Genomic DNA, 72,089 nt, shown 5'->3' on the forward strand with positions numbered 1-72,089 from the left:
TTTCTAGTGGGAATTCAAGTATGGAAACTTGATAACAAGTGTCTTTTCAACTCCCCTTAGATTTATTACCCCTAATCACATGCTATACAAACCTCGATAACAAGTCTTACTTTTATAATTCCCTTAAGACTCTGGTTATCGAGGTTCTATTGATCAAGTAGATGCTAAGTTTCTCTACTACTTTTAAATACAAAAAGTGACTCAAAACGCTTTCATCTACCATCCACTAAATTATAACTGTTAAACCTTATACGCATTATTTTTTTCACACAAACAAAACGGCTTACTGTAATCAGACAAAATTGAGCAATAAAACTACCGCCTACATTCTGCATGAGCGGACGGCGCTCATAAAATAATCCTTCTCTGTTCACTGCGATCTTTCCTTTACCTTTATTGACCCTGAACATCAAGTATTCAGATAGTCCTGTATCTGTTGTCCCGAGCGGTTATTTAAATATACACAACTCCTTGCGAACAGGATCTCTGCACAGAATATCAAGCAATTCAGTCGAATTGTTCAAAATTCAAGTTACGAAAAGTATTTTTTATAAAGGTGATATAAACAATATCTGTTGTCGATTGAATAAATTAGAATATAATTAGCATATACCACTAGAAGTATAACAATATTTTTTTTCTTTAATTGTAGCTGTGCCCTTGCTTTGTAACTTTGTCTTGTAGTATAGAAGGAGTAGTGCACGATTTTTTCATCACAATGCAAAAAATCACACAAAGCTTCTTGATTTGAAACAATTACATACTATTCCACAGTCAAGTAATTGTGGTTAAAGTCGTCATAACATAGGTCTTAAATTTATTAGGCAGAGCTGTTTCTTGTAACGAAATGGTGCATACGGTGGTGCACGGATATTAGGCCTAGCCTAGAACAAAAACTGTATGGGCCATAAACATAAACAAATTACGTCAATGGCCGTAAATAAACTATTTATTATTACTTAAGTGGAATTGTAAAAAAACTTTATTTAGTCAATAAGCATAAACGTTCGGGCTAGTTACGTATTTTTTTAATGTTTATGATTCAAACAGTTTCTGTTCTAATTCGAGCGTTAGTGCTCCTGTTTTGCTATATGGAAACTTGTTTTTTTTTTAGTAAGGAAAAGTAATGTTTAGGCATAGACAAAAATAATTAAATATAGACTGTCAGCCGTGCTGCGGTTACCATGATTACCATAGGTTCTGACGCAAACCTCCGGAAGCGCCATGTAGTTTACGTAGCGCGTACTCCGTAAGTTCATGGTGCTGCCAGCAGTGTACGCCAGAACCTATAGTAACCGCAGCACAGCTGACGGTCTATATTTAATTATTTTTGTCTATGGTTTAGGACAAGCAATATAATATGTTTTGTTAGATTGGAAATTAACGATTATCAGATAGCTCAGCTGTACGAAAATGAGCTATTTTCGTTCTCACAGTGATAAAAATATTATAATTTTTATTTTGTTACCATAAAAACTAAACAGTATTTTGATAACCTGAACCAGAGGAGCAGGTATTGATATCGTAACAGGAATGGGCCATTAGTAATCCTATGGTAGGAGACTATCTTTTGTTGAAAATGACAGCTAATTTAGTCCTGTGGCTTTGGTCTGATGGAAATTCAGACACCTTACATTTACAATAGTATTGATGGGTACACAGTATTGTACTCAAAGTACTGTACTAATTTATCTAGATCCTAAGCTTATGTAAAATTTTTGTGGATTTACCATCCTTATAAATCCTCTTGGAATAATTTTAAGTATGTGTGAGTTGTGAGAAGCTAAAAGTATAATATTAGTAACCATAAACAAGCTGCAATTATTTCGAACAATCTGCAATACTATATAGTATTAGCAAAAGTCTATACAAAACCACATCTTCAAGTTGCAAGTAATTGTATTTGAGGGTCTTGATTCGGTCATGCAATCAAAGAGCCAGTGATATCAAGATACAACGATATTATACTGGCCAAATGGATCTTGAATTACATTTCGCAAAGCCCATCCAACTTCCAACTTCTATTATTGAAGATTTGGCAAAATGATGAGACAAATGTTGGATCCAAAGGTTGAATTCGCCAGCTTCTTTATTGATTTACTATTAAATTGATGTGAATTAACTTTCCATGGATTTGAAGTTTAGAATTACTTGATTCATATTCTCATTAATTTGTTTTTATTACAAGTACTGTATAATTAATTTATGAAAAATCTTATTTAAAAAAATCTTAGTGTTAGGACCAAAAAACTATTCGTTTGTGGAAACGAATGTTTATGAGAAATAAATTAATTTTTATTCATCAATTTTTATTCTGTACAATCAAATATTATTTTAGCAATATTTGCTGTAGAAATATTTTGCATGGTAGTAAATAGTTTATTTTCTCCAATAGGATTTACTTTTATGTAATAGATAAATTATTATAATATAATAATAATAATAATATAATAGTATATGGATAAATTATTTAATACCATGCAAAATAATATTTGATTGCACAGAATAAAAATTTATGAATAAAATAATTTATTTATTTGATTAATAAAATTTTAGTTTTCAGTCCCTTTAAGAAACAAATCGATATTTAAATTTATCATTCTTGTAGATGTTAAGGTTGTTGTAGACTTGTGTTCTTCTGGCGACAACTGTGTTAAATTCAAATCTGTCAAGACTTTAATTTACAAACGTTACAGCCTCCGTGTGTAGTGACATCTTTAGAGTGACTTGACTTTAGCACGGTTGACATATCAGGTTTTATCAATTGATTTGCTGGAGAAACAAACTACAGACTAATTTTGGGAACTAACCTATATTTATGAGCCAATTTAAGAATAAGAAGTATTTATTTTAAACATGTATACAACAAATTGGTATAACAGAAACAAGGTATACATTAGATTATTTTCTGTAAACATTCACAATACTAAAACTGTAGAACAACTTTTTTAACAACTACCTTAGCAATAGTATTACCATTGACTATGATACTGAAGTAGACTTCCCATCTGTTGGACCAGCTGTAGCCCATTTTTTATTAAAAAATAACGTAGTTGTGTGAGCCAGTCACAGAATGCACTAGTGTCAAAAATTCTTATACCTTATTTTTTGTTGCTGACCAGGTTGATGGGTCATAACAGTTGTTATAGCTCATAATAATTCATCCCCTGATTTTGACTTGTTAAAAAAGATTGTTTATTTGATAGAATTTAGTAATTTAAATCAGTGCAATCTGTAGGTGACTCACATCAACTATGACGATTTAAAAAATCTGGTTACAAATTTAACATATAAATGGAATGTCTAGTGCAATACATTACAGTGAACTATTTTAATTTTTTAACCAATAAATATCTTACAAGTTAACTGTTTTCCTTGTGTTTATTAAAGCTTAAGAGTTAGAAATAACTTTTGATGGAATGTATGACAATATCCCATAAAGCCATTAAATAATTTTCATTAGGATATAGTTAACATTACATATCAGTTTTTCTTGTACATATTTCCAAAGAATAAAACACGTGGTTTAGAAAAATATAGCATCACTTCTTGCAACAATGCAAGAATAATAGTTACAATGTTTAGTAAACCCAAACTACTTTATTCATTGAAACGTCACAACTGTGTTAAGACACAACACCGGATGACGGTACACAAGATGATATTATATCATTATAATATTATTAAATAATAATATATGGAAACCACATAGGTAATCTTGAACTGATTATTCAACTTTTTTCTGTGATTGTTTTGAGTAACTTATCAATTCTTTCTAGTATATTTACAATAAATTGTAATAAATAAGTTTAGTATCACATTTTAGTACTTGTTTGTAAATATTCTTAACTTCTCCCTTAAGACCTTTGGTTATTTTACACCTACCCCCATCTTACAAAAAATCATTGCCCCTGATGGTAGCTACTGATAAAATCAGTGTTCAAAGCTCAGCTGCCTTGGCTGGTGGAGCTACCTGCATCAATACTTGGACCAAGAAGTTAAGTTTGTCTGCAACAAACAGTAAATTTACAATTAAAATAAGTCTAGGAAACATCTTTCATATTAGTGTTGTTATCAAATTATATATTGTAGCCAAGAGGGGTTCTAGCAGGTCTACCGTCTACCCAGCAACTAACCGGCATGTTGTTGGTGTGCCAACCCATCTAATTTAAGTTTTATTCATGATTTATTTATATTTAAAGTTTTGGTAAAGAAATTTCTCAGTTAAACTATCATTCTTGAGTTTCAATAGTACAACCACTTTAGAGTAAAAAAAAAAAATTGTACAGTATCAGTGAATAACAAGAGTTTTGTCTGCACATTAATTTCGCTAGGCGATTAAAGTGAACAGTCTGTTTTGTGACTGGTATGTACAAGAGCTCTTGCCATCTTATTTCTGGCATTTACATTCTCAGTTCCAGTGAGAGTAAAGCTAGTAGTACACTTAGCAAACCTCGTTGAAGCAAAGGTCTGTTGCAGCAAAAAGGAGTTCTCAGGTGAAGGTTTCGGCAAAAAAATAGTTTCATGTTACTTTATGGGTATAACCAGTAAACTCTCACGGAAGCGGGCCAAAACTTATCCTCGGATTCCCTGGGGGAATTTGAAGAGATATCTTTTAGTTTCGGCGTTAAGTGCCTCAATATTGCAAGGTAGCAGCAACAAAAATGGTGATGACGATCAATGATGGTGCTCTTTGTGTATTTTCATTATGTCTTGTCTGTTTTTGAATCCTCTAGTATGTATTCGTAGCAGTTCCGATTGGACCAAACTTCTGCAAATGTGCCAAATGTGCTACGGTTGCTCTGGAGTAGTTGGAGGATAAGCTTTGCCCGCTGCGCTTCACTGCCACAAGAGTTTTAAGTGTGGACGTTACGTTCTCTACTAAGAACTTATTTTGGTTAGTAAGGTAGAAAAATGAATTATAAATTCAGTAGACTCTTCCCTCTTGTTAAGTTTAATTTATAGTAAAGATCGAACAAAAGCAAAATTTGTATGAAGAAACATTGGTGTAGTGGTAAAACCCATCCACAAAACTGGTACAGTGAAATCATAAGGTTGAGAAATCTAACTAAGAGTATCAATTCAATTTTATAATCTTACCTAGTCCAGGAGGACGAACTCCTAGGTAGACCAGAGGGTAGTAGACCAAGAGCCCGAGGATGATGAAACCTACAGCACCCAGGTGCCCAGGGGAAGGGTCCAAGAAAATAGGTACTGTGGCCAACACTGTTGATAGGACTACCAGAAACACCGGGATAGCTAGTGGCACCTGTAGGATTACATAGTAAATTTAACAATTAATAGAACTAGGCATTCCATTCCCATATTCAAGCTGTAGCCAGAGTTTATTAATAAAAATAATGTAGATGAATGTGTGCCAACAGTGTGTGGTTGTAAATTTATGATTACTGAGTCAGATATATCCCCAATATTGTACTCAGCGCTAAAGTGAAAGAACAATTTATTTATAGTAAAGGATCTTATATGCAACTATAGAAGAAAATATAATTCTGGAGATTGTAGCACACATTATGTGAGAGGCTCATTCAGCTATGTTTTTTTACAAATTGGGTACAGCTAGTTCAGTCTTTAAGGTCTTCAGTAGCCAAAAGACAAAGAGAGGACGTAATGCGTAAACTATGGTCAGCATTACAAGTGTATGAACAATGAGAGGAGAGTGCCTGAGTGCTTTGTGCTGCATTGGTGTCAAGTAATGTTGCAATGTTGGTAGATGAGAGAGTCTAAGAACTGGATGTATGGCATACACTCCTAGTGGTGTGAAGTCACTATACTAATAAATGTTTAATTATGTTAGGAATAATGTAAATTGGCAGACATTTTAATTGTTTTTAGTGGGACAACTGGAAAGGAATATAACAGAGAAAACTAAATGGGATGGTCGTATATTTCGTACTGTGAGTATTCTCAAGTAATTAGAATTGTTCACTTTAGAACTAAGAATCGAGAAAAGGCAATCTAGTTTAGGACATTTTTTTGCTTTTAAATACCTTGTAGGGCCTGGAGACGTTGGGTCTGGTCTTCCTCAATATGATGAGTGCTAGGAAAGCCAACCCGTAGAAGGTCCAGATGAGGAAACTGGCAAACTCGATTAGTGTGACGATGTCTCCAGCCAGAATAAAAACCAAAGTCAACACACCCTGGGAACAAGCAAACACTAACGTGAAATTTCCTTTTAGTAACTAGTTGATCAGGACATTTTAAGGTAGTGGTTGTCAAAAGGGAGGCTCACGCCCAGGAGGGGCGTGGAAGGATTTCAGGGTGGCCGTGAGTGCTCACGATTCCAAGGTGGGCGTGGACATGGCTCTCGACTCCAATGGTACTTTTTTACCCTTTAGATGAAAATAACTGTTTTAGCCACCCAGCGCAAAAATTAAGCATAGTGATTTTTTTAGGCAAAAAATCACAATGTACAAAAAAAAACCAGTACAAAAAAAGGTTTCAATGGTGTTTTTATTGGGTTTTGTGTCCCTTATCTCATTAAAGCTATTAAGAATTAACTTAAATATAAACTTATGAGATTGGTTTGGTAGTGTTTATACCTGCAATGTAACAGCAGGAGCTGGTGTGTAGCGATGGACATGGATATAACAGAGACACTCTGGCATATGGCCTTCCCGACCAGCAGCGAACGTCAACCTGATAAAAGACACTAAAGGTATCAAATGAAATTACTTTACCTTTGTTTTGTGATATAGCATTGAATTTCTTACTCAATTCCCATCAGACAGCTCAAAAGTAATATGTTTGTTACGCAATGTTTTTTTGGTGCTAGAGCATCTTTGCCAGCTGTACTTGTGAAGTTGCTTGGTTGGGAAACTTGATTTGTCATGTAAGCCACAGAGAGGGAAGGTACAAAGGAAACACTCAATGGTATACTTAGTTGGTGTCTACCAGTGGAGGAAGACCCTGTGTCTTGTGCGATAGGAATTTCCGCACATTGCTCACCACTCGGGTTGATTTTTGCAGATTTAAGCTGGAAGTAATTTATTCTTACAGTATGTCCGTGGCTCAGAAGCTAAAATCAAGAATTTTTGTTTCATCTCTGTACTTGTAACATTTTGTATTACTGTATTATCTAACCTATATAGGGATTCTACTTTACATCAAAGTAAAAATTATAAAAATCTTGCGATGTGTTATTTACCTTGCAACACCAAACTGGCTGGCCATGGAACAGCTAAATGTAGCGAGGGCCACACCAGCAGGGATCACAAACCGCAACGGACCTAGGATCCTTTCACCAAATGCCTGTAAACATGTATGTAAAATAACGTTTGGTGGTTACACATCCATAATTTTAACAATCAGGTTTACAAAAATACATTTAACTCAAAAGTTATTAATTGAATACTTAAAAGAATCTTTCAGTGTCTCAAAGTGTCTTCCGCAATCCCCCAGTAGTCCATGATACTTTATAATCCATAAAAAGTATTTTAGAAGTTAGTTAATAAAAAAGTAGACTTTAGAAGTAGTTGTAACCACGATAAACACCGGCTTTGCAAATCAAAGCTTTAATTTGAGTAGAAAATGTGTAGGTACTTGTAACGGCAAACCCATTTACTTATTAAAAAATATATTTCAATGGTAATTATTACAAAATTAAGAAATAGTCTTAGTAGTGGTGTGAAACCACCTTCATAATTATGGGAAATATTCCTTGAGTTGAGGGTCCTTAACAGCAAGCCATGTATAAAACTAAACAAACAATTCAATGACTAAAATTTGAGGGTCAGCCAAAATTAAAAATTTTCTCAGATAAAATGATTTTACGAACTTGTAACAATCTGGCATGGCTGATGTGATGAGTTTCAATATAAATTCAATGACATGCCAAAAACATTAAGACTGCCCCTTTAACAGATATCCAAAGTCCAAACCATACAAGGATCTAGCTAGACTATATCTGTCCAGAAATGTTTAATGCTAGGTGCAACAGGTCAATTAATTACTTTGAGTTATTCTACTAAGCATTAAAGATGAAGAGCTTAGATATGGTAGAATCTGCTCTACAGACTTTTGTAAACAACAGATGATTCCACTGCTCATAGAAAGAAAGCCATCGCATGAAGCACAAACAACTGAAGATGTATTTCAGACTTGATCGTCTTTTAACTCTGGGTGTTATATATTCACTTTTTAAATCCAACTTAGCAGAAATAGTAGTTGTAACAAAATATTCAGCAAATAACGAAGGAGGTAAATTATCCTGCAATAGGATTAATTTGAGTTGCAGGTATATGATGTTGCTTGTTAGTAGCAATTGTACTGAAAACATTCAGGATTTTTTAACTATTCTAATAAATCATTCCAGAGACAATAACTATTCTATTTTGAACTTTTTTTCCAGATCTATTATTTCTTTAGATCTGTAATCTGTAAATTCAACAAGGAATACCTAATTATATGTTTTTCAATAATCTAAGACAAAATGTATGCCAAAATGGTGGACATCAGTGTTTGCAGGACATTCAAGTCTAGACTAAACTTTAAACAAATTAATGCATGTTGGTTTTAACGAGCACACTGTATTAGCATAACGCAGTGTTTCATTTATCTGATATTTACTACAAGTTTGTTAATGGTAATGAGAAAACTATTTATTTTTAACCCACCACAGCAACAGCAGGGACTGTAGTCATCTCTTCGACAGTCAGCACTGACATGTAAGCTATGTTCATGCTGACAAACAAGACTGTAACTAGTGGAACAGCTATCAGTATACTGCGAGGTATATTTCTGAAACAAGGACACTCCTTTGGAACATTTTTATTTGCTCTTTAGCATCTGCTTGTTGAGTGTGTTGTCACAAATCACGAAGACTGGAGAGTAAATTTGAGTTCAAGGACACCTACAGACATTTTTTTCATGTGGGGCAAACCAGAATCTAGTTTCACTGGTATATGGATAAAGAACCTTATATGGAAAAATGTAAACCTCCATAAAACATAAACTTTGGATGTTTACATTTACAAATGGCTATAATGCATTTCCAATTGCCATTTTAGTTTCTACAACATTTATTAAGGGCAATACTACATACAAAATAAAAAGAATCAGATTTTTAGGAATACATATAAAGTAGGTTTGAATAAGTCTACTCTTCATTGAAAAACAATATTATGAAATAAAAACTATTGTCAAACCTTATAAATTGTAGATGCTATACTAATTAAAAAAAACTCAGGAGTAAACAAATGTTATATATTATAAGTAACAAAAAAGGTGTATACAAACTAAATTTGTACAATAAATCCATGTTCACAATGAACTCTTCACGATGCTCCTAATAAATCCAAAACAACAACTTAAAAACATGAAATAAAACATTTGAAAATATAAAAAAAACAAAAAGAGCTTAACCAGGCGAACAAGTTAAACTGGACAGGAATAATATTAAATCATCTAAATCAAGAAATATGACAAACAATAAAAATATCTAGAACCAAAGTGATAAAAAAATATATATTTGAAAATTCAATCAACAAGCACAACTTTTTCTGTAGACTCTTCTATTGGTTGTTTGACTGTGTTTCTCCACAGACCATTTTCAAAGTCACCCTCTTTAACAGAATTCATCATTTATGGAGGTCACAGTTTAGTTATTTCGACTATTTTTTCTTGAGTTAATGTATTACATTGTATACTTTAAAAACGGTCAACCAAAAGTTTGATTCAAAAAAATAAGTTTCAGGAACACAATATAAAATAAGCCAGTGAAAATTCTTTTTATACTCACTTGTTAGGTTTTATTATTTCCTCTGACACAGCAATCACAGATGTCCTGTAAAATAATTACATTTACCTTTGTTGTTGTTGCCTGAGTTCTTGTAGGTAAGATGTTTTTATCACCCTATGCATTTCTCAACCCTTTATGGCATCTTCAGGGGTCTTCTTAGTTCATCTTCTTATCTCAAACACTATAGTCTATATTTAAAAAAAAACATCACACAGTCACTAGTATCACAATCCGGTTGATTGGACAATGTTGCAATGGACACATACCGTCGTCCGACTGTAATACTACTGACTGCATTCGTGTGTATATATATTTTTAAATATAGTGTTTAGACTATAGTGTTTGTGATAAGAAGATGAACTGTGAAGACCCCTGAAGAAGCCACACAAGGTTGAGAAATGCATAGGGTGACAAAAAATCTTACCTACAAGAAATCAGGCAACAATAACAAAGGTTAATTTAATATAATTCAAGTTCTTAAAACTGGGAGACCAAAAATTCTTAAAAATAATAAGATCAACATAATATATTTTTATATAGTTAACTAGTTGCTTCATTCATGCTTTCCAAAACAAGATGAATAAAAAGAGGTTGGTGATGAAGTTTTTAAACTATACTAAATAGAATTTTCACCACCATTGAAATTTTCTCACCATTGTAAAACATTCAATTGATTATAAAATTAATTTTGTTCTACTGTACTTATAAAAGCACACCTATGCTAATAAATAAGAGACAACATAAAGGGACTTACTTACCAACCATCATAGGCCCACAGTCCACTGTAAATTGATAATATTATGTCCTTTAACCCAGTTTTGGAACCTTCAAAACCTTTACTAAGATGTTCCATATTTCCTATAAATAAAAGAACTAGATGTTAAAAATAAAGTTGTTTAAAATACCTAAAAAAAGAATAAGTAAATAAATACCCAGAATCTGTAATTTTTACTGTAGCTGCTTTGTTCAACAACAAATCTACTTCACAATAAAATAGAGAGTTGAAAAAAGCCAATCACAGATAATTTTGTTTAGGTTTTTAAACTAATCAACACTAAACAAATTTTCACAGAACCTTTCCTGCTTCTGGTAAATGGTTTTTTGAATCTGTACAGTGGATCTGCTATTGGAATACTGTATTGCATTACTTACTTATGGTCAGAAAAATGAGCTCACGGTCCATTGGGATAAGTTGTTTACAATCCAATATGGTGCTCATCCAGGCTCTGTATGGCATTGGATGGCTGCATGAAGGACTGTGTGTTTTTTTAAATTCAGTTTAGCTCCCTTTAAATATATCTTCTATAAATTAAACTTTTTAGTATTGTTATAACTGATATCCTACCTTGACTTAAGTTGTAGATTCCTCCACCGATGACAACGACACAAATTACAATCTTGAATGAAGAAAATATGTTTTGCATTTTGACGAATAATTTGACACTCTTTGTGTTTACATATGTTGTAATTCCTAAAATCACAGAATCAGACTCGTTTATTGAATTAGGTTATACAACAACTATGAAAAAAATATTTTCAACTAATCATCATTATTGCAGACTAAGATTTCACCAGGCAGGTTAGGCACGATAAATTTACTTTAAAATAAAAAAAAATGAATGAAATCTCAATTGCATCTTACAAATAAAAGCAGCGAACGTCGGGCAGTTTGACGATGGTTCCATGATCGCGGGAGCAGCTGACGATCGCACCGCGAACATTAGACAGGTTGACAAGATGTCGGACATGTTTACGATGGTTACGTGATCGCGGGAGATGTTCACACGATCGTCGGACATGTTTACGATGGTTACGTGATAGCGGGAGATGTTGACGATCGCGCCACGATTATCGAACATGTTGACGATGGTTCCGTCGATCGCGCCGCGAACGTTGGACATGTTGACGATAGTTCCGTGATCGCGGGAGCTGTTGACGATCGCGCCGCAAACGTCGGACATGTTGAAGATAGTTTCGTGATCGCGAGAGCTGTTGACGATCGCGCCGCGAACGTCGGACATGTTTGCGATGGTGCCGTGATCGCGGGAGATGTTGACGATCGCGCCGTGAACGTCGAACATATTGACGATGGTTCCGTGATCGCGGGAGCTGTTGACGATCGCGCCACGAACGTCGAACATGTTGACGATGGTTTCGTAATCACGGGAGCTGTTGACGATCGCTCCGCGAACGTCGGACATGTTTACGATGGTTACATGATCGCGGGAGATGTTGTTGATGGTTCCGTGGTCGTCGGAAATGTTCGCGCTGGCACTGTGACCGTGGGTGGTCAGATTACCGCGACTCTACTGATGTAGAAATATAATGTAGAAAGGGTCCCCATCCGCGAATTCTTCGTACTGCGGAGTTTTGCCATCGGTTGGGGGTGGGCGCGAGAGGGGGAGAGAGAGATTACACGTGACCGCCAGGGGTGGACAAAGCAGGCAGGATGCTGACTGTGTTCAAAGGAATGCAGTTATGCACCTCTGACTGAGAAAGGAAATGTAGTAAATTTTTAACCTATCCTAACCTAACCTAACCTAACCCACTGCGTCAAGCGCATAACTGCATTCCTATGAACGCGGACATCATCCTGGCCGTCAACCCCAAGCGTAGATAACCCTGAAAATCGCTCTCACACTCTCTTTCTCCCGCTCCTACCGTTGGCAAATCTCCGCACCAAGAGGTGGCCGACGGCATCCCCCCCATCTACCTGACACCCGTTGGCAAAACTCCGGTTCCCGTACCGGCCATATAAAATTAATATTTTTCCTATTTAGCTTCAAAGCCAGAGGCACTGAGAAATAGAGAACTAAACTTTTTTTAGCGGCCCAAACAAAAAAAGGTCTTATTTGTAAATATGCCAAGGTGAAACCCATTTACTCTCCACCAAAAACAGATACTCTAACCACTATGCTTACAACAGAAACAACTTATGGTTTGGACAAGCTTTACATAAACAAGTAATCTTAACTTATAGCGGTTATATTTTGGATTAACATCCAGGTTCAGTAACTGAAAACGTGTTGATACTCTTTAACCTTTCCTTGCTCCGGATCACTCTATACTTTGCTTTATATATTCTGGCATATGTAGACCAGCGAATGTGAGATGCCTCTCTAAAAAATAGATTTAAATTAATGCTTTACCTAATGCTAGGAGCGCAATAATCTTCTTGACAAGCTGTGAGTGCTGAGCACAGGCAGCAGGCGCCAGCGGCTGGTAGACATACTCAGAGAACACCAAGATGATGATAGCAGCCTCTGCAGGTCTGAGGATCAGGACGACCACCCAGATGAAGACAAATCCCGGGAGAGGACCCCAGAACCCATGGAGAGGAGAGTAAGTGGCTCTGAAGAAGGAGTACTCAGCACCGGACTGCGGCACTACGGTCCCGAGCTCAGCAAACGACAGTGCTCCTGACAAGGCAGAAACCAGAAGAGACTGTCAATCTGAGTAGCCTATTAAGGGCAGATGGTGATTGATAAAATTACCAGCTTGTCCTCTCGAACTTTCAACAGTAAACTATTACGGTTGTAAATATTCTTGCATGGTTAAATTTAGGATTCTAAAATGTTTAATAGTATTTGTATTGAGGTAGAATTTTGTGGAACCTAAACGTTACACAAAGTTTTCTTACCGAGCAGAGAGATGGCGCCACAAACCGCCCATACAATGAGGGCCTCGCCTACTGAGCCTGCACGGACCAAGGCACTGGATGGAGACACGAAGATTCCAGCACCTGAAGAACAGAATGAGTTGGTTAAGAACAGAAGAGTTGGTTGGGTGTGTTGCTAGCCTCGGACGTCTCGGACTTTGGTGCGGGAGGGACATGTTTAATTCCTGGCACATCAACAACACATGGGTTTGGACCAGGGAAAGAGTTAAACAGGATTGTCTTTTGATCTACCTTGCTGAGTGGTAGAATTAAGTACCTAACACTAGCCGTTTCACCCAGGCTATACCAATAGATAAAAAAGTAGGTCCCTTGAACCAACTATAGTAAACAATTCATATGACTGTTTCATAACTGACTATAGAACACCATCAATGGTATCCCCGCAGCATGAACAACATGTGTTTAAATTGTACAAAATATGAAGTTGATTCATTTTTTGTGAGTAATTTGGTAGTGTAAGTAATCGTTGATTGCTTTGGTGGTGACTAGTTCGGCCGCTTAGAAAGCGACCTCCTCCAGCATTGGTTTAGCATTAGCGCGCAGGTCGTTTTCTAAGCGGCCGAACTATAGTTTAGTATCTAATGTTAAACCTACAATGAATGACAAACAATAGCTTAATTGAAGGTTGTCAAAAAGTTTGATAAAACAGAACACAAAGATACGGATGGAAAAACCAGGGTGGTATTTCACTGACAGTGGTTTCCGGGGGCCTCGAAAGATTCTTTTAATAAATAAATTTCACTGATCATTTGTTAGAATTGCACGGGGAACAAGGTTCGATTGGAGCTTTTATTCTCTAGAATGGCAAAAGCGTCTGCGAAAATCGGGTGATTGAAAGCCACGTCTTCGCAGCGATCATGTGTTTCCGCAACCGGGAATGATGTTCATGATTCCTCAGCGATCGCGGAAGATTTCTATGATTTCATTGTGGCCGCGAGCACTCTCATGATTTTTTCGTGGCGGAGGACGAATTTGTTAATTTTGTATTTCGTTTTGTGTTCACGATTTAACCACGATTGCGATATACGGTTTTATGTCCTTTAATCCTCCGTAAACGTAGAAGATGGTCACGATTGCTGCGCGATCTCAAAATATGTCCACGATTTCGTCACGATCACGGGAGGCGAAAATTATGATATTGCAATCGCAGGAGATGTTCATATATTCGTCATGATCGTAGGATACGTAGAAGATGTAATTGCGATCACGAAGGAGGTTTACTATTTCACCATGATCGCAAGAGAAGCACAAGATTTTGTCATGTTAGATGATCATTTTGTTTTCTGTTCAGGATTTTGCCATGATTGGAGGAGTCAATTACACCGATTACAGTAAACCAAGTAAAACAAAGACATCAATTAACTTTTTAACTGCAGTGTAATAACATTATTTCTCATACAACTTCTTTTCAATTACAATTTAATGTTATGTAGTAATTTTGAATTTGAAAAATGCGAATTAAAAATTAATTAATAAAATAAAGACTCGAAGGACCTAATGAAAATTAAATACAAGATAGACTAAAATACCCCCGCCGCAGCAAACCTGCCGACTAAGCGAATTTCCATTTGTCTGAATTGATTTTCAGTTAAATATATTTTAATAACATTAGGTTTAACGAGTACCTAGGTTTGCTGCTACAAGGAAACTAATAAAAGTGTGTTTTTGAGTAAAATATTGATAGCTTAGTACAAAATAAATAAATTTGCCAAGTTTGATCAAAATATATCCATAAACAAGCAAACTACAACATTTGACAATATTCTCCATAAGAATAACATGGGAATTTTAAATTTAAAATTTTTTTAAATTTCTCCGTTACTAATAATCGAACAAAAATACTTTTATATACTAAATTATTTGTTTTTTAAGCTCTTTAATTAGGTTTAAAGAGAAATCGGGAAATTTTGTGTTTTGAGGGTCAAAAGTGAGAAAAACCAATTTTTACCCCATAAAACCCCGTTCCCATGGTCCGATCGTGCTGGTTCGCGAACTCATTCAAGTTTATCCCGCTTTACACCTTTAAACCAAATTTCATCAAAATCGGACAAAAATTACTCAAGTTATCGCGTTCACGGACGTATATATATATATATATATATATATATATAAGTCTATATATATATATAAAAATTTGAACGAATGGTGTTTTTGGCCTCTGAGGACATCAAAATGAAAAAAAAAATCGGTCCCGGGTCTAGGTCTTACCGTGCCACCTACGGTAATAGCTACTTCCCTATAGGGAAATTCGCTAAAACTAACACAAATCAACAAATTTGAAGGACACAGAGGTATTACGTAGGTATTACGTAGAGGTATTAAATTAATGTTGGGCCTAATATGTATTTTTCTTGTTGCAGCCACTTTCCCATCCAGGTCTTCACCACTTCCTCAGTTGCCACTGGGTTTATTTTTTCACAGCGCTGGTACCGATGAGTGATTATAGAGAAAACATCTTGACACCAATTTTCATGTTTACATAACATAAGGGACATAGTGGGGGTGTTTGAGGCATTTAAGTCCATGCTTAGGAATTAGAGAAAAGGTTCTGGGAAGTTGATGATGGATCATCTAAGGCTTTTCTCAGATCTATCAAAGTCCCGGCAGACATGAAGACGTGGCCAAGCAGTGCGGTGAATTATCTGAGTCGTCAGATGAAAGAGTCGGACGGGCTTTACATGGAATCAATGGGGAAAATAGTGGTTGTTGTACTTACTATCCGTCTTTGGAGAAAGAAAGTCATCATTCCAGGACCTCTTGAACCCCAGATGGATATTTGGTGTGATCTAAACAACGAACTCATCAATATAGGCTTCGCCACCGGGTCCAAGCGACCAACGAATTAACGCTCTTCCATTTGAAGATCTAATCTGTACAGTTCTTCCTACATACGTCGATAACAACTTAAACATCTACTTTCAGAACAGCAACCCAGATTGTAATACACTATGCATCGTCTTAGTACAGCTCCAGGAAACTGTGGCTGACCTCACGGACGCCGTCCGAAGATTAAATAGAAAATAGATGACCGTTCCATTAACAACAATGAAAAACACGAGAATGGAAAGTATGAGATAATAGGAAAGATACCTGTTCAAAGATTAAAGGAGATAGAACAGTTGGAGAAAATGTTAGAAACCCCTCAATTTAATAAGCAGCTGTTCAAAATTCTGACCTCGGTCGGGGAGAAGGACATAAAACAATGACGTAGGTGAGAGTTGTCTAAAATGGGGACGCTAGGCAATATGGGTACATTCCGGTACTGCTAAACTAGTGCTGCTATCAGCTGATCTTAGACGAACTATTGCGAACTAACCATTTCACTCTACTTTGAGCTAGATACCGTTGATATACTGACTATAAGTTTCATGTTGCACACTTTTAAATATTTGACGATTTATTCTTTGGATTTTTGTTCGTGTCTCAACTGTGTTTTTACGTACCCAACATAGAGAGTTAAAAAAAGTAAGTGTTTGATCACTATCTTCAGTTATTAGGCTACAATTTGTTGTTTCTTCTATCCAAAAATCTCAAAGTGGAGGCTAGGTACGCCATGTTGGTTTTATTAATACAGTGGCGGGTCAAACGGGGACGTACATGGTAGGACAAAATGGGGACGTCCCCGTTTTATAAGAATGTCCCCATTTTGGACAGATTGTAGGATAATAACGTATACACATTAAACACTTTTGGCATGAACCAGTGTTTTACTACTTTATACGTTTTATAAATTTCTAACTGATATGCTTAAGGATATAAATATGGTAAAGTTTAATTAAAAAAACTTCAACTCCATAAATATGTTAAAATTTCTATTAAGTTGAGAAATTCTTAGTTTTTATTTTCTATAACAATCTTTCTAACATGTTTAGTCACTTTAAGAGGTAATATGATGAGTTTGATGTGTTTTGTATTCAATAAAAATGCTTTTTCATTAAAAAAACTCAATTTTGCATGTGCTCTTATGGCGTCCCCATTTTACCAGAAAGGTCGTCTTAACGGGGACAATGTATGCATTTAAAAAATATATAATTTTATTGTTATATCTAGGGAATAATTGATCAAAAGCTACCAGTTTCTGTCAACACATTAGTGTAGTCTTGTTCTGTCTAAATTTCAAAAGTTTAGCAATATTTTTAAGCGAAATATAATGTGGAAACCACTAGAGTCCCCATTTTAGCCGACCTTCCCCTACAACTGCCTACGAAGGTTGATGTCGTACCAGGTTGCAGTGGAATATTCCTACAGTGGTATTACTGCAAGCAACAAAGAGAAGACAAAGAAAATAGCATTTTCAAAAACAAATGCCTGGGAAATTGCACACCAAGCTGTGGCGTTTTCGTTGTAGTGTATGACGCGACGTTCGTTCCTCATTGGGTTTTTATCCGATTTGGAACCATTTTCGTCTTAATCTAATTTAAGAGCCTTATTATGCGTGGCCATGTGCAACCCTGAGATTTTCGAGGAAGGGCTTAACATGGAATCAGTGGGGAAAATAATTGTCCACCGCCTTCAATTCTTAAATCCAAAGTTATTTTAGACAGAAAAATCTAAGGTCCAATTTTCCTTTCAAACAGGCCAGTTTATTTATTTATTACATACGGAAATACCATTATTACAATGATATGCATTGGCAGATTGCACTGTTTTGCATGACAATATATAGCAATATAATAATGATTGAAAAAAATAGCATTATACAATAATAACAAGAATAACAACAACAAACATAACGAGAATCAACAAGAACAAGAACAATGAGGTGAAAGTTTAACTAGGTACTTATGCAGATGCAAGAATTGACTTTGACAACAGATTAATTTAACATGGTAATATGCAATAACAATAATAGAGTGGCAAAATATAAATAACAGCATATAAATAACAGCTTATAAATAACATGAAGACAAGGAAGCTACAAAGACACATAACAATAATAAATAGGGAACATAAGCGTGTAAAAACATGATAGTGAAATTTGAAGAAAAGCTACGATCACTGATGAGATAGGCAATTGCAGTGGTGAAGGATAATAAGCATATTCCACTCAAAAACATCTTGTGTGGCCCTTTAAAGGCACCACCTAACTCTCCACTGACACTTAACCAGTTAAACATCTTCTAAATGAAAATGGGGAGCCGTGGAAGAAGTCTACCCTGGAAGCCACCTCGCTGCCACTCCTGAGAAGCCTGGAAATGCCACTGTTGAGGGCATAGCTTGTAGGTCTGTAGCATCTTTGGAATGTTGAACATGAGCGCGTCCCACGGGGTACAGTGAAGTCTATGTCCTCAAGAAGGCTGGGGCAGTCAATATAGCCATTTACAAGCTTGAAGAGAAAATGGAGGTCACTGACCTTTTTAACAGACTGACAAACTGTACCAGTTATTGGCGTGTCAGGTCACTCGGGTCAGTTAACTTTTGGGTAGTTGCGAGAGAGTGATTGGCCTCCAATTTCCAACATAAATATTGTTTTGGTTATACGTGGCAATCGCAAAAGAGGAACTCTAAGGATCAGCTTTTCATAAAACAATATTTTTTGTTGATTCTTAAAATTGGTGGTAATTTAGGCCTAATTTATTCCTTCGTATACTGATTGAAATATTTATATACAAAATTATCCATAACACTGATTTGTATGATATTGTACTCGATTTCTTCAATTCTTTACTGCAAACGCCACTTACCAAATACCAATAATGTGACGATATAATATTTCGTCTGAAAACAAATACTGATCCATTTTTGGTTCAAAGTACCAGTACCAGAACAATGTTAATAAATTAACATGGACTTTTTGGGTTGCCATGCTGGTGACGAAATAACAACGCAATATAAATTGAAAATAAAAATAAATTGAAGAAATTACAATCACCTGTTTTATTTACAGCGTGGGTGAATATAGAAAAGTCTGTAAATTACATATTTTTGGTCGAGATTTCGACCACTGGACAACCTATAGTTTATTTAAAACCTTAACATAAAAAGTTATAAATTTATTACATAAATTTATTACCTCAGTCTATGTTGGGTAATTTATTGCCGAGAGATTTATAGTTTGTATTTTACTTTTAAGTCTAATTAATTTAAAGGATTATCCTTTAAACCCTCCCCATAAATGAAACAAGCAAATCAAGTTTACTGTGAAGTTACAATTGGTGAAACAATAAAATTGATAAGTTTTTAAAAATGTTAACCAGTTCCACACTCACATTTAAACATTCAAAACTACTTGAACTCAATAGTATGCGACCGTTAATGCCTAGTGTTCTACGAAATACACCCCCCAACGGACGACACTCATTCTTTCCCTGTTCTGCAAATTCATTGAATTGAATACTGAACCTCTCAGAAATTCGAGATAGGTTTGTCAATGTTAGACCTTCCACGAAACACAGGTCCACTGAACTATACCCCAATCCGTTATGCACACGTATTTTAAACAAATTGTACAACTATAGTTCGGCCGCTTAGAAAGCGACCTCCTCCAGCATTGGTTTAGCATTAGCGCGCAGGTCGTTTTCTAAGCGGCCGAACTATAGTTTGTCTTTAGATCCATTACATCTTTTAATATTATCAGGAAATACATCCCCTAAACAGATGGTCTCCCCACTCTCTAACCCAGTTGGAGAGGACTTAAATTGACAGTGGCAATATTTTTAATTAATTTCACAAACCGACATCAGTGAAGTTGCACCTGTCTTAGCTGTGATTTTGCATTCAGAGTGTTGTGTCAGTTCGATCGTGTTAGTTTCCATCTGTTAATATCACATTTTACCTTACACCAATGTAGTTTAGTGGGACAAGTACAGGAAAGCCCTGCGTCTTATAAAACGGATACAGACACCGCATTAAACAGATCAACAAGGAAGGCGTCAAATTTTGGACCTGTGTAGTGAGCAAGTGTAATGGAAGATTGACTAGCATGGGAGATGATGTTCTAGGAGAGTCTTCGCACTCTTGTCCACCACCAGACCCCGCCTTGAATGAAGTGAGGACTTACGTCATCAAAGCGAGAAAACGAGCCAGAGAAGATGACACGCCTACTTCAACTATATATACGGAGGAGATTGGAGAGCTTTTTCACGGAGGACTTGACTTCACCAAGTGGAACCAAGATCACCCGATAAAATCAAGAGGAATCTTCGAATGATTTGTCATAACGTCATGGGACTTCAAAAGGAGCCGGCCACGCGAGAAGAAATTGTCTTGGATCCGGCATTGACAAGTATGAAGGACGGGACGGATTTTCTTCTGCACGACGACGGACCAGGTGTGTCGGAGAGAGTGATTGTGTTTAGTAGTGCAAGAGGGAAACAAGCTATGGAGACATCTGAAAAATTCTTTATGGATGGCACCTTTAAAATGTCAAGTAAACAGTTTTTGCAAGTCTACGTTATTTCAGCTGACGCCGGCTGTACGCGGGAGGAACACTGTGTAATACCAGTTGCATATGCTCTTCTGCCAAACAAGAAAAGGGATACGTACGGAAAACTATTTTCTGTTTTGAAAATAAACATACCACTGTGGAACCCAGTAAACGTTACTGTCTATTTTGAGTCCGCTACAATCCAGGCGCTCACGGAAATATTTCCATTGATTGACATCAGCGGATGCCACTACCATTTTACCCAGTGTCTATGGAGAAAAGTGCAGGAAATAGGGCTAGTGAGAGATTATATGAGTGAAGAAGACGACAGTGTGCAAACTCATATTTGAATGTGCGCGGCTAAGAGTCTCTTTTTACATTGTTTATACCATAAATTATTATAATAATAAAACTAAATCTACAACTTTATAACAAATAATATCTACTAATCAGGTAATCCTAAAAGCTCTCACTTTTATGTATTTGCTCGTCGCCGTAAAACAACACCATCAACGTTGCAGCTTCTTTGGCATAGTTATATTTATTTTACAATTTACTGTTTGTGAATATGACCGTTGACAGTTTTGTATGTGTAGTTTTGTATGCAAGAATTACGAGACATCCGTTAATATATTAAGGTGATTATTAAAATAACTACAAACTGACAAATCAGTTGTAGTCTCCAGGTATTCTGTATGCCATTTACTATTTTAGTTACTGTCTATCAGTGATATAGTCAGTAGATAGATTTCTTGGGAACGAGATAGTGACAGGATTATGCCGGTTTGCTTCATCCTCAAAATTGCAAAAAAAATCTAACTAATTTTCACCATTATAACGCACTGTGTGCTTAAACATTAAAATAACATTTAAAAAGATTAATTTGTTGTTTAAGAGTTCCTTCCTAATGCACAGGATCATCGCATTTCAGGCTACTTAAAATACTTCTTAATTATATGTTTTTTCTACAAAATATTCCATATGCGTGCGCTATTATTACATAGTAACATTAAAAAATGATCAGTTTTTTCACAATCTCTTTGATTTTCACAATCATTAAGTTACATTTTTACATGACATAATTGTAACATATTTCCTAATTGATTCCTTCAATTATCTGTTAATTATAAACAATAAATACCAATAAAAATAATTAGTGAATAGTGTGAATAATGATTCAAGACAACAAACAAAATGAAGTAACAAAGGGTAATTTAGCAACAATTGTAAACAAGCGACGTTTTTCAGACCTGGTACATAATAATTGTAGGTTTATATATCAAGTTTTATTTTAAAAGTGTTACAAACGAAAAAATTACTCATAACTTTTATGAAAATACAAAATAAATATAAATGCCTTGTAAACAATTGTAACGAACGTACGTAATTATATTTCAAAAAATACATCGGGCCATTTTCACCAATTTAATGAATATAAGAAAAAGAGTTTAATGCCGTGGCGGATCTAGCAAAGGATCCCTTGGCCAGAAAATCTTCAACCATCGGATAGTATCATTTAACATATTTCGCTTTATTTATACAAAGCCTTGTAAACAGATTTGAACTCCTGGAAAGAAATCATTAAATTTTCTTTGAAAATATATTTCAAAGCATTTAATTTTGACCATGCAGTCCTGTAATTTTCCCAGAGTAGGCCGCATAAAATATTGTCTTCTTAAGCGTTTCCGGAAAAAAATACAGCGGATAAGAAATTCAGAGATAAAATGTCCATCAGACATAAATGTAACCAAATACACCATAATCCGACGCAATGTGCAAACAAAAAATACAATTTATTTCATAACATTTATCGTAGGCCAACACAATCACAAAAATATTTTAATTTTAAACTAATTATAACAATATATCTTAACAATGTGTCATAACATTATATTCAGTCATATTATTGCATAGAATGCGTTTATATTTTATGTAATATACCGGGTGTCCCACGAAGGGGTTTAAACGTTTGATTTTATATTACGTGCCCATTAATGCACCGAACTTTTTTAAACTTTACACAGTTTACAAAGTAGGTTCTAAAAATATTCTGGAAAAATTTTAACTCCCTAACCTTAGTAGAAACAAAATGGCGGCATATTGACAAATTTATCAATGTGCTTTCTATAAAAGCTACTTTCATGATTTATTATTATTTATTCATTTATTATTATTATTTATTAGGTATTTGATTTATTTCTAGTTTTCCATTAGGCTATGTTCTACTTTTTTTATTTAAAAGTCATATTGCCCTGGAAAGTAACAATAAAAATATTTTATAAAACCAAAAACACCTTTTTTAATGTTTTAAATTAACGTTTTTCAATATGCCGCCATTTTGTTTCTACTAAGGTTAGGGAGTTGAAATCTTTCCAGAATATTTTTAGAACCTACTTTGTAAACTGTGAAAAGTTTCAAAAAATTCGGTGCGTGAATAGGCGCGTAATATAAAATCAAACGTTTAAACCCCTTCGTGGGACACCCTATATATTTAACTTACCCAAAATGGGTAAAAAAGAAGCTAGCAAACCTAGGCGATTAGGCCTGGATCAATCAGTACTTGACTGACTTTAACTATTTTTAGGTTTACTGTTTGGAAATATTCAAATTATGATTTTGAAGTCAATCCCGTTACTGTAGCTCTCTGTGAACTGAAACAGGAGAACGATTCGTTCTAAAAGAGTCGTTTCAGAGCCTAGTTCAGCTAATCTCTCCCTCCCCCCGGTCGAACACCTATTTTGCCCTAACTTTCTTGTCCCCATCTTTCCTAAACTCAAACGTATGAGACGTTCACGATTCCTCAGCGATCGTGGAAGATTTCTATGATTTCATTGTGGCCGCGAGCACTCTCATGATTTTTTCGTGACGGGGGACGAATTTGTTAATATTGTACTTCGTTTTGTGTTCACGATTGCACCACGATTGCAAGATACGGCTTTATGTCCACAATTTCGTCACGATCACGGGAGCCGAAAATTATGATATTGCAATCGCGGGAGATGTTTATATATTCGTCATGATCGTAGGATACGAAGAAGATGTAATTGTGATCACGAAAGAGGTTTACTATTTCACCATGATCTAAGGAGAAGCACAAAATTTTGTCATGTTAGAGGACAATTTTGTTTTCTGTTAAGTTTTTTGCCATGGAAGGAGTCTATTAAACCGATTACAGTAACTCAAAGACATCAAATAACTTTTTTATTTAGTGCAATGTAATAACTTTGTTTGTCATACAACTTATTTTCGATTACAATTTAATGTTATGTAGTAGTTTTGAATTTTAAAAATGCGAATTAAAAATTAATTAATAAAATAAAGACTAGAAGGACCGAATGAGAATTAAATACAAGATAGACTAAAAAACTAACACAAATCAACAAATTTTGAACTATAGTTAAAAGACACAGAGGATTTACAAATTAACTAGTGGCTTGTAGGGGCAATAGCCCCTATTATTCTAGTTAGTATTTTGTACAAATTATCAGTCTCATGGTTTACCCTCACCTTGAATTATTGTTTAACATTTTTATTTGTTATAATATGTATGATAGTTAGTCATTACATAGCTGCATAAAGCATTTTGATGGCTGCTCTGTTTAAAATAAAAATTCCAAAGGACTGTTCATGCAGTGTGTTTATAATATAAACTTTCTAATCATAATACAACTAAGGAACATGTTCAATAGTAAATTTCATGACTATTAATTAAATATATATAAATTTCTCTGAATATATACAAATTCACTTCGAAAAAACACATATAGGTAATGTCATCCTCCAAATTGTAAAATGCAAAATCAACCGGCTAAAAGTAACATAAAGTTGACCACTGGGTAAACACAGTTTTTTTTTTCAAATAGGTAATTGCCAACTTTTGTGAAGGTTTGGCCTTGCGCTTTATTTATAGTAACAGCGATTTTTTAAGAGCAAATTTAAACTCGGATTGGTTGATATTAGTTTTATTTTTGGCATGAAAAATATGTTCCCTTTGCCTACTCCAGTAATTCCTTCTAACTTAACACTATTTTCGGACATGCCTAACACAACCAATCGCACTCCATTAACTAACCCAGACCCTTAAAATTGGGAAAAAGTATATTTAAGCTTTATAATAGTATACGCAGTAAACAAACAATAACAATCAAATCAAAACAAATACATAATAATTTGACAGTTACAATCAGGTGATCTTTTGTTTGCAATCCGAGTGACGTCTGAATATGACGGGAATAGCACACTTATGTTTTTCCTTCCACCATGCACAGTATATTACAAATTACCATATGCTTTAAATAAAGTTAAACCATATGTTTTAAAGTAAACAAAGCAGAAATGACCTGGATTCCTATGCTATTTAAATGTGAATTGTTTTATTTCGTAACAACCTTTTGGTGTATAATTAAGAAAAATGAATAATTTTCCCCAAAATTGCATAACCAGACCTTTAAAATGAGACCTCTCCCAGCTTTCTACGGCCTCCCGTTCGCTCACAATTTCATTGTAAAATTTTGGGCTTACGGAATTAGATATATAGATGTTGGGCTAATCTGTATTTTGCTTGTTGCAGCTACTTTCCCGTCCAGGTCTTCACCACTTCCTCAGTTGCTACTGGGTTTATTATTTTTCACAGCGCTGGTACCGAGGAGTGATTATAAAGAAAACATCTGACACCAATTTTCATGTTTACATAACATAAGGGACATAGTGAAGGTGTTTGAGGAATTTACGTCCATGCTTAGGAATTAGACAAAAGGTTCTGGGAAGTTGATGATGGATCATCTAAGACTTTTCTCAGATCTATCAAAGTCCCGGCAGACATGAAGATTGACCAAGCAGTGCGGTGAATTATCTGAGTCATCAGATGAAAGAGTCAGACGGGCTTTACATGGAATCAATGGGGAAATAGTGGTTGTTGTACTTACTATCCGTCTTTGGAGAAAGAAAGTCATCATTCCAGGACCTCTTGAACCCCAGATGGATATTTGGTGTGATCTAAACAACGAACTCGTCAATGTAGGCTTCGCCACCGGGTCCAAGCGACCAACGAATTAACGCTCTTCCATTTGAAGATCTAATCTGTACAGTTCTTCCTACATACGTCGATAACAATTTAAACATATACTTTCAGAACAGCAACCCAGATTGTAATACACTATGCATCGTCTTAGTATAGCTCCAGGAAACTGTGGCTGACCTCACGGACGCCGTCCAAAGATTAAATAGAAAATAGATGACCGTTCCATTAACAACAATAAAAAACACGAGAATGGAAAGTACGAGATAATAGGAAAGATACCTGTTCAAAGATTAAAGGAGATAGAAGAGTTGGAGAAACCCCTCAATTTAATAAGCAGCTGTTCAAAGTTCTGACCTCGGTCGGGGAGAAGGACATAAAACCATGACGTACAACTGCCTACGAAGGTTGATGTCGTACCAGGTTGCAGTGGAATATTCCTACAATGGTATTACTGCAAGCAACAAAGAGAAGCCAAAGAAAATAGCATTTTCAGAAACAAATGCCTGGGAAATTGCACACCAAGCTGTGGCGTTTTCGTTGTAGTGTATGAGGCGACGTTCGTTCCTCATTGGGGTTTTTTACCGATTTGGTGCCATTTTCGTCTTAATACAATTTAAGAGCCTTATAATGCGCGGCCATTTGCAAGCCTGAGATTTTCGATTAAGAGAGAGATTTCTGAGATTTCTTAAGAGGCGGTCGGATAGAGCCCCGTATCCCATATTTTGCAGGCGTCACGAGCAACAACACAGTCCTCCCAAAACAGACTTTTGCAATAGTACCACCCGTGGCCACCAGTTTCGTGGCTGTCGCATAACGGCTTATAATTAAACATTATGATTTTTATATTGTACAGTCTTAATCCTACATACATTTACAATGTTTTGAGTGTGGGAAATAATTTTTGGAATACGGATAGACCAGAAAACGAAAAATTATTATATGCGCTCCATGTTAAAGTGACGGCCAGTGTCGGCAGCCGAGAATCTCTGTCCGACCGCCTCTTAACGGTAAAAAGTGGCGTTGATGAGAGTGATTCTAGGGTGAATACCAGGAATACTGGGAATACTACGGTGTATGATTTCAAAGCAAATAAATTTGTGAGGCCAACATCCAATTATGAGATTAATATAAGGCTAAACTATGGGCGAAGGAAGGTGTACGTTCTTCCCTCTTCGGGGCCCATTGCAAAGCCCCTAACGAAATGAACCTGCTCTTCCATTTGAAGATCTGATCTGTACAGTTTTTGTAAGGCTTATTTTTCCCTAACAGTTTATTTTTTTGCAAGAAGAAATATTTATTTTGTAAAGAAGTTACTGATTATTTTGTGAAAGAATAAACGTTTTATTTTGTTTCTTGTCTTGTCTTTGTTTGCTTGGCTGCAGGTGCTTACTCACTTATTGCTTGCCACACACCCTTTAAATGCTTAGTCATGGGTAAATTCACTGCTCGTAACTATGAAGCACCTCCATCGTATCTGCTTAAATTGTTAAAGAATGAGATTATGCATGGGGATGTAATATCCGCTTATTTCTGCCTGTTAGAGAGAATGAGTTCGTTGTCCTCGAAACTGCCAAAATTATTTGCAATGGATAGGTACCCAATGAGAAGGTATCCATTGACAAGGTATCCAATGAGAAGGTTATTTTTCACTGCATGGAATAGGAGGGGGTATCAGGGGATAAGGAGACAAGTGCTAGGGGAAAACTTGTAAGACAAAGATCTCATCTTGGTCCCCATTGACGTTCCTGATTGGTATCTGGTGACCATATTACCAGCACGTCAGCAAGATTCAGCCTACGACTCAATACCAAACCGGGACCACAGGGAGGTTCTAAATTCCCTAAACCGCTTATATATCGAGGTTTATGAGTCAGCCGAAAAGATGGAAATTGTGGGGAGGAATATCGTGCCCGCGGCAGTCCAACGGGAGACATTGCGGAATATTTCTTTGTGCTCTGGCAGACGCCCTGTCCCAACGCATCGATGTCAAAGAGAAGACGCTGGATGCACCGGCGTACCACCTAAGGATGATGGCAAGACTGAAAGCTGGCAAGATGGAGGTTTGGATTGACCCCCCTCAGCTGAAACCAGCATTACGAGAAGGTCTGAAGGATAAGGGGTGGGGCAAGGCAGAAGACGATTGGACCTTAGACGATTGGGAAGTCGAGTTTGAGAACTTAGCTCCACCACCTTTGATATGTCCGCTTTCATCTCCGAAGAGGAAGTCTGTAGAAGCAGCTGCCCCAAGGACTCCACCTTGCACACTACTACCCACCGATAGGGAGACGCAAGCCAAGGAAGAAGGGACTGAGGAAGATTATTTCATGTTGTTACAGAAAGATGATTTTGGGCCCTTCACGTCAACTCTCCAGAACCATCCAGAAACGTACTATCAACCCCTGAAGGTCTCTTGGAAAAAAGGCGTCGAAGCTGGAGGACCATCGATTCCCGCCCTGTCACTGGATAATAATACAGATATCGACAGCGATTGCTCTTCAATTGATGTGATTCCAGAGCCGACCCCGGACGGCCGTCAATCGTCCCGATGGATGCGGAAGAAGGGGAGATCAGCGAGGAGCCTTAGAGGGTCGAAATGAAAAGTTCACCGCAGAGCTCGAAAAGAAAAATCGTTGACCACAATCCCTTCGACCTCAGCGCTGAAGAACGCGCTTCGTTGGCAAGACTTCGTGATAATGGAAATAACACTAGGGCTCACAGGCGGCCGAGGAATAGACGGAATGGTGGGCACCGTCGTGGCGGGCAGCGTCGGTTCATGAGGATATACATTCCACAACTAGGTCAATTCAAGAGAATCAATGTGCGGCATCTGGGACTAACGCCTCACCCCAGGGCGAGGAGAGAATGAGGCGGAGACCTCAGGAAGTAAGATGATTCTCTTTTCTTTTTGATTGTTTTCTTTTCTATTGTGAATTTAGTGGAGTGTGTAAGGGTTATTTTCCCTCTACAGTTATTCTGTTTGCAAGATGAAATATTTATTTTGTAAAGAAGTTACTGATTATTTTGTGGAAGAATAATCGTTTTATTTTGTCTCTTGGCTTTAATTATTCGTAAGGCCATAAACCCAATTAATTGTTTAGTTACAAATAAGATTATTATTTATTAAAATTATTCTGGTATTATTGGTACATAACACTGGAAGTTTAGTTAAATAGTTTGAATGACGATAGTGTCGGGATTAGAGAGAGAGAGAGAGAAATATAGAGTTAGAAGTAAACATTGAGGTAGCGGCCGAGCTTATCAGCTGTTAGGGCAATGGTCGTGCGGCAACACAACTGGGCTGCCCAGTCTACCTCCCCTACCTTGCCCCTACACCCCCTTGCCACTGGAAGGTCCTTATAAGGAGTTGCATTTGGGGCACTGGGCAGTTGATGTTGCAGACGTCGGACAGCTCACAAGGTAAGTACCGTCGAATATACCGCGACTATAACCATAAGCGTGGCTTAAGAAGTCGTGCTTATAGTAAGTCAGTCTTAGGCCCGAGGTGGATAGTGTCGGTAAGTAGAAGCTCGGGGTTGTTAGGCATACTAAGCAACCCCATATTAGTATACTTAGTTCTACCAAAGCGTTATAACTTGGACAGAACATTCAACGGGACGGCTTAGAAGGTAGGTACCGTGAGCGAATACTTCGCGGCGGAGTTAAGCAGATTGGAGGGGCTATACCCTGTCACAGCGAATTGTGTTCGACCTGATTTGGACTACGGAACGAGGTAAGTGCCATCTCGTGACCGAATAAGTCGCAACACACAAGTTAGGGCAGCGGATAGTTACCTTAACCTAAAAATCAATCGGTAGGGTCACGGTAAATATTAGTTACCACGAAATTCGATAGTAAAGACCATATCGTCATAGTCCAAATTCGATGTCTCGAGGTGGTATATGATGGATCCATTGTAGGCGTACTTGGCTGCCGCGGACTGAGCTTAAACCTCAGCAGCCCAGATTTTAATAGACTATTCATCGTCGTAGGACAGCTCCAGGAAACTGTGGCTGACCTCACAGACGCTGTCCAATGAATAAATAGAAGATGGATGATCCATTAACAACAATGAAGAACACGCGAATGTATGAGATAATAGGAAAGATACATGTTCAAAGTTTAAAGGAGATGAGTTGGAGAAAATGTTAGAAACCCCTCAATTTAATAAGCAGCTGTTCAAAGTTCTGACCTCTGTCGGGGGGAAGGACATAAAAACAATGACGTACAACTGCCTACGAAGGTTGATGTCGTACCAGGTCGCAGTGGAATATTCCTACAGTGGTATTACTGTAAGGAACAAAGAGAAGACAAAGAAAATGCTCCAGGAAACTGTGACTGACCTCACAGACGCTGTCCAAATAATACATAGAAAATAGATGACCGTTCCATTAACAACAATGAAGAACACGAGAATGGAAAGTATGAGATAATAGGAAATATACCTGTTCAAAGTCTGAAGTAGATAGAAGAGTTGGAGGAAATGTTAGAACCCCCTCAATTTAATAAGCAGCTGTTCAAAGTTCTGACCTCGGTCGGGGGGAAGGACATAAAACAATGACGTACAACTGCCTACGAAGGTTGATGTCGTACCAAGTTGCAGTAGAATATTCCTACAGTGGTATTACTGCAAGGAACAAAGAGAAAACAAAGAAAATAGCATTTTCAAAAACAAATGCCTGCGAAATTGCACACCAAGCTGTGGCGTTTTCGTTGTAGCATATGACGTGACGTTCGTTCCTCATTGGGTTTTTTACCGATTTGGTGCCATTTTCGTCTTAATACAATTTAAGAGCCTTATTATGCGTGGCCATGTGCAAGCCTGAGATTTTCTAGGAAGGGCTTAACATGGAATCAGTGGGGGAAATAATTGCCCACCGCCTTCAATTCTTAAATCCAAAGTTATTTTAGACAGAAAAATATAAGGTCCAATTTTCCTTTCAAACAGGCCAGTTTATTTATTTATTTATTTATTACATACGGAACCACCATTATTACAATGATATGCATTGGCAGATTGTACTGTTTTGCATGACAATATATAGCAATATCATAATGATTGGAAAAAAATAGCATTATACAATAATAACAAGAATAACAACAACAAACATAACGAGAATCAACAAGAACAAGAACAATGAGGTGAAAGTTTAACTAGGTACTTATGCAGATGCAAGAATTGACTTTGGCAACAGATTAATTTAACATGGTAATATGCAATAACAATAATAGAGTGGCAAAATATAAATAACAGCATATAAATAACAGCTTATAAATAACATGAAGACAAGGAAGCTACAAATACACATAACAATAATAAATAGGGAACATAAGCGTGTAAAAACATGATAGTGAAATTTGAAAAAAAGCTACGATCACTGATGACATAGGCAATTGCAGTGGTGAAGGATAATAAGCATATTCCACTCAAAAACATCTTGTGTGGCCCTTTATAGGCACCACCTAACTCTCCACTGACACTACACCAGTTAAACATCCTCTAAATGAAGATGGGGAGCCGTGGAAGAAGTCTACCCTGGAAGCCACCTCGCTGCCACTCCTGAGAAGCCTGGAAATGCCACTGTTGAGGGCATAGCTTGTAGGTCTGTAGCATCTTTGGAATGTTGAACATGAGCGCGTCCCACGGGGTACAGTGAAGTCTATGTCCTCAAGAAGGCTGGGGCAGTCAATATAACCATTTACAAGCTTGAAGAGAAAATTGAAGTCACTGACCTTTTTAACAGACTGACAAACTGTACCAGTTATTGGGGTGTCAGGCCACTCGGGTCAGTTAACTTTTGGGTAGTTGCGAGAGAGTGATTGACCTCCAATTTCCAACCTAAATATTGTTTTGGTTATCAGTGGCAATCGCAAAAGAGGAACTGTAAGGATCAGCTGTTCATAAAACTACATTTTTTTTAATTCTTAAAATTGGTGGTAATTTAGGCCTAATTTATTCCTTCGTATACTGATTGAAATATTTATATACAAAATTATCCATAACACTGATTTGTATGATATTGGACTCGTTTTCTTCAATTCTTTACTGCAAACGTCACTTACCAAATACCAATAATGTGACGATATAATATTTCGTCTAAAACAAATACCGATCTATTTTTGGTTCAAAGTACCAGTACCAGAACAATTTTAATAAATTAACATGGACTTTTTGGGTTGCCATGCTGGTGACGAAATAACAACGCAATATAAATTGAAAATAAAAACAAATGGAAGAAATTACAATCACCTGTTTTATTTACAGCGTGGGTGAATATAGAAAAGTCTGTAAATTACATATTTTTGGTCGAGATTTTGACCACTGGACAACCTATAGTTTATTTAAAACCTTAACATAAAAAGTTATAAATATATTACATAAATTTATTACCTCAGTCTATGTTGGGTATTTTATTGCCGAGAGATTTATAGTTTGTATTTTACTTTTAAGTCTAATTAATTTAAAGGATTAGCTTTTAAACCCTCTCCATAAATGAAACAAGCAAATCAAGTTTACTGTGAATTAACAAATAGTGAAACAATATAATTGGTAAGTTTTTTAAAATGTTAACAAGTTCCACATTTCACATTCAAACATTCAAAACTACTTGAACTCAATAGTATGCGACCGTTAATGCCAAGTGTTCTACGAAATACACCCCCAACGGACGACACTCATTCTTTCCCTGTTCTGCAAATTCATTGAATTGAATACTGAACCTCTCAGAAATTCGAGATAGGTTTGTCAATGTTAGACCTTCCACGAAACATAGGTCCACTGAACCATACCCCAATCCGTTATGCACACATATTTTAAACAAATTTTACAACAAGTTTGTCTTTAGATCCGTTACATCTTTTAATATTACCAGGAAATACAACCCCTAAACAGATGGTCTCCCCACTCTCTAACCCAGTTGGAGAGGACTTAAATTGACAGTGGCAATATTTTTAATTCATTTCACAAACCAACATCAGTGAAGATGCACCTGTCTTAGCTGTGATTTTGCATTCGGAGTGTTGTGTCAGTTCGATCGTGTTAGTTTCCATCTGTTAATATCACGTTTTACCTTACACCAATGTAGTTTAGTGGAACAAGTACAGGAAACCCCTGCGTCTTATAAAACGGATACAGACACCGCATTAAACAGATCAACAAGGAAGGCGTCAAATTTTGGACCTGTGTAGTGAGCAAGTGTAATGGAAGATTGACTAGCATGGGAGATGATGTTCTAGGAGAGTCTTCGCACTCTTGTCCACCACCAGACCCCGCCTTGAATGAAGTGAGGACTTACGTCATCAAAGCGAGAAAACGAGCCAGAGAAGAGGACACGCCTACTTCAACTATATATACGGAGGAGATTGGAGAGCTTTTTCACAGAGGACTTGACTTCACCAAGTGGAACCAAGATCACCCGATAAAATCAAGAGGAATCTTCGAATGATTCGTCATAACGTCATGGGACTTCAAAAGGAGCCGGCCACGCGAGAAGAAATTGTCTTGGATCCGGCATTGACAAGTATGAAGGACGGGACGGATTTTCTTCTGCACGACGACGGACCAGGTGTGTCGGAGAGAGTGATTGTGTTTAGTAGTGCAAGAGGGAAACAAGCTATGGAGACAAATGATAAATTCTTTATGGATGGAACCATTAAAATGTCAAGTAAACAGTTTTTGCAAGTCTACGTTATTTCAGCTGACATCAGCTGTACGCGGGAGGAACACTGTGTAATACCAGTTACATATGCTCTCCTGCCAAACAAGAAAAGGGATACGTACGGAAAACTATTTTCTGTTTTGAAAAGAAACATACCACTGTGGAACCCAGTAAACGTTACTGTCTATTTTGAGTCCGCTACAATCCAGGCGCTCACGGAAATATTTCCATTGATTGACATCAGCGGATGCCACTACCATATGGAGCGGATACCCAGTGCCTATGGAGAAAAGTACAGGAAATAGGGCTAGTTAGAGATTATATGAGTGACAGTGAGACATGAGACGACAGTGTGCAAACTCATATTCGAATGTGCGCGGCACTGGCTCACCTTCCGCCACACCTCGTCGACGAAGCCTGGCTAATTATCCAATCAGAATCGCCGGAAGGACCAAAGATGACGGAGTTCAACGACTATTTTGTTGAACAATGGTTGGAAAACGGTGCTGTACCAAGAAGCATGTGGTACAGCTACAACAAACTCCACCGGAAAAATAACAGTATGGAAGGATTGAACAGAAGACTTTCAACACTTGTGGGAAGACATCATCCTCACTTACACCTGTTCGTCAAGGCGTTGAAAGTTGACGTTGACTCCCACAGCCATATCTACGACAGGAACACACTTAACATGGGAGAAGTGAGAAGAAAGAAGAAATATGTAAAAATCGACGAAAGAGCTGAAACAACCATAAAATACTTAGAAGATACGGGGGATTTAAAAATGTGCCTAAAATTACTGAACTTCATCCAGAAATTAAACTAGACTCGCGTCGAATTAAGCAAATACAATGGACAACACGTATGATCATTCTTGGATTTCTCAAATGAATATGTGTAAATATGTAAATAAATATGGCATCCAAAAAGTAAAAAAAAATATCATATGGGGAATGATAAGAGACCACCTCCACGCGGTATTTCCTGGAAACGACATGCATGAGTTTGCTAAGAGTCTCTTTTTACATTGTTTATACCATAAATTATTATAATAATAAAACTAATCTACGACTTTATAACAAATAATATCTACTTCAAAATCAGGTAATCCTAAAAGCTCTAAATTTTATGTATTTGCTCGTCGCCGTATGACTTATAACAAAAAACCATCAACGTTACAGCTTCTTTGGCATAGTTATATTTATTTTACAATTTACTGTTTGTGAATATGACCGTTGACAGTTTTGTATGTGTAGTTTTGTATGCAAGAATTACGAGACATCCGTTAATATTAAATTAATAATTAATCCGTTAATTATTCGTTAAGGTGATTATTAAATAACTACAAACTGACAAATCAGTTGTAGTCTCCAGGTATTCTGTATTCTATTTACTATGTGATTTACTGTCTATCAGTGATATAATCAGTAGATAGATATCGTGGGAACGAGATAGTGACAGGATTATGCCGGTTTGCTTCATCCTAAAAATTACAAAAAAAATTAACTAATTCTCACTATTATAACGTACTGTGTGCTTAAACATTTAAATAACATTTAAAACTATTAATTTGTTGTTTAGGAGTTCCTTCCTAATGCACAGTATCATCGCATTTTAGGCTACTTAAAATACTTCTTAATTATATGTTTTTTCTACAAAATATTCCGTATGTGTACGCTATTATTGCATAGTCACATTTAAAGATGATCAATTTTTTTACCTAATAGAACCATAACATTCTAACCAAGCGTGATAAATTGCAGGTTAGGAACACAGTTACTGGGGTGAATCTCTTTGATTTTCACAATCTTTAAGTTACATTTTTACATGACATAATTGTAACATATTTCCTAATAGATTCCTTCAATTTTCTGTTAATTATGAGCAATAAATACAGTACCATTAAAAATAATTATTGAATAGTGTGAAAGACAACACAAGTCATTGAATGACATTCGAGACAACAAAGAAAAGTTAATAAAAATACAAAATAAATATCAAAATGCCTTGTAATTGTAACAAACGTACGTAATTATATTTCAAAAAATACATCGGGCCATTTTCACCAATTTAGTGAATATAAGAAAAAAAGAGTTTAAGAGGGTTCCCTACCCCCGCCGAAAAACGTCAGAAAACCGCTTCGCGCGGTATCATATAGCGATTCTAGTTTTAACATTTAAATTGTGAACCAAACACCATTTTGTACATAAAGAGTGGTTCTACTAAGTTTGCTTTTTAAAAAACGTCTATGCTTACGTAATCAAGGGCAACGACTTGTCAAAGTTAGTGAACTTTACAGTTAAAGTTCAATAACTTTGACAAGTCGTTGCCCTTGATTGCGTAAGCATAGACATTTTTTAAAAAGCAAACTTAGTAGAACCACTCTTTATGTACAAAATGGTGTTTGGTTCACAATTTAAATGTTAAAACTAGAATCGCTATATGATACCGCGGGAAGCGGTTTTCTGACGTTTTTCGGTGGGGGTAGGGAACCCTCTTAATGCCGTGGCGGATCCAGCCAAGGATCCCTTGGCCAGAAAATCTTCAACCATCGGATAATATCATTTAACATATTTCGCTTTATTTTTACAAAGCCTTGTAAACAGATTTGAACTCCTTAAAAGAAATCACTTAATTTTCTTTGAAAATATATTTCAAAGGATTCAATTTTGACCATGCAGTCCTGTAATTTTCCCAGAGTAGGCCGCATAAAATATTGTCTTCTTAAGCGTTTCCGAAAAAAAATACAGCTGATCAGAAATTCAGAGATAAAATGTCCATCAGACATAAAAGTAACCAAATACACCATAATCCGCCGCAATGTGCAAACAAAAATAAAATTTATTTCATAACGTTTATCGTAAGCCAACACAATTACAAAAATATTTTAATTTTAAACTAATTATAACAATATATCTTAACAATGTGTCATTACATTATATTCAGTAATATTATTGCATATAATGTGTTTATATTCTATTTAACATATATTTAGCTTACCCAAAATGGGTAAATAAGAAGCTAACAAACCTAGGCGATAGGCCTGGATCAATCAGTACTTGACTGACTTTAACTATTTTTAGGTTTACTGTTTGGAAATATTCAAATTATGATTTTGAAGTCAATCCCGTTACTGTAGCTCTCTGTGAACTGAAACAAGAGAACGATTCGTTCTAAAAGAGTCGTTTCAGAGCCTAGTTCAGCTAATCTCTCCCTCCCCCCGGTCGAACACCTATTTTGCCCTAACTTTCCTTGTCCCCATCTTTCCTAAACTCAAACGTATGAGACGTTTACGATTCCTCAGCGATCGTGGAAGATTTCTATGATTTCATTGTGGCCGCGAGCACTCTCATGATTTTTTCGTGACGGAGGACGAATTTGTTAATATTGTATTTCGTTTTGTATTCACGATTTCACCACGATTGCGAGATACGGCTTTATGTCCAAAATTTCTGCGCGATCACGGGAGCCGAAAATTATGATCTTGCAATCGCGGGAGATGTTTATATATTCGTCATGATCGTAGGAGAAGCACAAGATTTTGTCATGTTAGAGGACAATTTTGTTTTCTGTTAAGTTTTTTTCCAAGATTGAAGGAGTCTATTAAACCGATTACAGTAAATCAAAGACATCAATTTACTTTTTTATTTAGTGCAATGTAATAACTTTATTTGTCATACAACTTCTTTTCGATTACAATTTAATGTTATGTAGTAGTTTTGAATTTGAAAAATGCGAATTAAAAATTAATTAATAAAATAAAGGCTAGAAGGACCGATTGAGAAATAAATACAAGATAGACTACAAAACTAACACAAATTTTAAACTTTAGTTAAAGGACACAGAGGATTTACAAATGTATGTTGGGCCTAATCTGTATTTTGCTTGTTGCAGCTACTTTCCCATCCAGGTCTTCACCACTTCCTCAGTTGCTACTGGGTTTATTTTTTTCACAGCGCTGGTACCGAGGAGTGATTATAAAGAAAACATCTGACACCAATTTTCATGTTTACATAACATAAGGGACATAGTGAAGGTGTTTGAGGCATTTACGTCCATGCTTAGGAATTAGAGAAAAGGTTCTGGGAAGTTGATGATGGATCATCTAAGACTTTTCTCAGATCTATCAAAGTCCCGGCAGACATGAAGACGTGGCCAAGCAGTGCGGTGAATTATCTGGGTCGTCAGATGAAAGAGTCGGACGGGCTTTACATGGAATCAATGGGGAAAATAGTGGTTGTTGTACTTACTATCCGTCTTTGGAGAAAGAAAGTCATCATTCCAGGACCTCTTGAACCCCAGATGGATATTTGGTGTGATCTAAACAACGAACTCATCAATGTAGGCTTCGCCACCGGGTCCAAGCGACCAACGAATTAACGCTCTTCCATTTGAAGATCTAATCTGTACAGATCTTCCTACATACGTCGATAACAACTTTCTACTTTCAGAACAGCAACCCAGATTGTAATACACTATGCATCGTCTTAGTATAGCTCCAGGAAACTGTGGCTGACCTCACGGACGCCGTCCAAAGATTAAATAGAAAATAGATGACCGTTCCATTAACAACAATGAAAAACACGAGAATAAAAGGATGAGATAATAGGAAAGATACCTGTTCAAAGTTAAAAGGAGATAGAAGAGTTGGAGAAAATGATAGAAACCCCTCAATTTAATAAGCAGCTGTTCAAAATTCTGACCTCGGTCGGGGAGAAGGACATAAAACAATGACGTACAACTGCCTACGAAGGTTTATGTCGTACCAGGTTGCAGTAGAATATTCCTACAATGGTATTACTGCAAGCAACAAAGAGAAGACTAGGAAAATAGCATTTTCCTACAGTCACCCGACAAAGTTGGCTTCCTTGTACTGTTTATAGTACAGAAAGCTGCTAATTGCTGCATATTTATACTTTGCCGTACGGTTTATACTTTGCCGTACGGTTTATACTTTGCCGCACATCAGGATTCCAACGAAACAACACAAAACAGCGTGGTTCTATTATGCACGTAATCCGTGTACGCTTGGAAATAGGCTGGCAACACTTAAGAGGCGGTCGGACAGAGATTCTCGGCTGCCGACACTGGCCGTCACTTTAACATGGAGCGCATATAATAATTTTTCGTTTTCTGGTCTATCCGTATTCCAAAAATTATTTCCCACACTCAAAACATTGTAAATGTATGTAGGATTAAGACTGTACAATATAAAAATCATAATGTTTAATTATAAGCCGGATATAAAATAAATCATTTCTTACATTTCCCATAAGGAATTGCAATACTTTCTGCTAAAATATAAAATGACTGGCACTATAAACCATTCTGGTTCAAACGCCATATTGAAGAGCATATATTCATTAGTGTATTGAGTGTGACAGATATTTATTTTTCGATGGTTGACTATTATAACTACGATTTAACCTGTCATTTCGTGTTTATAGTTTCGGTATTTCTGAACTTACTGGACTTTTCTTTTAAACGTTTTTAAAACATTCCTACGATCTTAATAAACAAGAAAATACCTTTAAAGCATTTTTTTAGGCATGGAAACCACTTCAAATTACAAAAACATACGGAACTATATTCTCAAAACGCGGAGCACATTTCTTGCCGAGGAAAAATAGCGAAGTGATACGGACCGCGGGTACTACTTTCTCTAGATCACCATTTGTGTTGCCAGCTGAACCTAAAAACGTGTTGTATAGTGTTTGAAAGACTAATTATTTATATGCTTTAAAGTGACTGTAGGAAAAATATAATGTGTAACACGAGTGAAAAAGGCCTTTGCTTCACTCGAGATCATTCCGCACTCGCCTGCGGCTCGTGCGTAAACATTGCTCTCGTGTGCAGCAAAGTGCCACTTTCAACACTAGTTACACAAATAACTATTTCAAAAACAAATGCCTGGGAAATTGCACACCAAGCTGTGGCGTTTTCGTTGTAGTGTATGACGCGACGTTCGTTCCTCATTGGGTTTTTATTCGATTTAGAACCATTTTCGTCTTAATCTAATTTAAGAGCCTTATTATGCGTGGCCATGTGCAAGCCTGAGATTTTCGAGGAAGGGCTTAACATGGAATCAGTGGGGAAAATAATTGTCCACCGCCTTCAATTCTTAAATCCAAAATGTAACATAAACACATATTTAACAACAATATGATCCAATATGACATTAATTTATCTTTTTCTGTGTCTAAAGTTATTTTAGACAGAAAAATATAAGGTCCAATTTTCCTTTCAAACAGGCCAGTTTATTTATTTATTTATTTATTACATACGGAATCACCATTATTACAATGATTTGCATTGGCAGATTGCACTGTTTTGCATGACAATATATAGCAATATCATAATGATTGAAAAAAAATAGCATTATACAATAATAACAAGAATAACAACAACAAACATAACGAGAATCAACAAGAACAAGAACAATGAGGTGAAAGTTTAACTCGGTACCTATGCAGATGCAAGAATTGACTTTGGCAACAGATTAATTTAACACGTTAATATGCAATAACAATAATAGAGTGGCAAATAAATAACAGCTTATAAATAACATGAAGACAAGTAAGCTACAAAGACACATAACAATAATAAATAGGGAATATAAGCGTGTAAAAACATGATAGTGAAATTTGAAAAAAAGCTACGATCACTGATGAGATAGGCAATTGCAGTGGTGAAGGATAATAAGCATATTCCACTCAAAAACATCTTGTGTGGCCCTTTAAAGGCACCACCTAACTCTCCACTGACACTTAACCAGTTAAACATCTTCTAAATGAAAATGGGGAGCCGTGGAAGAAGTCTACCCTGGAAGCCACCTCGCTGCCACTCCTGAGAAGCCTGGAAATGCCACTGTTGAGGGCATAGCTTGTAGGTCTGTAGCATCTTTGGAATGTTGAACATGAGCGCGTCCCACGGGGTACAGTGAAGTCTATGTCCTCAAGAAGGCTGGGGCAGTCAATATAACCATTTACAAGCTTGAAGAGAAAATGGAGGTCACTGACCTTTTTAACAGACTGACAAACTGTACCAGTTATTGGGGTGTCAGGTCACTCGGGTCAGTTAACTTTTGGGTAGTTGCGAGAGAGTGATTGACCTCCAATTTCCAACCTAAATATTGTTTTGGTTATACGTGGCAATCGCAAAAGAGGAACTCTAAGGATCAGCTGTTGATAAAACTATATTTTTTTTTAATTCTTAAAATTGGTGGTAATTTAGGCCTAATTTATTCCTTCGTATACTGATTGAAATATTTATATACAAAATTATCCATAACACTGATTTGTATGATATTGGACTCGTTTTCTTCAATTCTTTACTGCAAACGTCACTTACCAAATACCAATAATGTGACGATATAATATTTCGTCTATAATATTACGATATAATATTTCGTCTAAAACAAATACCGATCTATTTTTGGTTCAAAGTACCAGTACCAGAACAATTTTAATAAATTAACATGGACTTTTTGGGTTGCCATGCTGGTGACGAAATAACAACGCAATATAAATTGAAAAAAAAAAAACAAATGGAAGAAATTACAATCACCTGTTTTATTTACAGCGTGGGTGAATATAGAAAAGTCTGTAAATTACATATTTTTGGTCGAGATTTTGAACACTGGACAACCTATAGTTTATTTAAAACCTTAACATAAAAAGTTATAAATTTATTACATAAATTTATTACCGCAGTCTATGTTGGGTAATTTATTGCCGAGCGATTTATAGTTTGTATTTTACTTTTAAGTCTAATTAATTTAAAGGATTAGCTTTTAAACCCTCTCCATAAATGAAACAAGCAAATCAAGTTTACTGTGAATTAACAAATAGTGAAACAATATAATTGGTAAGTTTTTTAAAATGTTAACCAGTTCCACATTTCACATTTAAACATTCAAAACTACTTGAACTCAATAGTATGCGACCGATAATGCCAAGTGTTCTACGAAATACACCCCCCCCTCCAACGGAAAACACTCACTCTTTCCCTGTTCTGCAAATTCATTTAATTGAATACTGAACCTCTCAGAAATTCGAGATAGGTTTGTTAATGTTAGACCTTCCACGAAACATAGGTCCACTGAACCATACCCCAATCCGTTATGCACACATATTTTAAACAAATTTTACAAGTTTGTCTTTAGATCCGTTACATCTTTTAATATTACCAGGAAATACAACCCCTAAACAGATGGTCTCCCCACTCTCTAACCCAGTTGGAGAGGACTTAAATTGACAGTGGCAATATTTTTAATTAATTTCACAAACCGACATCAGTGAAGTTGCACCTGTCTTAGCTGTGATTTTGCATTCAGAGTGTTGTGTCAGTTCGATCGTGTTAGTTTCCATCTGTTAATATCACATTTTACCTTACACCAATGTAGTTTAGTGGAACAAGTACAGGAAACCCCTGCGTCTTATAAAACGGATACAGACACCGCATTAAACAGATCAACAAGGAAGGCGTCAAATTTTGGACCTGTGTAGTGAGCAAGTGTAATGGAAGATTGACTAGCATGGGAGATGATGTTCTAGGAGAGTCTTCGCACTCTTGTCCACCACCAGACCCCGCCTTGAATGAAGTGAGGACTTACGTCATCAAAGCGAGAAAACGAGCCAGAGAAGAGGACACGCCTACTTCAACTATATATACGGAGGAGATTGGAGAGCTTTTTCACAGAGGACTTGACTTCACCAAGTGGAACCAAGATCACCCGATAAAATCAAGAGGAATCTTCGAATGATTCGTCATAACGTCATGGGACTTCAAAAGGAGCCGGCCACGCGAGAAGAAATTGTCTTGGATCCGGCATTGACAAGTATGAAGGACGGGACGGATTTTCTTCTGCACGAGACAAATGAAAAATTCTTTATGGATGGCACCTTTAAAATGTCAAGTAAACAGTTTTTGCAAGTCTACGTTCTTTCAGCTGACATCGGCTGTACGCGGGAGGAACACTGTGTAATACCAGTTGCATATGCTCTTCTGCCAAACAAGAAAAGGGATACGTACGGAAAACTATTTTCTGTTTTGAAAAGAAACATACCACTGTGGAACCCAGTAAACGTTACTGTATATTTTGAGTCCGCTACAATCCAGGCGCTCACGGAAATATTTCCATTGATTGACATCAGCGGATGCCACTACCATTTTACCCAGTGTCTATGGAGAAAAGTGCAGGAAATAGGGCTAGTGAGAGATTATATGAGTGAAGAAGACGACAGTGTGCAAACTCATATTTGAATGTGCGCGGCTAAGAGTCTCTTTTTACATTGTTTATACCATAAATTATTATAATAATAAAACTAAATCTACAACTTTATAACAAATAATATCTACTAATCAGGTAATCCTAAAAGCTCTCACTTTTATGTATTTGCTCGTCGCCGTAAAACAACACCATCAACGTTGCAGCTTCTTTGGCATAGTTATATTTATTTTACAATTTACTGTTTGTGAATATGACCGTTGACAGTTTTGTATGTGTAGTTTTGTATGCAAGAATTACGAGACATCCGTTAATATATTAAGGTGATTATTAAAATAACTACAAACTGACAAATCAGTTGTAGTCTCCAGGTATTCTGTATGCCATTTACTATTTTAGTTACTGTCTATCAGTGATATAGTCAGTAGATAGATTTCTTAGGAACGAGATAGTGACAGGATTATGCCGGTTTGCTTCATCCTCAAAATTGCAAAAAAAATCTAACTAATTCTCACTATTATAACGCACTGTGTGCTTTAACATTTAAATAACATTTAAAACGATTAATTTGTTGTTTAAGAGTTCCTTCCTAATGCACAGGATCATCGCATTTTAGGCTACTTAAAATACTTCTTAATTATATGTTTTTTCTACAAAATATTCCATATGTGTGCGCTATTATTACATAGTAACATTAAAAAATGATCAGTTTTTTCACAATCTCTTTGATTTTCACAATCATTAAGTTACATTTTCACATGACATAATTGTAACATATTTCCTAATAGATTCCTCCAATTATCTGTTAATTATGAGCAATAAATACCAATAAAAATAATTATTGAATAGAGTGAAAAATGACTTAAGACAACAAACAAAGAAAAGTAACAAAGGGTAATTTAGCTATAATTGTAAACAAGCGACGTTTTGCAGACGAGGTATATAAAAATTGTAGGTTTATATATCAAGTTTTTTTAAAGTGTTACCAACTAAAAAATTAATCATAACTTTTATAAAATTACAAAATAAATATAAAATGCCTTGTAAAAAATTGTAACGAACGTACATAATTATATTTCAAAACATACATCGGGCCATTTTCCCCAATTTAGTGAATATAAAAAAAGAGTTTAATGCCGTGGCGGAACCAGCCAAGGATCCCTTGGCCAGAAAATCTTTAACTATCGGGTAATATTATATAACATATTTCGCTTTATTTTTAAAAAAGCTTGTAAACAGATTTGAACCCCTTTAAAAATCACTAAATTTTCGTTGAAAATATATGTCAAAGTATTCAATCTTGACCATGCAGTCCTGTAATTTTCCCAGAGTAGGCCGCATAAAATATTGTCTTCTTAAGCGTTTCCGAAAAAAATACAGCGGATAAAAAATTCAGAGATAAAATGTCCATCAGTAATAAAAGTAACCAAATACACCATAATCCGCCGCAATGTGCAAACAAAAATACAATTTATTTCATAACGTTTATCGTAGGCCAACACAATTACAAAAATATTTTAATTTTAAACTAATTATAACAATATATCTTAACAATGTGTCATAACATTATATTCAGTAATATAATTGCATAAAATGCGTTTATATTTTATGTAATATATATTTAACTTACCCAAAATGGGTAAAAAAGAAACTAGCAAACCTAGGCGATTAGGCCTGGATCAATCAGTGCTTGACTGACTTTAACTATTTTTAGGTTTACTGTTTGGAAATATTCAAATTATGATTTTGAAGTCAATCCCGTTACTGTAGCTCTCTGTGAACTGAAACAGGAGAACGATTCGTTGTAAAAGAGTCGTTTCAGAGCCTAGTTCAGCTAATCTCTCCCTCCCCCCGGTCGAACACCTATTTTGCCCTAACTTTCTTGTCCCCATCTTTCCTAAACTCAAACGTATGAGACGTTTACGATTCCTCAGCGATCGTGGAAGATTTCTATGATTTCATTGTGGCCGCGAGCACTCTCATGATTTTTTCGTGACGGAGGACGAATTTGTTAATATTGTATTTCGTTTTGTGTTCACGATTGCACCACGATTGCGAGATAATGCTTTAAGTCCACAATTTCGTCGCGATCACGGGAGCCAAAAATTGTGATATTGCAATCGCGGTAGATGTTCATATATTTGTCATGATCGTAGGATACGAAGAAGATGTAATTGTTATCACGAAAGTGGTTTAATTTTTCAGCATAATCTAAGGAGAAGCACAAGATTTTGTCATGTTAGAGGACAATTTTGTTTTCTGTTAAGTTTTTTGCCATGATTGAAGTAGTCTATTAAACCGATTACAGTAAATCAAAGACATCAATTAACTTTTTTATCTAGTGCAATGTAATAACTTTATTTGTCATACAACTTCTTTTCGATTACAATTTAATGTTATGTAGTAGTTTTGAATTTGAAAAATGCGAATTAAAAATTAATTAATAAAATAAAGACTAGAAGGACCGAATGAGAATTAAATACAAGATAGACTACAAAACTAACACAAATTTTAAACTATAGTTAAAGGACACAGAGGATTTACAAATGTATGTTGGGCCTAATCTGTATTTTGCTTGTTGCAGCTACTTTCCCATCCAGGTCTTCACCACTTCCTCAGTTGCTACTGGGTTTATTTTTTTCACAGCGCTGGTACCGAGGAGTGATTATAAAGAAAACATCTGACACCAATTTTCATGTTTACATAACATAAGGGACATAGTGGGGGTGTTTAGCGCATTTAAGTCCATGCTTAGGAATTAGAGAAAAGGTTCTGGGAAGTTGATGATGGATCATCTAAGACTGTTTATTACACTACTGTTAATACACTATGCATCGTCTTAGTACAGCTCCAGGAAACTGTGGCTGACCTCACGGACGCCGTCCAAAGATTAAATAGAAAACAGATGACCGTTCCATTAACAACAATGAAAAACACGAGAATGGAAAGTATGAGATAATAGGAAAGATACCTGTTCAAAGATTAAAGGAGATAGAAGAGTTGGAGAAAATGTTAGAAACCCCTCAATTTAATAAGCAGCTGTTCAAAGTTCTGACCTCGGTCGGGGGGAAGGACATAAAACAATGACGTACAACTGCCTACGAAGGTTGATGTCGTACCAGGTTGCAGTGGAATATTCCTACAATGGTATTACTGCAAGCAATAAAGAGAAGACTAGGAAAATAGCATTTTCAAAAACAAATGCCTGGGAAATTGCACACCAAGCTGTGGCGTTTTCGTTGTAGTGTATGACGCGACGTTCGTTCCTCATTGGTTTTTTTTACCGATTTGGTGCCATTTTCGTCTTAATACAATTTAAGAGCCTTATAATGGGCGGCCATGTGCAAGCCTGAGATTTCCGATCAAGTCGGACGGGCTTTACATGTAATCAATGGGGGAAATAGTGGTTGATGCACTTGCTATCCGTTTTTGGAGAAAGACAGTCTTCATTTCAGGACCTCATGAACCTCAGATGGATATTTGGCGTGACCTAAACAAAAAAAGGTGATAAACAACGAACTCGTCAATCTAGGCTTCGCCGAAATGAATTAATGGTAAAAAGTGGTGTTGATGAGAGTGATTTTAGGGTGAATACCAGGAATACTGGGAATACTACGGTGTATGATTTCAAAGCAAATAAATTTGTGAGGCCAACATCCAATTATGAGATTAATATAAGGCTAAACTATGGGCGAAGGGAGGTGTACGTTCTTCCCTCTTCGGGGCCCATTGCAAAGCCCCTAACGAAATGGACCTGCTCTCCCATTTGAAGATCTGATCTGTACAGTTTTTGTAAGGATTATTTTTCCCTAACAGTTTATTTTTTTACAAGAAGAAATATTTATTTTGTAAAGAAGTTACTGATTATTTTGTGAAAGAATAAAAGTTTTATTTTGTTTCTTGTCTTGTCTTTGTTTGCTTGGTTGCAGGTGCTTACTCACTTATTGCTTGCCGCACACCCTTTAAATGCTTAGTCATGGGTAAATTCACTGCTCGTAACTATGAAGCACCTCCATCGTATCTGCTTAAATTGTTAAAGAATGAGATTATGCATGGGGGTGTAATATCAGCTTATTTGTGCCTGTTAGAGAGAATGAGTTCGTTGTCCTCGAAACTGCCAAAACTATTTGCAATGGATATGTATCCATTTACAAGGTATCCATTGAGTCGGTTCTTTTACGCTGCATGGAATAGGAGGGGGTATCAGGGGATAAGGAGACAAGTGCTTAGGGAAAACTTGTTAGACAAAAAATCTCATCTTGGTCCCCATTGACGTTCCTGATTGGTATCTGGTGACCATATTACCAGCACGTCAGCAAGATTTAGCCTACGACTCAATACCAAACCGGGACCACAGGGAGGTTCTAAATTCCCTGAGCCGGCTTATACAGGGTGTTTCAGAATTAGTGTCGGATATTTTAGGGTATTATTCCTGGGTAGGAAACATATCCAAATATCATATTTAAACAGTCCGGAAGTCTTTATTTACTCAAACAGCCACCATTTTGTTTTTTTCCTTTAATATTTTTTTTAAAGAGAATGGTAAAACATACGGACTTGAAACTTTGCACAAACATTTCTGACTACTAGGCAAAGCTAAAAAAATTATGAACATTTTCCAAAAACATAAAACAAAATTGCGGCCATTTAAAGTTTTGTTTCTTGAACGTATATTAACTGAGATATGGCAGTTTTAGTGATCCGTGACCACTTGAGGTGAGTTGTAGAGCATGCGGAGCCATGCATTGTTGTGGCAGACTTTATCCGCATGGCGCCGCATGCTCTACAACTAACCTCCAGTGGTCACCTATCACTAAAACTGCCATATCTCAGTTAATATACGTTCAAGAAACAAAACTTTAAATGGCCGCCATTTTGTTTTATGTTATTGGAAAATGTTCATAATTTTTTTGTAGCTTTGCCTAGTAGTCAGAAATGTTTGTGCAAAGTTTCAAGTCCGTATGTTTTACCATTCTCTTTAAAAAAATATTAAAGGAAAAAAACAAAATGGCGGCTGTTTGAGTAAATAAAGACTTCCGGACTGTTTAAATATGATATTTGGATATGTTTATTACCCAGGAATAATACCCTAAAATCCCCTGAAGGTCTCTTGGAGAAAAGGCGTCGAAGCTGGAGGACCATCGATTCCCAACCTGTCACTGGATAATAATACAGATATCGAAAGCAATTGCTCTTCAATTGATGTGATTCCAGAGCCGACCCCGGACGGCCGTCAATCGTCCCGATGGATGTGGAAGAAGGGGAGATCAGCGAGGAGCCTTAGAGGGTCGAAATGAAAAGTTCACCGCAGAGCTCGAAAAGAAAACCCGTTGACCACAATCCCTTCGACCTCAGCGCTGAAGAACGTGCTTCGTTGGCAAGATTTCGTGATAACGGACTGAATCAAGGATGTAACACTAGGGCTCACAGGCGGCCGAGGAATAGACGGAATGGTGGGCACCGTCGTGGCGGGCAGCGTCGGTTCATGAGGATATACATTCCACAACTAGGTCAATTCAAGAGAATCAATGTGCGGCATCTGGGACTAACGCCTCACCCCAGGGCGAGGAGAGAATGAGGCGGAGACCTCAGGAAGTAAGATGATTCTCTTTTCTTTTTGATTGTTTTCTTTTCTATTGTGAATTTAGTGGAGTGTGTAAGGGTTATTTTCCCCTTACAGTTATTCTGTTTGTAAGATGAAATATTTATTTTGTAAAGAAGTTACTGATTATTTTGTGGAAGAATAATCGTTTTATTTTATTTCTTGTCTTTAATTATTCCTAAGGCCATAAACCCAATTGTTTAGTTAGAAATAGGATTATTATTTATTAAAATTATTCTGGTATTATTGGCATATAACAATAGAAGTTTATTTGAATAGTTTGAATGACAATAGTGTCGGGATTAGAGAGAGAGAGAGAGAGAGAGAGAGAGAAATATAGAGTTAGAAGTAAACATTGAGGTAGCGGCCGAGCTTATCAGCTGTTAGGGCAATGGTCGTGCGGCAACACAACTGGGCTGCCCAGTCTACCTCCCCTACCTCACCCCTACACCCCCTGCCACTGGAAGGTCCTTATAAGGAGTTGCATTTGGGGAACTAGTCAGTTGGAGTTGATGTTGCAGACGTCGGACAGCTCACAAGGTAAGTACCGTCGTGGTCGAATATACCGCGACTATAACAATAAGCGTGGCGTAAGAAGTCGTGCTTATAGTAAGTCAGTCTTAGGCCCGAGGTGGATAGTGTCAGTAAGTAGAAGCTCGGGGTTGTTAGGCATACTAAGCAACCCCATATTAGTATAGTTAGTTCTACCAAAGCGTTATAACTTGGACAGAACATTCGACGGGACGGCTTAGAAGGTAGGTACCGCGAGGGAATACCTCGCGGCGGAGTTAAGCAGATTGGAGGAGCTATACCCTGTCACAGCGAATTGTGTTCGACCTGATTTGGACTACGGAACGAGGTAAGTGCCATCTCGTGACCGAATAAGTCACAACACACAAGTTAGGGCAGTGGATAGTTACCTTAACCTAAAAATCAGTTGGTAGGGTCACGGTAAATATTAGTAACCACGAAATTCGATAGTAAAGACCATATGGTCATAGTCCAAATTCGATGTCTCGAGGTGGTATATGATGGATCCATTTTAGGCGTACTTGGCTGCCGCGGACTGAGCTTAAACCTCTAAATACAGTCCACTCTTGGTAATTCAAACACTTGATAATTCAAAACTTTCGATAATTCAAAATGAAGGCTCAGTCCCTAGAGAATCTCTCAATATTTCAAATTTTTACCATGCATTTTGATACACTCGGTAAATAGAGGGCAGGTCAATTTGCAACACGCAGTAATTCGAAGTTTTGTCGGAAAAACACTCTATAATTCGAAGTAACTCAGTAATTCGAAGTTTCGTCGGTTAACACTCTACAATTCGAAGTTTCGTCGAAAAAACACTCTGTAAATCAAAGTCACGCAGTAATTCGAAGTTTAGTCGGCAAAACACTCTATAGTTCGAAGTGATCTCTTCCTGTTATAACAGGAAACTATGCAGTACCGGTACAGTACATCCTGTTCCCATGGTAGGCTAGTGTTGGACGTTTTGATGTTTGTTTAGTTAGAGCAGTAGTCTGAGTTAGTTCGCTGACTTGTTTTTCTAAGTTGGCAATCCGATCACTAGATTGCGCGACATCTCCTTGAGCACAAACGTAGTTGTCGACAGCTGATAGTTCAGCTATTTGGCGAAATATATAGCGCTAAATAACAGATTTCTTTGCAATTACAGTAACTGAAAAATAAGCCGGTGATTGTTTAAAAGTGTACTAAAATACTGTATGATGTTTTATTGTAACGTGCTGTACCTTTGTATGTATTAAACAAATGAACTCTCTGTAATTTGAATGGTTTATTTTTCTCCCGATGAATCGAACTCTTGATAATTCAAAACTCTTGATAATTCAAATTTATATGCTTGGCCCACCAATTTCGAATTATCAAGAGTCTACTGTATATATAAAAACCGAGATTTAGGCTAACTTTAGACCCCTTGATAGTTAGACACCCATACCCTGAACTATCTGTGGAAATTTGTAGAAATCAAAATGTATCGTTAAGGGTAAAAATCTCTCACATTCTTCCTACATACGTCGATAACAACTTAAACATCTACTTTCAGGACAGCTACCCAGATTTTAATAGACTATTCATCGTCGTAGGACAGCTCCAGGAAACTGTGGCTGACCTCACAGACGCTGTACAAAGAATAACTAGAAGATGGATGACCGTTCCATTAACAACAATGAAGAAAACGCGAATGTATGAGATAATAGGAAAGATACCTGTTCAAAGATTAAAGGAGATAGAAGAGTTAGAGAAAATGTTAGAAACCCCTCAATTTAATAAGCAGCTGTTCAAAGTTCTGACCTCGGTCGGGGGAAGGACATAAAACAATGACGTACAACTGCCTACGAAGGTTGATGTCGTACCAGGTTGCAGTGAAATATTCCTACAATGGTATTACTGCAAGCAATAAAGAGAAGACTAGGAAAATAGCATTTTCAAAAACAAATGCCTGGGAAATTGCACACCAATCTGTGGTGGTTTCGTTGTAGCGTATGACGCGACGTTCGTTCCTCATTCGGGGTTTTTTTTCCCGATTTGGTGCCATTTTCGTCTTAATACGATTTAAGAGCCTTTTTATGCGCGGCCATGTGCAAGCCTGAGATTTTCGATCAAGTCAGACGGGCTTTACATGGAATCAATGGGGGAAATAATGGTTGATGCACTTGCTATCCGTATTTGGAGAAAGACCTAAACAACGAACTCGTCAATCTAGGTTTCACCTAAATGAATTAACGCTCCAAGGTGGCGTTGATGAGAGTGCCACTAAATAACCTTACTAGACAAGGAAGCGGGCCAAAAAACTGGCTCGTGATGACAATAGTTATTTAGTAGGCATCTCCAAAGATTACTGTTGTAATCGAAGGCCCGATTGTAACTTGGTTAGTGTCTGCAATCCTACTTGTTGTATTCATTCCAAACAGTTAACATCTAACCCACCATCAATTTCTTCAAATGACCATAGTAGGCATCTCCAAAGATTACTGTTGTAATCGAAGGCCCGATTGTAACTTGGTTAGTGTCTGCAATCCTACTTGTTGTATTCATTCCAAACAGTTAACATCTAACCCACCATCAATTTCTTCAAATGACCATAGGCCTAAAAATATTTTTCATTTCACCTCAGATTTCACAAATTCAAGCCCTCTATTACTTCAAGTTCTAGATAATTTCCAAATCGATGATGAAACGTCTGACGTTGATTTAACATATAATCCATCTTCAATTGACCGATCATCTACAAACGATTCTCTATCTAGCCCAATCTTGGAGAATTCAAGCCTTCAGACCGTTGAATTTCCGGAAAATTTCAGAATTGTAATGAAATTTATGACATTGATTCAAGTGATAGTGAAGAAGTGGATGAGTTTGATCAGGACGATTTCTTTAATAGACTTCGAAAATGGAGTATAGACCTTCAAATCACCGGTGTTGCTCATTGTGCATTATTATTAACATTAAAAGTTCATAAATGTTTTACATCATTGCCAAGTAATGGACGGACACTAAAACGAACCCCCCCCCCCCTTGCTATCAACGCTCAGCTTCTGAATACTGGTTACTATTGTCATTTTGGTATTGAGTCCTTTTTTCAAACAAATTCGGTCCACAATTGTTGAACAAGTTACCTAAATTGAGTTACTACTTGGTATCGATGGGATTCCCCTTTTTAGAAGTAGTCCAGGAGAACTATGGCCTATTATTGTATCAGTAATAAATAATCCTTCGCTATCTGGGATTGTACTTCAAATTGGAGTATATTATAGGTCCATCCAAGAGTATATTATAGAGTATATCATAGAGTATATTATAGGTTTCCATCATTTGCATCTCAGTACCTACAGCCCTTTGTAGATTAAATGAAAACCTTATCAACAACTTAAGGGTATCCAACTTAAGGGCAAAAAACAACCAATGTGATTATGAAAGGGCTAACTTGTGATATTGCCCCCGCAAAATCTTATGTTCTGGGGGTTAAATGTCGGTCATACGGGATATTTCTCTTGCGCCAGATGCAAGCAAGATGGGTCTACTATAAAAATATAATGACCTTTCCTTTGAATGATTGTGACCCTCGATCATACGAGGGCTTCGTTAATATAAGCGATGAAGAGTACCTCTTATTGACAATTGTGTAATTTTTTACACGTTCTACAATTGTATTTATTAGATTGTTGTTTAATTTTGTATCGCTCTATGGAAACAGTTTTTTTTTATGTTTCTACACTACGGGGGGGAACGTTTTGTTGAGTTGGCAGCACTGGAGCTTTTTTCAGTGGTCAAGCTCACTTACAAATTTCGTGCATCCCATTATTGACGCTTTTTGGAGGTTATGGTGTATACAACATATAAAAGACCATAAAAACAGGTGAGTCTAGCCATATAAAAATTGTATTTAGTCCTTATAGTATTTGTAGATCACACCTAGCACATAATTTTGGTCTAATATATTCTAATTTACATAATTTAAAATAAGATTGGTTTGTGTTTTTTTTTTACTCATTGGGCAGCAATGGATATTCTGACTGACAGAAGGTTAGTGTAGTTTATTACACTATGGGCAACTACAGAACATATGTAAAAGGTGTGTTGAAATGCAAACTTATACCATCTTATCTTTTCTAGATGGATCGGCCAAGAAGACTTGTGCGGAACGCACCAGGAAGATTGAAGGGAGCCTTCCTTCTTCCAGAAGACAACGATGAGAGTGCCATAGATGACAGCGACGCTGATCCCGACTATGAGCCCATAGAACATGCAAATACAGATCGTCTACAGCGAATAGTTGATGGTCTAAGTAGTAGGCGTTTCATAGATGATGATGATGACGACAATCCGGACGATCATGCCCAATTTGATACAGGCATGCCCACGACATCTGGCGCTACATGTAATACTACTGGACTCCAGCGTATCACCAGTATGCCTGGAGCTACTGAGCATGACTATTGCCAGAGAAACACTTCAGGTATAGTTACTAAGTACATAATAGGCCTATTCACTTTTATTATGTTCCCATGAATGAATTTCAGGTGCTGGTGTGAATCCGAATCGGGAAAATGGAACAAATACAAATGAAGTTCCACAAACAAACAAAGGAGGTGCAAGAGGTTCGAAGGGAAAACGAAGAAAAAGGATCTTCCAAAATGGATTGAAGTTGACGCAGGCTCAAGTAAAAAACCACCGGTAATATAGGATGACGTCGAACCTGGACTAGGGGAAATTCAAACCCCTGTAGATTATTTTGGATATTTTTTTGACACAGACGTTTTGGACAGTATGGTAAATCAGTCCAATCTTTACAGTGTCCAAAAGACCCAAACAAGCCACTAAACATGTCAAGGAATGAACTAGAGCAGTTTTAGCGAATTTCCCTATAGGGAAGTAGCTTTTACCGTAGGTGGCACGGTAAGACCTAGACCCGGGACCGATTTACTTTTTCATTTTGATGTCCCCAGAGGCCAAAAACACCATTCGTTCAAATTTTTATATATGTATATATATATATATATATATATATATAGACTTATATATATATATACGTCCGTGAACGCGATAACTTGAGTAATTTTTGTCCGATTTTGATGAAATTTGGTTTAAAGGTGTAAAGCGGGATAAACTTGAATGAGTTCGCAAACCAGCACGATCGGACCATGGGAACGGGGCTTTACGGGGGGTTTTATGGGGTAAAAATTGGTTTTTCTCACTTTTGACCCTCAAAACACAAAATTTCCCGATTTCTCTTTAGACCTTTTTAAAGAGCTTAAAAAAACAAATAATTTAGTATATAAAAGTATTTTTATTCGATTATTAGTAACGGAGAAAATTAAAAAAATTTTAAATTTAAAATTCCCATGTTATTCTTATGGAGAATATTGTCAAATGTTGTAGTTTGCTTGTTTATGGATATATTTTGATCAAACTTGGCAAATTTATTTATTTTGTACTAAGCTATCAATATTTTACTCAAAAACACACTTTACTAGTTTCCTTGTAGCAGCAAACCTAGGTACTCGTTAAACCTAATGTTATTAAAATATATTTAACTGAAAATCAATTCAGACAAATGGAAATTCGCTTAGTCGGCAGGTTTGCTGCGGCGGGGGTATTTGGGATTTGCGTTGGAATGTCTATATCGCTTACCATGATCAAGAATGTTTTGGGCTAAACATACGAAAGTGGAAAAAGTCAGCTCAGTAACGTCACGCAACAGATGGGAAGAAATAAAAAGAAACATTCATTGTAACGACAACACTAACATTCTACCAGTTGGACATCCAAAGAGAGACAAATTATTCAAAGTAAGACCACTTATCGATCATTTTCAAGCAAAGTTTCAAGCCTTACCAAAGCCACAGATGCTATGTGTGGATGAACAGATTGTGTCATTCAAAGGAAAATCGGGACTGAAACAATACAACCATAAGAAGCCTTATAAGTGGGGTTATACTTTGTGATACCACAGGTTTGGTTCATGATTTCGAAGTATAAACTGGACACATTGAACCTGTCACCAAATTGGAAAATTGGTCTATAAATTTGAAAATAACATGTAAAATGCCCTTACTACAAGTTATCTTAAAGAGTAGCTCAAGAATAAGCTTGTAAAGAAATTTGGCGCTGTTCCGTTCAGTAGTTAGGGTATTACGATTGTTAACTTTAAAGTACTTTTTAAAACGTTTTGACCCACCCTGTAAATACGGTTAAAGATAATTAAATTTTTTTTTTTTGCTCCAAAATGATCGGGATGATTAGACCTTTAAATTGATGTATCACAAAAACCATGTTTACATTTGAAAATTTCTCAAAATACACCCCTTTATACCCCCCAAATTGGGCCCTATTGGGGCATTTTCAAATTGAAAATAATTTTTTTGGATTTGGCGTGTCCAAGTTAGGGGGAAATGAGAACAAACAAGTGTTAAAAGCCTTACCTTTGCACACAACAGAATAGGAAAGTTTTCAAATGAACGTATATGAATTTTAACGGATGGTTTCATGTTTCATTAAAACTTTCAGTTTGCAATAGTCAATTATATACAAATTTTCTTTTTGCAAATAATATTTGCAGTGACCTTACTGCAAGTTCAGCATGCGTCAACGACAAGTTTGCGTCAATGTTACAAAAATGCTTTGCTATCTGGAATACCTCTAACGCTATTAAAAAATAAAATGGAATATTTATTGGCTAGTAAACAAAGATAGTAAATTAGCCTACGAAGATTATTTACCTTACCCAAGTCAAGATGCTGATACTATAATAGGGCCAATGTTAATAATATGGATACGTAAATTATATTTGTGCAAAATCTCAGGTATTTAGTCCATTGGTTTTAGGATGATAGAGATGTGGACATCTCTTTGTTTTATAGTGTAAATCACTAGCAAAAAGATCAATAAACTTATGGTACCAACAGTCAATAGTTCAGGCTTACCAATCATGACACTGATGATGAGGTTGACAGCACTGAATAGGCCGAGTTCTCGTTTGAGGGTGAGTTGTTCTGGAGCCGTGTTTGTAGCCGTGTCGTCCAGCAGCGACATGGCCACGGTGTCAGGCTCCTTCGACCTGCAAGCACCTCCTCAAATGTCATCTCACTTATATACAAGGTTATGGACAAAAGATAAATTGGCTTAAATTCAGAGAAATATAATTCAAGAAATATATTTGCTATTTTTACTATAACGGAGTTTGATGGCCCTCAACCAGAACCTACTAAAGAAAAAGGTGGGCAGACCTTTCATGAATACTTCTGGCAAAGAAATGCCTCTACTGTGTCCTAAGGGATAACATTTTTTACCAGCAAAACTGAGAGATTTGAAATCCTTGATGGGGTTAATTCCTTGATTCAAAAGCGTTTTACAGAGGGTGGTTATTAGGTATGTCGCGTTCTATCCAACATTTTTTGGTCAAGGATGAAGAGATCAAGTATTTCAAGTAAGTAATATACATTCATTTTAGTCCAAATATAAGTTAAATATATCAATAATTGTTCGAGGTTCCATTATACATAGTATTAACCAAAGTTACAAAAGCAAAACAGCATAAACAAACCAAGTGCATTTTGGCCTATAAACTAAGTAAAGGGAACCATAACTCCTAATATACACATTAAACAACGAAATATAAACAGAAAATCAAAACAAATGGAGGAAACTCCAATCACATGTTTTATTTACAGTGTGGGGTGAAAATAGTTAAGTGAGTACATTACATATTTTTGGTCGAGTTTCGACCACTGGACGACCTCTCGTTAGAGTAAATGTGTTAAGTCCTTAAATCAGTGGAAACACTGCCCAGTTTTTCCTATTGTTCGATAGTTTAATGTAACAATTGCGAAAAATATACGTTACTCATCCAATATGTGTTTCCCGGACTCATGGTAATCCTGCGAGAAACGAAGTCTAGCTCCAACATATATTTTCCGGACTAGAAACTTAATATACAATTGTTCTCTCATACGAAAATAGCTCATTTCCGCACAGCTGAGTTATACGATAATCGTTGTTTTCAACTCTATCAAAACATATGATTTTGTCTGTCCTAAAATATACTTTGTCCTAATCAAATGAGGCTCCCGTTTAGCTCAACAGGACCGCTGTATTGTGTTCTTTTATTAAGACGCAACTTATTATTAAAACAGCTGACTTTCAGAACCAACAATTTTTGTAAAACTATGCTATCAAAACTTTGAAGAGATTGACCTAGCGTCAGCTGATGACATTGTCATAGCAACGCATTATGAGTTAGTCTGGTTTTTGTTTTTCTACAGGATTGTACACAAAATGTAGCTCTTTTATTAAAATACTTTTCTCTTAGTTATTTGGTCGTAATTTATTTGATGTACACAAACAACCACGACATATACTTTGTCTACCAACAATAAACAGGATATTGTAAGGAATTACAGAATTTTGACAGCTGTTTCGACTACACAAGTTGGTTCCAAGATATTCAATAGCAATAAAAAGTTATAAGGTTTATCAACAGGGTGCATCACTATTATTTTTTTTTATTTATGACAACAGCTAATTTCATATTTATTTATGTAGCAGCAACAGACAATTTATTGTGATATAGGAACCCTACAATGGGAACTGTCCAAGTAGGATTTTTTTAAAGCAATGCTTTATTTACAAAGGATGGTTTACAGTTATGCTTATATTTTTTTATCTATAAATTGTTTGTGATATTGTGCAAATATTTGGTAATTTACTCTTTTCTATATTGTTTAATTGAAGTGATAGAACATTATTATGGCTATGGTAGATGTGTTATACAATAGCATACCGTAAATTAAAATAACCAAACCTTCTCAAATCTCTCCCTTTGCAAACGCAAAGCACGAGTATAACTGCAATAAGCATTTTATACTTATACGCCAACCCCGTACGAAGGACGGATACTCTGCTAGTAGACTATACAATTTTTAATTGTTTTTAAAACCAAAAAGCTGTGTGTGGTTGTTTTCATCGTTAATATTAAAAGTATTGATCACTCGTCACAAAAGTTTCCGATAGTTATTTCCCGCGCTAAACGAGAACTCTAGAACTAAATAAACGCTATGAGACAAAGTCCTACGGGAAATTGTTTTAGTTACCGTACCATTATTCACTCCGCTAGATCATTTAAGCTTTAAAAAGACACCGTAATTTTTCGGTTTAGTTGGACGGCTGGAAAAGGGGTGTTGGAACAAACCCCCTTTTTGTATTGAGTATAGAAGATGGATGATAATGATTCATACTGTTTTTTCTAACATCCGTGTCAAGGACTATTTTAAACACGAACTTAAATTTATTGTGCTCTACTACGTTTTTTAGCCATATTAAAACTTTAAAGAAAGTTTTAATATGGCTAAAGAGTTGATTGTTTCACAACAGAAATGCATACGATGTTGACTTTTATGCTCCCTGAATTGTTCCAATTCAAAATACAGAAATAGGCATATTTTTGTTGTAGTTAAATATAAAATCTAACACCGTAATAAATATGAATTGAATTTAAAAACAGTGCTTGGCTATATCATATTAATTGATCGGGAACTAATTTTAGACAGCAAAATGGGCGGAATTTTTATGAGAGATATAAGTATAACAGCTGATAACCTCAACTCTAACTGGTCCTTATTAACTCTATAAATAAATCAAAATCCTTTAGCACCACAACGTATGTAGGCTACTTAAAAAAGTTTTCACTGCAGTAATGTATGCCGACATCTTATAATCTTACCTAAATATATTTCAAAACATAACCTAGTTCGAAAACTAGTCTTTCTAAAATTGTATTATGTATCAAAACAATTCCAATGATAACCTTTGTAGCTGATAACAATGCACTGTAATGTGTTCTATCTCAATCTAATGCTAAGTAATCCCCATTCCAACATGGATAACATTCGATTATTGTGCAAGAATTATATTGTTTTAAGGGCGAAATTGTTTAAAGGTTTCAAATTTCAGAACGACGATGGAACTCATTTAGGAATGTTGATACAAGTTAACTGTTCATACTTGGCAACTGACCAAAAGTCAGGTCTCTTCGTAAAAATAATCCCCAAGGTCACTTGGTAGCCTCCAGATTATTTCGTATTAAAACTCTGTCACAAAACTTCATAAATGTATAATTCCAGAAAAAGTGTTGTTAGTGCGGATGCACTACTATAAAGTGTAAGTTTATGCCGTTACTTTGTATTTTACAAATAATTTCAAATAGGAACGTAGGCTATATCTTTTTTTATATTTTGAAAAATTTAATTATTTTTAATCACCTTACGTTTTTTAATTTTTGTTTTCGTCAATTTTCCAGTGGCAAGAACTTGAAATATTTTAGTTAACTTTTTTGTTGTATTCTTCGTTGTTGCAGATGTTTTCTTTATTTTAAGAATCAAAATTGTTTATTGTCATAATAATACAAAACTGTACAGGGCAAAAGCCACTAGAACTAAAAAAAAATAAAATCAGACCCATAAAAATAAAGACAAAAACTTTAAGAGGTACATAATATTTGCAATAATTATTACAAGCTTAATATAAATTCAGAATACATTTAGAATGGTTTGAGATACTCTAAATATTTTTACGGTAGTTATAGTACTCGCAAAACAATCAAAAGGTTGCCGAAAACTGGGCCCAGCTGTGCTTAATGATCCTTTTGTCTTTAGATAGTTCTCATCGACAGATCTTAATCAAGGTCTTGGGTACTACACTATCGGTACTTATTAAGACAATTTACACTCTCCCGGCAAGCATATTCAACCTAAACATGTTTCCAAAATGCGTCACTGTATACATAAATATATTAATCATAAAGACATTTTGACTACTATACTGAAATAAAATTTGGAAATTCAAAGTCTACAAGATCTTAAATGAAATATTCAATACTTAATCAACTGTACGATTGTATGTATTTTCAATTTCACATGTGTCACACTATACTGTTTTATCTCGCTCGCAGGCAATAAATTGTGCCTGATGACTTTGAAGAAAACTTAACCAAATAAACATTGCGAATATGGGACAACTTACTGTGTTTGGCAGACATGAGCGATGTTTTATCACAGCAATACACTTTACACTCAACAATACTGGTGTAGCACAAAGCACATACGGCACGAACCGTGTTGGTACTAAGCTCCGTTATCTAACAGCTGTTTGCGACCGCGCCAACGCGCTATGTACGGCGTGTGTGTGTGTGTGTGTGTATGTGTGTCTAGAGTCGTGTGCGGGCCAACAGCCAAGTGGGCGCGGACTTGATCCACCAACCTCAATATCAGCTGATTGTTTCCATAAATAATCGCTCTCTTGATTGTGTGTCACAGCATGTTATCGGTTGTTCACTTGACGGAGCCTACCAAGGTTATGGCGCTGAACTCTACGTAGTTGACATCATAAAGTTTTCCTCTGTTGTTACGGAATTAAATTGTTACGATAGACGATGGATTGAGGGGGTCGATAGCTTGAATAACTACATAAGTGGAAGATTTAAGGCCGTGTATTATCTATTAGGTCACTTTGGGCCGCACGGCACAGGGTGTCGGCAGGTCAATGTGTGCCAATGGGCGTTATTGAAGGGTTTTTAATAGTAGGCAGGAATAGTAAAATCGAAAAAAAAAACTATTGTAAAAAAATCGTATTTTGAATCCTCAATCCAAGTACAATATTAAAATAATTCTAGTTTACACTGTGAAAATTGATCGTTACAATTATCGAGGTGTTATTTCAAATCATTACTCACTCCGTAGAGGCCCTTCAGTTTTGATTCTTCGATGGCTGAACCTTAGTGGATTTCTACATAACATGGTATTGCTGCAACCCAGTGACCGTAATACTGACTCATTGATGTTCGACCAGCAAATGGAACTAGGAGGCTAGACTACTAGCTAATGAACAATTCCTCTCTATTTGTAATAATAACTAGGGGTCTGCGGGGCATACGTTTACCTCTGGATCAAAAACCTTAGCCAGGTCTTAAAAACCTTAAAAAAAAATCAAAAACCTTAGGTCTTGGTCCAAAATCTGAATGCTTTGGAAAGTATTGATTTATAAAAAAAAATAATTTGTATACTGCAAATGCTTTAAATGACTTTGCAATCGAGCCGAAATCGTGAACACCATCCGCGGTCGCTGAGACATCTTCACGTCTTCCTGCGATCGCGGCGAACATCTTTTGCAGCCGCGGAGACTCCATCATCGTCTCCCACGACCACCGAGATATCGTGCAATCTTCGTAGACCTTTTGAAGATCGTTAGAATAAAAAAAATCTAAAATTGAACCACCTAACATATTTGTCTGTAAAATTTATTTTTCAAGTGAAAAAAACTATCTTACGAGGCCCCAACACCTTAATTTAACCCCCTTAAATCATCTGATATTTTTGAAAATCTTGGCTATTAATTAACAGCAGTGTCTAAGGAATATGTCGGCCTTTGCCAAAAAAGAAATATTAGAAAAGCTTAAAGCAAGGAGCACAAGCCAGGGAAAGGCAGAGGAGGAAACGGGCTAAACTGGCGGATGAAGAATTAGAAAAAAGGCAATATGACAGGTATAAAAGAGAAAAGAAGATGAAGTCGATTAAAGACATGTCAGAGAGGGAGCAAAGGAATACTCGGAAGCGTTGGAGGGAGCGGTAGAAGGAAAAATGAAATGAAAGCTTTGCTCGCTCAAGCAACAAGTACATGTAACACCCGGTGTGCCCTAGATTCCCTTCTAGGTCTTTTCCTATTCTGCAAATTCGTCAATAACGTAGAAAGCTCCCCGTCATCCGAATATCTCCTATTTGCCGATGATGTGAAGATCTTCAGGAAAATATCGTTAGCCTTTCATCAATAGGAACTTCATGATGATCTCAACACCATCGAAAGGTGGAGCACAGAAAATTCCATTGAATTAAATGCAAATAAGTAAAAAAAATTATGTTTGGAAGAAATAAGTCGATGTTAATCTATGTCTCACCGGTGGTATTTTGGAAATAGTGCAGTATGTTAAAGATCTTGGAGTCTATACCTCTTCTAACTTGGATCCAGGTCTATAAATCACCAAGATATGCCCAAAGGCTAACTCTCTACTTGGGCTAGTGGCGAGGTGTTTCAGTCTATCAATGAAATTGCTGTGCTCCACCAGGTGCTCTCACTCACATCCAGAAGGGTGACATCCGACTTGGTTTCCTGTTTAAAATCATCAATGTCCTGTTGGATTGCTCAGACCTCCTAGAACTGGTAAAACTTCATGATTTACTAAAATTAAATATAAAAAATTAAAACAGACGTCTTAGCCGAAAGTCCCGTTTCAATCCCGCTCAAGGTCTAAAAATCTTGTTTTCAGGATAATAATCACGTGTATGAAAACATTGTCTCTAACATGGAATACTACAAAAGCCGGCTATGGCAAACATCCTATGGATGAGGTTAAAAGAATTTTAAAACGTCGGGCACGGTACTGATATTACTTGTGCTGCAGATTTTGAAGATCAGACCAAAAATGTACTTCAAAATCTATTATCGAAATCAAGACATAGGGGGAGACAAAAATACCTGTTTTTTATGTACACCCGGCCGATATTGTGATGACTGTAAGATTAGAAGTTTTTAACCTTCAAAACCGGAGAAGATTAAATATACACTTACCTAAAAGAAATTGATTCTATGAACCAATTTATAGTTCATCATCGTCTGAAGGAGAAAAAGATAAACAGATGAAATTCATTAAGTTTGAAAAATCAAAATACAGTAAAGCCGAAGCTATAAATTCACAGAGGCAACGCCAAAATAAGAATATAGACTAACAACAGTCTGAATCGCATATTCTATAAACAGATTATAGTGATCATTACACTTTGATGACAATTTGTAAAATGCAGTCAACCTATCCTATTGTACTTTATTGTACCAAATGGAAATAAATATATTTGATTTGATCTTTTTATTACTCTTTTAGTCTTTTTAGTAATTTTAGAATATTTTTAAACTAGCAGCTAACACCCCAGCATATAAAATAATATCTCGTTCTATATTGGATATTATACATATTATATTTTACTTCAGTAGAAAAAAATACAGAATGAGAATAAAATGTTTTGAGTCATTGGATGAGACAAGATTAGTGCAATTGTCCATATAATTACTTGAGATGGAGATCTGCATGCCGAGAACGTCTCCTGAGGGGCTGACACTAGCACAATTAATTAATCAACTAATAAGATGATAATTGGCAATACAACCAGTAATTGGTTCTCGTGTGATATTGTATTATTATTGATGTTCATAATGAATTTAAGTCCCAATTAAAATTTTACTGTATTCGCAAAACTATTAAAGTTAAAACTTAGGTTTGCAATTTTACAACTATAACAGTTTCATTTCCAAATAAAATCAATAACAAAACACCCTTTTCTTTTTATAAGAATCGAAATTAAATTAAACACAAAACATATTTTGTACATGCCATCACTTCAGGAGTTAAAACTACATATAATAGGCCACTTTACGTTTGCGCACAGTTCAGTAAATGTACATGAAAGAAGTTTTATTTTAAGATCTGTAAATCTGTAGTCACAGTTAAATTTGATTTAAGTTGTGGCTACATAAAATTTTTGTGAAAATTTCAATTGTCTATATCATATCAATTATAATCTCTTTTGTAGCCTGCATTCAGCCTGAAAAAGAACAGTATTTGATGTTTGACATGGTTTTAACTTGTCATCATGAAACTGACATTGAAGTAACCTAGGAATTTTAAGGGACTAAAAATCAGGATTTGACAGTTCAAAAATGTACTAGAGAGTTCTCAAAACATTTAATTTTAGTAAAAACATAAAGATTGTTGGATTTTTCAAGAGCAGCACTGTAGCCACATCAATGTTGACTGAGTGCCAACGCCAATTAAATCAGAGTGTAAGCCTACTGAAAGTAGAACAAGAGGCGCCTACCCGATGGAATTTAACATTCCATTATGTTGAAAAGAATCCTTGAAATAAAGGACTCTTTTATCATGACAATGTCATATATAAACATAAATGATGTACTCGTACCGTACGAACGGGGAAGGCTGCAAGATTGTATGTCTTTTCTAGAGTCGTTATTTGAGTTGACAGAAGAATTGTCAGGTGAAAACTCTTCAATGGTAATCCCTTTAGTAAGGCGTTGCCAACAGTCAATCAAAAATGTGAATCCATCAACATTAGTTAGAGCCTCTCTGGGAGTTTCTCTTGAAAGCATTATCAAAAAGGATGACACCCTTTGAGACGGAAAGATATAGCATTGTGCAAAAGGCGCCCCCCGCATTCATGTAAAAGGCACCCCCCTCCCACTACAAAAACAACCACTTATGTTTTATTCTAATAAATAAGATAAAGATATGAATTAACTGATCAAATTATGCTAAGTGAGGGATGGTAAATATCTATGGGTAAAAGATCAACATCAGCCCTAGAGATAACGACTGAGGGAATATTACTTAGAACCAAATCTAAGGTAATCCTGCTACAATTAACAATAACGTTCCAAGAGACAAAATTATAAAATGATTCAAAGTTATAATGATCTTTTGCAATACCACTACCAGGCATAAAATCATAATCGGGACCAGTTATTTCAGGTATATTAAAACCATCAATGACTAAACATTGATTGAAGGCTAAATCACCCAACAACTCGAAAATGAGAAATAATCTGTATAAACAGATGCGGTACTGTACTTTGAGGTGGTATATATGTATTGTGCTAAATGTATACAAAGTAGGAAATAGATTGTAGTACGCGCACTACAAGTGAGAGGGAGTCGATGCTGACTGGCAGCTGTGTGTCCTGCAGCCGACGGTGAACCGCCAACAATACACCACCTCCACGCGACTTGCTTGTGCTTACCGTATCTCTGTCATGCCTACAAATAATGTACCTATCATCCAACAACTCACTGTTTTTATACCTTCTGGTAACCAAGTTTCTGTCAAGGCTATTATGTCAAAGTTTTCATTTAAGACAACATAAAAACTCATAAAAACAGGTCCTGAGTTTTGGTACGGACACCTCGGACATTCTGATAATAAATAGTTATTTCACTAATGGAGTCCACTCATTAGTTATATATATGCAGTATAACAGTAATTTAAAATGCTCATAAGATAAATAGCAGCAGCTAATACAGCTACAAACAAAACAACAACAAAAACTAGGCCTACATGATTTAAAGAAATACCCCCGCCGCAGCAAACCTGCAGACTAAGCAAATTTCCATTTGACTGATTGGATTTACACTGAAATGTCTACTTAAAAATATAACATTTATTCCCTATTTAAATATAATTATTTTAACAAGTACTTAGGTTTGTACTTAGGTTTGCTGCATCAGGGAGGGTAAAACTGTTTTTTTTTGTAAAATTTTAATAGTTAGTAAGAAATAAAAAAAATTTCCAAATTTGATCAAAATATGTTCATAAACAAGCAAACTACAACAGTTTACTTATTCTCCATAAGAATAACATGGGAATTTTAAATTTACTATTTTTTGGAATTTTCTCCGTAACCATTAGGCGCATAATAACGCTTCAATATACTAAATTATTTGTTTTTTTAAGCTCTACAAAATGGTTTGGAAAGAAATTGCTAAATTTTATGTTTTTTGGGTCAAAAATGGGAAAAACCTATTTTTACCCCATAAAACCCCCCGTAAACCCCCGTTCTCATGGTCCGATCATGCTGGATCGCGAACTCGTTCGAATAAACGTAGGTTTACACGTTTGTACCAAATTTCATCAAAATCGGATCATTTTTGCTCGAGTTATCGTGCTGACGGACACACACATATATATATATATATATATATATATATATAAATATATAAATATATATATATATATATATATATATGAATTTGAACGGATGGTGTTTTTGGCCTCTAGGGACCTCAAAACTAAAAAAAAAAATCGGTCCCGCGTCCAGGTCTTACCATGAGTACTACGGTAATAGCTTATTCCCTATATGGGAAATTCGCTAAAAAAAAACAATTTAATTCACTTTTGGCTAATGAATTAACAAAAACATATTTATTTATATTCATAAGACAAACATAAAGAGGGTTTAGGCCAAGGAAAACATGTAAGACTAGTCATACTTATAAACATATGGAAATTGATTTTATTAAATTATGTTTCTTTAAGAACTCATGAACAATAGAAAACGTTCGCTGACCCCTCGTGGAAATAAAAAGTAAAGATGATCGCAAGATCTCAAGTTCAAGTCACGTTCTCATGGGCAAAGACCTGGCTGAGAACAAGCCAGGCATAGATTGAATTTCGATCTGGAATGCATCGTAGAAGAAATTGTAACCGATGGAAACAATCGACGAGAAACAATATTGTCCCATCGATTCCAAGAAATTATGCATGCATAAAGAAACTGTTTTACTTACGGTTAACACCACGCCCTCTGGAGGCTGGACATGAGGGAAGAAGCCAATGAGGACGATGATCGGAGATATTCCACCGATGATTGGAGGGTAGGCGTTTCCCGAAGACATCGGGGGAAGAACCAAACATCGAAGGAGAAAAAGGAGGTCTTGGAGACGAAAAGTGCTCATCAGTCTTGGAGAGGTCTGAAGAAGTAGTACCTCAAAGAAGAAACCGTCGGGAGTCCCGGATCGAGTAGGGACAGTGACTCAAAACAGGATAGTCTGAAGCGCCTGTTAAGATCCCGACCAGACTCGAGACCACGAGGACACAACAACCCCTCGGCTATCTTCAAGACCCAAGGCCACCAGCACACTACCACGCTACCAAGGACCAAAGCGACCCGAAGAGGACGGCCCAGGACGAGCGACCGACGACGAGAGGAAGACGCTTGGATCGACCCTTGTGTCTCGAGCGAGCAACCCCGGAGTCTACGCCCGCACCAAAGGAACGCCCCGGGGAACCTTTCAATCGTTGCCCAACTGCCTCGTCTTGTGGTATGTCAAAATATCTTCACTCATTTGGTCATAGTGTGCACAGCTTAAATGTGAGGGAAAATCCATAAAATATAACAAAATCTATATATAAATTAAATAAATAAACTATAAGAAAGATAAAATAAATTAAAGTAAATATATATAAATAGAGTAGATGAAGTAGAATTACTTTTAAATTCATATAAATACGAACCCTCAATTAAACTAAAAGGGGCCAACCTAAACAAGAACAATTTGAAGTTTGAATAAAACAGGATTCAAATCGAATCCACATAAATAAACCTGTTATAGTTCGGCCGCTTAGAAATCGACCTGCTCCAGCATTGGTTTAGCATTAGCGCGCAGGTCGTTTTCTAAGTGGCCGAAATATAGTTGGACTGCAAATATAGACGTGTAGGCCTATATAATAATAGAGACAATTTCAAACATGTGTAAATAATTGAAATTTAGGGTGTTAGCCACGTAAACAAGTATTTTAAATGTTTGTTTAGTTAAAGTGGTTTAAATACCTGTAATGTCGACAATCCCAAGTGGTTGTGAAACAACTAGTTTCGGCTCATAACGGTTTGTTTAATTAGTATATATTATCAGAGGGATAAACTAACTTGTATGTATATATCGGTTTTGATTTAGGATAGGACCATTGTAAGTGTATACAACTTATATTTTAAATACAATTAAGTGTCAAGGGAAATATTTCATTTCATATCTATATACAGATTATAAAATCAAAACATATGGTGTAAATATTCAATCATATCATTGGGGCGATGTCTACTTGTACCGGCGTCTAGTTGTACCTGCTGCATTTTGGTGACAGGCGTCTAGTTGTACCTCGTCTAAAGCTGTAGGTACTACTTGACGATGGTGCGAACGTCTAGTTGTACCTACGACTAGTTGTCTCTACGTCTAGTTGTACCTCTTAAAAATCTACAGGTACAACTAGTCGGGTACGCCACCGTCTACTTGTATCTCATACGTCTGCGTCTACTTGTACCTACGACTACTTGTACCTACGACTACTTGTACCTACGACTAGTTGTACCTACGCCTACTTGTACCTACGTCTAGATGTACCTACGGCTAGTTGTATCTCCCCTTCATCTTGTCACCAGTTTAAGGGATTTATTTTATTTCTTTAAAAATCATACAATCTTACAACATTTTTTTATAAACAACTTGCTACAAAGGCCAGGAAAATTTGGCTTGTCTGCAGCTCATTGAGAAACCCCTGTTCTTGATAACAATGTAGGCTACTTGTGTCCCTTGGTCAGTCCTTATCCATATTACACTTTGGTTTTCCTTATTTCTTGTCAAGATCTGCTATCATTTAGCTCACATTCCCGATAAACATAGACGCATTCTTAAAGTCCTTTCGGGCTCCGCCCCAGTGGCTCTGGAGTTTCCCATGTTAACCTTATGAGTAATCTTCTATATAAATAAAATTAGAGTTTTGTCTGTACATTGCTCAGAATTATATATTTTTAGGTTATTTTTACGTCTTATACATTAAATAAGCAGAAACGAGTCTTATCTCAATTTATGTCTGTCTGTCTGTCTGTCTGTCTGTCTTTCCCTTTGTCTGTAACACTCAAGATGGCATTTTACGCAATCTTCTCCTGGAAAACGAGAGTACCTATTTAGTTCTGTGGTCGCTGGTACCTATCAAGATCCAAGTCATTTTAATGTATTCACTGGATTAGCGAGATTGTCTTTAGCCATTAAAATATGGCCTCACTACTTTGTAAATAATATTACGAACGTTCAAAAATGCAGTTTTGTGCGATTTATGTCAAGTTTTCGTCCAATTTTTATTGCATAATCATCTATGAAATAACGAACAGCTGTTCGGATCAAGATTATTTTTCCTAGCTGTCACTGATATGTTTACAAATGTTGTTTACAAATACCGCAACCTTTTTCAATCACGTTTTGAATGCAAATCCCAACCAAGTGAGATTAAAAACGTTTTTCTTACATAACGGATTTAATTAATCGAAAGTGCAATAATAATATAGTGTAATAGTGTAACCGTAAATGAAATTTAATAACTATGCATCATCCAGTTCATGAACCAGAGATTCTTTGTGTATAAATTGTTCTTGAGTTTTGATAACCAGAAAGAAGACCTTGAATCAGTGTTGTATACGGCTGGGAAACTTCAATTTAATAATGATCGTCGCCAATAGCTTAGAAACATGGTTTCCACTCATTGACGGCGCTTCAATGGCGGTTGTGTAAAGTGTAAAGTAAAAAATCACAACTGCAGTGGGTGATTGTAACAGAGGTTTACGGATGATGCTAAGCTCGCTTTTCTAATGTGTTATTTTCTGTTCCTACCATTGACTATATATATATAGTCAATAGTACCTACTCACCGTGTGATGCAATCGCTGGACCATACAGCCAATAGGCCCATAGCCCATCTCTTGGGTACGTACGCCTACCCAATTATTCATAACAACCTTTTCCACGACGATCCTTGATACCGGTACTTTTCCCTAGAATACACGGCCTACCTACTTAAGAAATAAAATTACAAACGTCCAAAAACCCAACGTTGTGTGATTTTTGTCACATTTCCTTCTAATGTTAATAGATAGCCTTTACCAATCATTGTTTAGAGGATACGTAATCTATTAAATAACAAAAAGTTGTTTGTATGAGGTTGTTTTTTTTTTTCAAACTGACACCGATAAATTACATTAAAAGTTGTTTACAAATAAAGCAATTAATGGGAAATAACTTTGATTGCCGTTTTAAAACGTTTTACGAGACAATCCAAAACCAAGAGATCAATAACCTCGGGACTTGATTATAGTTATTTGTGCAACTAGTGAGAAAAGTGAGCAATTGACTCACTCGAGAGAAATCCTTACTCACGAGCCGTAGGCGAGTGAGGAATGGTTTCTCGAGTGAGGCAATTGTACTTTGAACTCGAGTTGCACATTATACTTTTCCTACAGTTACCATAAAACAAATAAATTGGTGAAGAAACATAACCTATTTTTATATAGAAGTGAACTTTTAACATAACATTTAATGCGAAGTGACAAATACAACAGTACAACAGCTGACCAGCTGATTTACAGCCAGTGCTGCCAACGTATTTCGCGCGCATACGACGTTGACTGCATGTTACGCGCTCACTATTTCGTGCCTTCACGATGCAAATCTGGAGTGAGACAAAGTAATTATAGTGAGACAATGTTAACATTGTCTCACTGATGAGCGAATTGGCCACTTTGCTTTCTCAAATCAGTGAGAGAACATGTACATTGTTTGGTAACTGTAGGAAAAGTCATATAATTGGTCGGCTGTAGGCCTACTATAGTTCTCAACTGTGAACGTTGGTTTTTGGTACCGGTTGGTACTGTTTGTAGCAGCAAGAATCATTTTTAAGTTCCAACACATCACTGTACTTTACAGGCGTATTCAATTTAATTGGTGTCTTAACTGTACAATTTTTGCTTTTTCTTTCTTGATTCCAAAATGTTAGTTTATGCTAAGAAAACGATAAAACTTAACGCATTTTAGTAAAACATTCATTCAGCAAACCATCATGAATTGTTTAAACGCTTTACGTTGTTTATGTATCAATAGTTCGTGGCCTATTTTGGTAATTTGTATTATAAATTACCAATCTAAATCGTCTATAGTACTTCATTTCATATAGTAAGCCGTCATTTCGGGTCATCATCGGTCCAAGCAAATATAAATTGTTATGATGAAATTTGATGACTTTAACAAAGATTTCAGATACTAATTGTATAAGTACTTTGTTATGCTTAAAACGTAGCAAATTCCCTAATTAAGTTCTGTATTTTTGTGTGTATGTCTGTTGGTAACGCATTAATGTCCTTATTTCTCAGTGTTTCACGGAAAGGACAAAAGCACCTTTATAATAAAAATGTCAACCCGAATAAAGTGTTAAATTGTGAGGTTGAGGTAGTACCTTAAATACTTTTAATCATTGTGGAAGGTAACTTTCAATTATAGGCCTGCTATGCCTCATAGATCTATAAAGCATTTTTTAGTTTAATCATTGGATTTAACATTATGGACCAACACGACCCAGGCTAAATTTAATTTCAAAGCATTTGTTTTGGCTTGAAACTGTCAGATACTGTATTTGCGAAGGTTTATTTATAATAGTTTTGCCAGCATGTCTGAAAATATGCAAACCCAACTTCTGTTCTTAATAATAAGGTTTCAACTGACTACAATAAGATCCCCGTGCGTAGAACGGACACACAGCTAGTCGTATTTAAAAGGAATAAAAGAATTTTGTCAGCTGTTTCAACTACACAAGTTGGTTCTATGATATTGAATAGCATTAAAAAGTTACAAGGTTTACCAACAGGGTGCAGTACTATTATTTTTTTACATTTATGACAACAGCTATCCTAATAAGGCCATAAAGGCATAATTTTGTTTTTAAAAGGCTTATATGTAACTATTTTATCAACAGATGTAAAGATCAAAATGTTTCTATTTCGTGTTCTCTTCCCGTTACAAAGCACGGGTACAATAGCTAGTCAATAATATAGGCAAGCATGTTTCTTTACAACCTTTTTATCAGATCGTGAAAATCACAGAGAAAAATATCCGCATATCGGTGGAAATGTATTTTCCTGTCGATCTACAGAATGCCTTTATAAATTAAAATAGGTTAAAAAGACATAAAATAAACGGTATCAGCATTCTGACACATACTTTCTCCCATTAGTTTGTCAACAACCTTTATCATGTGTAAGCGGTGAGAGTAAATATACGGAAATGGGATTTATACAATTTTGTTCACAATTTAAAGAACTACATACTAAATTTTTATCAAAATCTTTCGGGCCATTTTTGTGAAAATCGTATTTTTCCGTGATTTTATGGGGTTTTATGGGAAAATAAAATAATTTACAATAACTTTTGAACCATAATTTTTACAGAAATGGGATTTGTACCATTTTGTTCAGAATATAAAGGACCATAACATACAAAATTTTTATCAAAATCGTTCGGGCCGTTTTTGGGAAAATCCTATTTTTCCGCTTTTTTATGGGGTTTCATGGGAAAATTCCCATTAAAAATAAAAAAATTTTAAAAATGAAAAAAACTATCAAAATTTTAAGGACTATAACATACTATGTTAAAATAAAACCGGATTTTTTTCTAAAATCCTATTTTTCGTTATTTTATGGAGTTTTTATGGGAAAATAACATAATTTACCATAACTTTTGAACCGTAATTTTTACAGAAATGGGATTTGTACCATTTTGTTCAGAATTTAAAGGGCCACAGCATACTACATTTTTATCAAAATCGTTCGGGC

The 72,089-nt window shown here is 36.1% G+C and overlaps 1 protein-coding gene across 2 annotated transcripts; it reads right to left on the reverse strand.

Annotated features, from left to right (window-relative positions):
• Positions 1–2,864: 2,864 nt before the first annotated feature.
• Positions 2,865–59,972, reverse strand: LOC128983916 (b(0,+)-type amino acid transporter 1-like). Of its 2 annotated transcripts, none has more exons than XM_054403179.1 (13): positions 59,850–59,972; positions 55,757–55,900; positions 13,398–13,499; positions 12,907–13,176; positions 11,103–11,228; positions 10,516–10,615; positions 9,758–9,802; positions 8,634–8,757; positions 7,166–7,269; positions 6,561–6,657; positions 6,009–6,158; positions 5,101–5,269; positions 2,865–4,008 (listed from the first exon to the last, which is right to left on the reverse strand). In XM_054403179.1, the coding sequence occupies exons 1-13, from the start codon at positions 59,863–59,865 to the stop codon at positions 3,941–3,943; spliced, it is 1,515 nt and encodes a 504-aa protein (XP_054259154.1). In that variant the 5' UTR covers positions 59,866–59,972; the 3' UTR covers positions 2,865–3,940. The 2 variants fall into 2 exon arrangements, with proteins under 2 accessions (XP_054259154.1, XP_054259155.1); XM_054403180.1 differs by having other exon boundaries at positions 55,757–55,890; positions 59,850–59,969.
• Between the last annotated feature and the right edge of the window lie 12,117 nt (positions 59,973–72,089).

The sequence above is a fragment of the Macrosteles quadrilineatus genome, unplaced genomic scaffold, assembly GCF_028750875.1.
Source record: "Macrosteles quadrilineatus isolate MER2022 unplaced genomic scaffold, UCM_ALF_1.0 Scaffold_2__2_contigs__length_208266976, whole genome shotgun sequence".
NCBI lineage: Eukaryota > Metazoa > Arthropoda > Insecta > Hemiptera > Cicadellidae > Macrosteles > Macrosteles quadrilineatus.

Coding starts and splice junctions, on each gene's coding strand:
- LOC128983916 (XM_054403179.1), bottom strand. Junction 9,803..10,515: donor CTGTGGGCCTATGATGGTTG/GTAAGTAAGTCC, acceptor ATTATTTTACAG/GACATCTGTGATTGCTGTGT. Junction 5,270..6,008: donor ACGTCTCCAGGCCCTACAAG/GTATTTAAAAGC, acceptor GTAATCCTACAG/GTGCCACTAGCTATCCCGGT.